This window comes from Lactuca sativa, chromosome 3, assembly GCF_002870075.4.
Source record: "Lactuca sativa cultivar Salinas chromosome 3, Lsat_Salinas_v11, whole genome shotgun sequence".
Taxonomy (NCBI): domain Eukaryota; kingdom Viridiplantae; phylum Streptophyta; class Magnoliopsida; order Asterales; family Asteraceae; genus Lactuca; species Lactuca sativa.
The window spans coordinates 101396222-101468310 of record NC_056625.2 but is presented as its reverse complement, the minus strand read 5'-3'; the positions used below and the strand labels follow the sequence as shown (position 1 = coordinate 101468310).

Below are 72089 nucleotides of genomic sequence, written 5' to 3'. Positions count from 1 at the left end.
TCAAGTGTTCCCTAACACCTAAGGTTGTTCCCTTACATGATTAGTTGTTATATACACATATGTGTCATTATATGCTTAATAGGATCTATTTGTGTTCAAGGCGTCACTTGACATTCTTAACATCCACTATCAATTCATCAGTTGAATCACCCTCCAAAAGGTGAGTTCATACCCCCCGTATTTTCATAGTTTTTACTGTTTTAAGGGGGGATACAAGTCTAACACAAAGATTTTGTGTTATAAACAAAAATATCTTATCAAAATGGATTTTAGATGTCATCAAATTAAATGGTTTCAAAGATTGTGTTAAAATGACATCAAGTCACCAAATGTATTTCATAATATTAAACTTCTTTTAAATGATTTTATAAGCTTATATTTTCCCCCAGAAATCATATATATATATATATATATATATATATATATATATATATATATATATATATATATATATATATATATATAAGGTTTAAGAGGCTTAGGACTGATAACTTACTTTGGTTCCTTTTCCTTGTTTGGATGTGGGCCTATAGTATTGGTTATTTGTCCGAATTTCGTTTAAATTTTACTTATATATAATTGTATATGTATATAAATATAAAAGCTATTTTATTCAGTTTAGATACCCTTTGTAACATGTTGAGCAAGGGGTTTCATTCATGAACACTTAGTATCAATTCAGAAAGTACATATAAATTATAATAGGTATAATTTATGATTCATAGAACATTAATTCACGATTCAAGTATACTAAAGTACACTGTTTTTACAAAAACAAGGGTTTGATTCAGAACTAAACAAGAGTATACATCTTTCATATACTAATTCAAGGGCATATTATTAATCATTCATTTCAGAATGATTGGGTTTTCATGACTATTATACATGTAACATCTATATGTTTTTTATGAGTCATTTGGTTCAGGTTGTTTAATTCATTTAAACAACATAGTTAAAGTCCTGACATTATAACCAGAATCTCCAGTCGGGGATCGAAACAATGTGTGTATAGATCTATATTGGGATTGACAGCCCCGCACTCTAACTGCTTACTTCAGTCAGGCATACACGCCTACGAGTGACAATTGTTATCAACAGTTCTTGATGCCTTCAAAGTGTTAGGTCAGGCCATCTAGTCTCAGTATGGGTATAATAACTTATTAAAAAGACATTAAAAATACTTTAATGTATAATTAACTAAACATAAGTAAATTTTCAAAGTACTAGTTTACAAGATACAATTTACAACATTACATTATAGTTTACAATAACAGCTGGTGGAACCAGGCACACTCACAATTACAAGTTTTACAAAAAGGAATACAAATACAGAACATGAGTTTACAAACAGAATAGTTTTATGAGATTAAAACTACTTTTCATATATAAAAGAAAATATAGGATTTTTTGGAATAGCTTACATATTCAAGAAACAGAAAACATACTTCCAAACATAAATACTTATGCGCTCACTCAACTTTATGTTGATACTCTCTTTTCAAATTACTTGTATTCTTAGGGAATCAGTAGACAGGTACTTCCCGAGCTTTTGAGAAGATGGAGCTATTTTAAGTCATGTCTTCTTCTTTTGTATAGCCATTTTGGTTTCAATATACGGTGATTGAACACATGTAAATATTTATACTTTTTAAATACAATGGTTGTTTGTACTTTGATTACTATGATGCATGTGTCGTGATACTACAAATAAAGCCATCCACCCCCAGACGTTTTCGCCGTCTAGTTTGGGGTGTGACAGTTGGGGACCTGAGCAGTAGGCAACTTTTGAGGGCGTTGATGTAACAACCCAAATTTTCAAAAGATATTTTTCCATTTTTAAATAGTCAAACACCTTCCATAAACCATAAAATCTTAATACATTTGTTTTCAAATTCTTAACAATAACAATATTATTCCAATCATCAGAGTGTCCCATAAAAATGCCTGAGAGAGAGTGTATGTCTCCCCATCAGGTCTTGCCCTTGCCCTTAGGCTCAGATGTACCTGAAAGAAATACACACACTGTAAGCTAATGCTAAGTGAGTTTCCCAGAGCATACCCCGCACAATCCACATAAACACATGTCATATTAGCTATAACAACTACATATACCAAATAAACCATTCATACAAACATATAAGGAAGCCATGGAAACCCTCCAGGGTCTTACAGCTAGTGCCACTAGAACCCCCATGTGGTCTTAACTAACTGCCATGGGAACCTCCACATGGTCTTCCTATCGTGGGAACCCCCACGCGGTCTTTACAATCAAGAGATGACATACAAACTACACAAGCAAATATACTAGAATGCCATGGAAACCCTCCTAGGTCTTACATATAAGTACCTCGGGAACCCCCCAAGGTCTTTCATGCGAGTATCAAAAATAACTAGCATATCACATATCTCATAACCAACTAATCATAACTCATAACAATAATGGGTCGGCCTTGGTGCCTTAGACCCATTGGTATGGTGAGGAGACTCACCTCTTGTGAATGTTGAACAGACAAGCTAAGCTCAGATAAATCCCATGTATCGCTCCCACTCACCAACCTATAATCATCATGTAATTGACTTACCACAATCCCAAATTACCATAATTATTCTCAAATTCAACCCTAGTCAAAGTCAAGGTCAACAATCAAGGTCAACAGTCAATGTTGACCTCAACTCGTCGAGTGCATCCAACAACTCGTTGAGTTACCCGAGTAACTCTTCAACTCGCCGAGTAACTCTTTAACCCTGGTCAAAGTCAAGTTCGGGTTGCTTAAAACTTGGATATTCCCTAGGACCTCAGTCGGATCCATAGCACATTCCACGTCTCTTAGTTGCGGAAATGTTTAGTGGATGATTATGCGGTGGTTCCATTGGAGATTCAGGTGGATGATCGCCTGAATTACATCGAGAGACCGGTAGCGATTCTTGACCGGAAGACAAAAACCTTGAGGAACAAGGTTGTTGAGTTGGTGGAAGTCCAGTGGAATCATCGCAAGGGTTCAGAATGGACATGGGAGCTGAAGGATGAGAATAGGGAGCACTACCTAGAGTTATTTGAGGCAGCAGACTTCGAGGACGAAGTCTGATTCAACTAGGGGAGAATTGTAACATTCAAGTTTTGGTAAGTTTCTCTATTAGCCCTTAATGCAAAATTTTAACATTTTGGTCCCCTGCTTAGTACGCGGGGGGTACTCAATGAGTGCGCTTAGCGTATTAGCCAATCTGATGATCATGGTGATGAGAATACAACTCAGATCGATTAGATCTTTCACAGGTAAAAGATGAAGATCAAACAAAACAAACACAATAATATTATGAACACATAATAGAATCAACGTTATGCATATGATTCAAATATAGTCACGCCTCATCAGAGCTCGATGAAGAACTTCCACTGTAGAGGCGAGCTAGGGTTTTCAAAAACTCAATGAGAAAAATAACGAAAGCGTTAATTACAAAGACTGCATGCATGCAGATTAAATACTAAACCCTAGAATAAAACATGCATGGTTGGACAGGCCCAAACCGGCAACCAAAACTAGGCTAAGGACCGAGCCTATGACGCAACACTATAAGCCCAACAATCTCCCCCTTTGCGTCAAATGAGGCGAGAGATTATTTCTTCTGAGTTGGCTTCACCGTCTTTACCACCTTGAACAGCCGAGGGATGATAGCAAGAAGTGTCTGCCGAAATTGAATATACCATCTCAGCATATCAGTAAACATCTTCTTGTCGGCTGTTGTGTTCTGATTGCACCTCTGAATAATCTCCAAAATGTGCTCCAAGCAAGCAGTTGAGAAGAGGTGTTTGTCAACAAGAGTGAACAAGCATTTCTGACCTTCGCCTCTAATGAACATCACAGTGTGGTACTTCGAATCAATCTTCCCTTTGACCATCAAGTTAACATCGCCAACTCTTCCCATTGGTTTTATCGTTGTTCGCTTGTGAATTGCTTAGGCGGTTTCTTGGTCCATTTTTGCTACTTCGTGAATGTAGCAGACAAGCATTCGCTTGATATGGTCAATGATCGACTGATACTCCTGAGGATTTGACAGTAAGATGTTGTCGAGGAGTATCCAGTCATGGGGATTGAGGTTCGGTAGATCAATAAGAGTGAAGTTGTGAACAGAGCCTTCAGATCCTCGAGTCACTTTGAATTTCACATTAACAAACTTCCATGCTGTATAGGGCTTCAATACCTTGACAGTTGTGATTTTCTACGAACTTCAGGTCAAGTACTGAGGCTTAGCAAACTCCAGATAGAATTCCAATAGATCTCAATCCAACTTCGGGTCTGGAGATGGGATGGAAACAGTTGAGTTGAAGCAGTGAAAGATGAATGCCTTTCGCGTGATCGGCATGTTAAACTGTGCATCCTTGGAGTTGTCAAGCCTGAATGACATCACAGGCTCAAGCCAAAGTGTACTTGGTTCATCAATAGCACACCTTTGGAGCGAATCAAGAGTCCACTAAGGAAAAACGAACTTCTTCTTTTCCAGGAGCTCCTTTTCCTTTTGCTTCTACTCAAGCTCAGCCGTGTGTTGCTTAAACTTTTTTTCAAGCTCTTTATCAGAAGATTTTGTTTTCTGAAAAGGCCGAGCAGGATCCTTTTCATAAACATCTTCTTCATTATCAGTGTCATCCTCCCCAATTTTCTTCTTCTTCTTGTCTCTATTACTGACCGAAGCTTGATTAACCTTCGGTTCAACAGTTGGTTTCGGTTCAGGAGGAGGTTGAGTCTTCGCTACCTTCTCTCCCCTTGTTTCGGCTGGACACCAGTCACCGGAACACCCTCGATACGACTAAGGATGTCCAGTGCAGGTCGAAGTTTGTCAGCCAAATGCCCGCAGATGGTGATGGTGATGATGGGATCATGGGCTTCAAGGAGGTGAAGTAAGATGGAGTGAACATCGCCAACAAAGCTTCGTATAACCTCCCTCTCAGACTTCAAGTCATTGAGTTCAGCTGTTGCAGTGCGAAGTTTGAGATTCTGCATCTTCAGCTGAGAGGTTCTTTTGTTGAGTTCATCCATGATGTGATTTTCAACAGCCAACTCTGCCTCCAATTGAGTCAATCGATCATTAACATTGTCGTGCAGAGTGTCATTGGCTGCTTCGATTGCTTGACGAGCAGCTTCAAGGTTGGACCGTTCAGCTTGAAGAGAACGTTGAAGGTTATCAACCGAAGCATTCACAGTTTGAGAATTTTTCTAAGCTTCCGCCTGCAAAGAATCCAAAAATAAGTGAGCCTCAGAAATTAGTTTATCGACTTTTGCGGTCGCTTCTTTGCACTCCTTGGTGGAAGCCTCAACTGCAAGGGAGGCTTTCTAGCATTGGGAAGTGGAGGCATCTATAGCCTTAGCTGCAGCAGTAAGGGAGGCATTGTGTTCTTGGACTACAGAGGAGAACAAAGCCTTTAAAGTAGCATCAGAATAAGCCCCAGATGAAGAGTAGGAAAGCAGTTGATCGAGTTTGTCGTTGACTGCTTTGAGATGACGCTTGGTGACAGCTTCAACGTTGTCTTCATCACTTTGTGCACAGTAAGGACTGAAATAAGTGGAATCAATTTCCAAGTCCTCACCACCTAGAACTAGGGTGGTGTCAATGGATGGGGTAGGGGATAAGGATTTGGTAGTTATAGGATGTTCGGTTGATACTGGTGGTTCGGTTGTAACATGTGGGGTGGGAGCTGTAGAATGAGCCCCTGTAGTAGTGGTGGGAGTGGTAGTGTCTGTGAAGATTGGAGTAGGGATGGGAATAGTGGTTGATGGTTGAGAGGTAGGGATAGGAAATATTGGAGGGATGGATATTGGGATGGTAACGGGTGGAGGAGAAGGAGGGTGGGAGTGAACTGGAATTTATGGGGTAGGCAAGCGAGGCAGGGTATCACCATGACCCGAAGCCTCATCGTCAGAGCTTTCGCTGTCAGATTCTGAAGGAGGAGCAGATTTGTGTTTGGGAGGAACATACTCTGAGTCTGAATCGCTTGAAGATTGGAGTATAAGTCTCCGAGCAGGCTTTTTCTGCTTCTTCGGTTGGGGTTGTGACGGAGCTGCCTTATCTGACTTTTGCTTCTTAGGGGTTTGCCCCTTGGTTGGTTTAGTAACCTTCATCTGCTTCTGAGTCTCAGTTTTCTTTCCCCTCTTTGCTGGATTGTCAGCCTCTTCAACGGAGCGAACCATGGCTGGCGTGAGCTCCCTTGGACCCGAAGAAGGAATCTTCCTGTATTGTTGCAGAACATTGCTTGCAGCAGATACACAGGCAAGCATGGTGTCAGGAATGGATCCAATGGAGGAGTACTTGGTGGGATCCGTGACGATTATCTTGGTTGTGTGAAAGGTGGCGATGGAGGAGAGAAGAGAATCTGCCATGATTGGAACGTGAATACGATCCATTGCCCATTTAGTGATGATGGACCAGTACCTGCCACATGAGATTTCTGAGTGTCTAGAGGAAGAATACAAGCTTTGGACCAGTTGTTGCCAGATGATGGACCCATAGTCCAAATCTATCCTGTGATATAGACCGTAAAGCACAGTCATAAATGACTTGCTTGCTCTATATGAGCCAGTGCTTCGCTCAGAGAGTCCTTTGAACAGTAGAGTGAATAGGCCATTCCATTGAGGAGGAAGGCAGGACTTCTTGAACTTGGTAATGGTGGTTAGGGTTTCAGTGTACCCCATTTGATAAAACATTGAGAATAGTTGACCAGTAGTGATCGATTCATGGTTTACCAAAGTGGGTTCTTGAGAGAGACCAATTAGGGCACATAAGCGGTTCCTGGAGATGGAAGTCTTCTCGTTGTGAATTTCAAAGTGAATCCTCTTAATAGCTTTGTCGTAGTAAGCAGTGGAGTAGATGAGTGAGAGGCAGGACATGAGAACAACTTCGACCTTAGATAGAGCGTCGACAAGAGGCGAGTATTTGAGACACTCGACAATATACAACATGTAGGGTTCATAGAGGAAGGGATTGAGATCGATGATCAGGTTTTGTTGAGGTTTGATGGTGAGGAGGGTTAGGTGAACAGATGTGTCATGAACTGAAGAAGAGTCTGCCATTGTTTATGCTTTGAGAGAAAGATGAATAGTAAGATGAACCACCTTTGTTATTTGAGAGAGTTTTGTAAGTGATAAAAGGATAAAGTGGAGCGTTCCTGATCCTTTTATACGTACTAGTAGGAGAGAGAAAAATCCGGCTGATATCTTAGATTTATTTGAAAAACTGCGCCTGATGTGACGGATGAACAGTTGTCATACCCGATGATGATGCAGGAAAGAGAAATGACGTTTCCTTTTTACACGCCATTCCATAAAAAGTGCTTTTTCAAATCGTCAAAACAATTGGATAATAGCTGACTCAGCTTTAACTTTATCCGAATCGTCACCCCATAATTCACATGAACCGTCATTGCCTTTTAACTTTATCGAGCATTGTAATACTTGAAGAAACAAAGCTAGAACAATTAGAGCATCATTAATAGAACCAGATTTTGGAAAATCAAAAATCTTTGTGCAAAAAGTGTAAAAGATAAAGAAATAAAGCAAACTTTTTGTTATAATTTGTGATGTCTTAAAAAGACATAAAGCAACTGATTCTGGGCACGAATCTCTTCCTTTAAAGTCAACAGAGACTTTAAAGTGCTTGTGTGGCTTCCCATTAAATAACGATCAAGTACTTGTTAAGAAGTATTGAAAGGCATCTTTTTAATTAAAGCTTATAAAGGGTGGCTTTCGCTTCAATTCATGATTTTGATACTTGATATAAGACCGAAACTGAACGAAGTACTTGTAAGATCAATGTGATCTGTTGAACAAGTGATCCTTGGGGAAGAAAAATTCTTGGTAATAGAAATTTTTAGAAGAATCACTCAAAATAAAAAGAGATTTCATTTGTAACATATGGTTCATGTACCGTCAATTCATTAATGGTATTGAATGGTGGGTTTCACTTAGTACATAGTGACACGAAACTAAGATCATTAACATAGATTTTTGTATAACCATAAACCTCAGTGGTAAATATTGAGAATCTCAAGGGTTATATTGGTGAGATGAAGTATAATGGAGAAAAATGATGGAGGTGGTATAAGAAACAAATGTACCTCTGCTATAAAAGAAGGAATAAGTAGAAAACTCTAAGCTCGATATGAGTAGAGTAAGGTAGCTCATGATTAGAGTGAATATAGCAACCTAGCTTGGGAAAACATGATTTGTATGTATCATGTTATTAAGGCTTCACTCAAAATTTGTCGAGGCTTTAGTCAACATGCAGCAGCATGCTGCTAGGGACACGTAGAAAGTGTATAGAAAAGAGATTATACCTTCTAGATCTTCATCATCGAGAGTAACACTTATGCAAAATAAATCATTAAATTAAGACGAAAAATATTTTTGTATTTTGTGAAAATTATTTATTTGAACGAAAAAGAAAAATATTTTTGGGTTTTATGAATGTAAAAGGAAGTATTTAAAAGAGTGTACATACAATCAAAATGCCTTGATAAGAAAAAGAAGCGAACAAGTTCAGAAGGACCAAACCCAAAATAGACCGAACGTTCGGTTCATTTCAGTTCGCTCTATTTCGCTTCTTACCTTTATTGAAGCGAAGGCGATTTTGGTACTGATTCTGCTTCCATCATTCCTAGGCCTTGCAAAATCTTGTTGAAGCTTGCCTCAGGTAAAGCCTTAGTGAATATATCTTCTAGTTGATCAGTCGTCCTTACGAAATGAATTTCCACGTTGCCATTTCCACGTGATCCTTGATAAAGTGATACCTCAGTGCTATATGTTTAGTCTTCGAGTGTTGCACTGGGTTGTGACAAATCCTAATTGCACTTTCAGAGTCGCAATATAGTGGGATTTTCTTCATGTTCAGCCCGTAATCTCTAAGCTGACTTTGTATCCATACAACTTGAGATATGCATGATGCTGCAGCGATGTATTCAGCTTCTGCAATGGAGAGAGAAACACAAGTTTGTTTCTTTGATTGCCAGCTAACCAATTTACCGTCGAGAAATTGGCATCCTCCAGTGGTGCTCTTACGATCTAATCCACAGCCACCTAAGTCAGCGTCTGAGAACGCTTGGACAAAGAATCCTGAGTTGGCTGGATACCACAGATCGAGAGAGGAGGTTCGCTTCAGATAGAGAAAGATGTTTTTCACAGCTTGCAAATGAGGTTCACGTGGGTTAGCTTGGAATCTGGCACATTAACAGACTGAAAATAAGATGTCAGGTCTACTAGTTGTGAGATACATTAGAGACCCAAATCATTTGACGATAGAGCGTCATGTCAGCGGCTGGCTTCTCCAATGAGGGTGTAAGCTTCGTCCCAAAAGCCATTGGAACTTTAACTTTGGAGTCTCCCATCATACCAAAATTAGCTAACAGTGTCTTGGTGTATGCCTCCTGATTGATAAAAATGCCTTCGGGTCCCTGTCTAATGTTTAAGCCAAGGAAAAAGTTAATTGGACCCATTGAGCTTATCTCAAATTTAGTTTCCATCAACTTCCTGAATTCAGCTGTTAAGCTTGGATTCGTGGAGCTGAAGATGATGTCATCAGCATAAATTTGGACTATCATAAGGTGGTTACCCTCTCTCTTTCGAAAGAAGGTTGGGTCAACCGAACCCTGTTTGAATTTAGACATTTTTAAGAAACGAGTTAGAGTTTCATACCATGCTCTGGGAGCCTGCTTTAGGCCACATATCACTTTGTCAAGTATGTAGTAGTGATCTGGATACTTCTCGTTCACGAAGCCTGGCGGTTGCTCAACATACACAGGTTCTTCAAGTTCACTGTTGAGAAATGCACACTTGACGTCCATTTGATAGACTTCAAAGTTTTTGTGTGCAGCATAGGCAAGAAAGATACGAACTGACTCTAATCTTGCAACGGGACCGAAGGTCTCTTCATAATCGATACCTTCTTCCTGACAGTAGCCTTTCACCACCAACCGAGCTTTGTTACAAATAACGTTCCTCTCCTTATCCATCTTGTTTTTGAATACCCATTTGAGACCGACAACCGAAGCATCCTTTGGAGTTGGAATAAGACGCCATACTTTGTTTCTTTCAAACTCATTCAACTCATCTTTCATGGATTGAACCCAGTCAGAATGATCAAGTGCTGAATTGACAGTCTTCAGTTTAACTTTGGAAACAAAGGTGTTGAACATGCAAAACTCTACTTGAGAAAAGAGTGCAACTTGTTTCGCTTTGATCTGAGAACAAGTTAACACCTTTTCAGAAGATTCCCCAATAATTTGACTCTGTGGATGATCTTTGGTCTATTTAATAAGCGGTGGGTAATTTGGATCACAAGAGGGATCTAATTCTGCATTGATTTCTTCTTCCAATTCTGATAGTATGTCATAATCATTGACATTGGTGTTCTCCCCCTCGAAGGATGGCGTCTGTTTAGAATCTGGATTAGTATCTTCTCCTTCATTTGGACTTTCAGTAGAGCTTGATGATTGTGACGTAAAATTCTCCCCCTGGAGTGAAGACCCTCAATCATGTTGTAGAGACGAACCCTCCCCCAGGAAATAAGGACATTCATTCGAAGGTTCGCTTACGTTTGGCCTCTCGGTTGCTTTAGGTTGATCAGCAGCCATCTTTTGAGCAGCATCATCGATGATTTGTTTTAGACTATCAACCTTGTTGTCTTTCGCCGTTGATTCAGAATCAATTGTTGTTTGAGGCTCATCAAAAAGAAGCATATATTGCTCGAAAAGATTTGAAATAGAGGCTGTAACCTAATTAGTCTTTGGAAAGATTTCCTACATTTCACCTTTGGTTGTCTTCATCTTCTTAACATAGCTATCGTCAAAAGTGACATAGTATGTTTCTTCAATCTTCTTAGAGCGGTTGTTTAGAACTCTATATGCCTTAGAATTCAGGGACTAACCTAAGAATATTCCTTCATCAGCCTTAGTATCAAACTTATTTCGATTCTCTTTAGAGTTGAAGACGAAGCATCTTGAACCGAACACATGGAAGAATTTCACATTCAGTTTGCGATTGTTCAAGATCTCGTAAGGAGTGATAGAGAATCGCTTGTTTAGATATGATCTGTTATGAGTATAAGAAGCAGCAACAAATGCATCAACCTAGAAATATAAAGGCAAGGATGCGAAGCATAACATCATTCGAGCTGCTTCACACAGAGATCAGTTTCTCCTTTCAACGATACCATTCTGCTGTGGAGTATACGGGGCCGAGAAATTATGAGTTGTTCCCTTCTCAGCAAGAAAATCTTCAAAATCTTTGTTCTTGAATTCCAAGCCGTTGTCGCTTCTTACATTACGAACAACTTTCCTCAGTTGAATTTCTACATGTTTTATGAAGAGCTTGAGCTTTGGAGTAGCCTCAGATTTTTGCTTCAAGAAGAACACCCATGTGAATCGAGAGAAATCATCCACTATGACCAGAATGTACTTGTTTCCACCAATTCTTTCAATGGAAGAGGGACCACACAGATTGATGTGCAATAGCTCCAATAGTTCTATTACCTTTGTATTGATAATTGAGGGATGACTTTGTCTACTCTACTTTCCCATTTCACAGGCTGTGCATAGATGTTCTTTGTCGAATTTGAGAACTGGAAGACCTCGAACATGATCTCCTAAAACCAACTTGTTGATATCCTTGAAATTAAGATGAGAGAGTCTTCGATGCCATAACCAACTTTCATCTGAGTGAGCCTTCGTGAGTAAGCAAACTGCTGGTTTACCTCGAATTGGGTTGAGGTTTAAAGGGTACATTTTCCCCTTTCGCTTCGATTTCAGCAAAATGTTATTGGACTTCTTCTCGACTATTTCTGAGCCTTCATTATCAAACGATACCTTCAATCCAGTTCCAACTACCATCCGTGATACGCTAATAAGATTGTGTTGGATCCCTTCAACATATGCTAACTTTCTTATCGAGAAATCACCATTCGTAATCATTCCATAGCCTTTGATAGTTCCATATGAGTTGTTGCCGTACTTCACAATACCACCATCCTTGAGAGACCAAAAATCCCTCAGTTCTTCCTTCCTTCCTGTCATGTGACGCGAGCAGCCACTGTCAATATACTATTCTTCGTCAAACTGCTCATCACGAATAACCTGCAAAATATTAAGCAGATTTAGGAACCCAAAGTTTCTTGGGTCCTTGTGAGCCTTTTATAGGACATGGAATAGTAAGAGTGTAACATCCCAAAAATACAGGCCAAAAATTTCATTTTTAAATACGTCATTATAAAACCAACAGTGTAATAAATCATCCGTAATATCATGTCATGTCAAAACCAAAGTAGAAATAAATCAACGTGTTATCATAAAATAATATCAGAGTGTAATCCCAAAGATCTCATGTGCGGAAAACCATACTGTGATGCGCTGCGATCAAGCCGACTCCTTTCCTTTAAACACGAAGTACTTGAAACCAAAACTGAAAATCGTAAGCACGAAGCTTAGTGAGTTCCCCCACTGTACCACATACCATATAATCACATAACATACATATACTACCAGACATATCTGGGTGTCCGACCTACCCCTTCGGTCCTTACGACCGGATACTGTCGGGCATATCTGGGTGCCCGACCTACCCCTTCGGTCCTTACGACCAGATACTGCCGGACATATCTGGGTGCCCGACCTACCCCTTCGGTCCTTACGACCGGATACTGTCGGGCATATCTGGGTGCCCGACCTACCCCTTCGGTCCTTACGACCGGATACTGGCGACTATTTCACCCCCTACTGCTACCACATAACACATATCACATAGCATCATATCATACCAGCACATAAACATAACACAGGTAGTAGCAACCCTAGATGAATATCACAGAGACCATCATCTATCATACAACTCCTACTGGTGGGCCAGTATTGTGGCCGTAGACCCACCGCTACTGGAAGGTAACTCACCTCACACTGCTGAAGTCCCGAAGGCACAATCCCCCACTGGCTGAAGTCCCGCAGACTCGACCCCAGCTGCTGGCTGACAGATTCCCGATCTGTCAATATCAAAACATCACCAATTAATAATTGGGTCCCACTACATAACCATAAACACTTACTTTGGATAATTACATTACCCCAAGCTTGGCTTATTCAAGCCCAAGGCCCAATCCGTAGGCCCAAAGTCAACTAGGAAATCAAAGCCCAACACATGGCCCAATTTTCCAAATTGGGCCTAGGCCTATGCATGGCCTCATTCTAAGGCCCAACATAATATGCTCATTAAGGCCCAAACCAAGGCCCATCTATGGCCCAATTTTCCAAATTGGGCCCAAGCCCTTTACATGGGCCTTACCCCAGGCCCATTAAATTATTCTAGTCCATTGGCTTGACTTTGGATGGCCCATTAATAACCCAAGTGAAATTAGGGTTTCACATAAAATGATGATTATGGTTAAGTTTCCTACTTAACCCATTAAGGACTTAATCCATTAAGTCCAATATCGCTTAGATTAATCTTTACCAATGATTATTTATTTAATATCTCAAGTTATTAAATAATTCTCGTGTGTCCCGATTAATACCCCAAATTAAGATTTACTGGCATTAGGGCCCATTAATAATTTGTTGGACTCTTAGGTTATTTAGGGCTTTATTGGGCCTATCAAGCCCACTAGAATGTCATCAAGCCCATTAGGGTTATATTGGGCCCATTAGAGTTCATTAAGCTTCATTGGGCCCATTAGAGCTCCTTTGAGCCCATTAGGGTTTCTAGCACCCCAAACGAATCAATCACAAGAGGCAAAACGCACCGCCACCCGACACGGCGGCCGGTGGTGGTTTCGAATTCCTTTCTCATTATTCCATTTACAATTACAAGAAAAATACCAAAAGCAACACACACACACACACACACTAAGTACACCCACCCACGGTGGTTCATGGCGGCAGCCACCACCTCATGGTGGTGGCAGTGGCGGCCCTAGGCTTTCCGGCCAACAATAGATCACACACAACACACCTAAGACCAGAAACACACATACACACCCGATTAAAACCGGTAGCAACAATTTCACACGAACATTCACCCATGAACACACCCACAGCCACCAGGTGGTGCATGGCGGCGACGGCAGAATCTTCGAGATGGCGACAACAGTGCAGCCTAAGAAGGAGAAGGGGAAGGAGGCTGGTGGACGCTCGATGTTCGCTTGGTGGCTTAGAGCATATGACGCCGGAATATTCTGGTGCTCCTCCGACAATCTGTGACCTCGAAAACGAAGTAGCGGTGGCCAAAAGGTGGCAATCGGACCCCGGGGATGCAACGGCGGCTGGGGAGATCTTATATGGTCGACGACCCTTCTTCTACCGCAATGACAACAACATTGCGGTGGTGCCCGGCGGTTGAAGACCTCAACAGAGGTGGCGGCACGACGCTGTAAATCAGAGAGGGATGAGAGCGGCGGCCGGAGATCGTAGAAGCGAAGTGGCAACAGCTACACTTGGTGAAATGGTCCCGCAAAGGCACTGTCCATCTTGAGATCTAACCACGACCCTTCGACCGGTTCTTTCTAATGGCGGCGTCAATCTCAGGGGTCCTTCTCGGCAAACCGACGTCCGGCGACGGTAGAGATGGCGAAGAGGAAGGCAGGCGACGGCTGGAGTCTTCATCAACGGTGGCGGCTAGTGAAGCATTAGGGTTAGGCGTGTTTAGAGAAAAACGGGAAGGAAGGGAATGACGGGTTTAAGTCCCGTGTTCCTTTCAAACTTTCAACCTTTTGACAAGTTTAGTCACTCCCCCACATAGCCTTTCCAACTTGAATCCAATATTTACCCTTTCTACCCTGGCTTTAGAATGCTTCTTCAAATTAAATCCGATCATTACCATCTAGACCCTCAGCATTAAAATCCTTTACACCTTAGGTACAAAATTTACCAAACAGCCCCCAACATCATAATTATGACATAATCAACCCTTCCACCTCATTTCCTTTTAAATTAAATCCAAATAGTTACCACGGAACCCTTGTCTTCATAAATATTTACAAACTGAGTCCGGAACTCACACTTTTAACCCCTGACTTCTAAAACTGTGCCAATTAACTCCTCGAAACCAACACCCTGCATATATAATTATTTGTTTTAGGGCTACGAGCCATTCATTAATTAATTTATTTATTTAATAAATAAACGGGGTTTTACAAAGAGAGATATCAACCAAATAAGTGATTTTAATCAAAGTTGTTTCATCTTTTCTTTTTATAGTGAAAACTTTAATTTTTGTTGGTTTAGGTTCATTAGACGTAGGTTTTGAGATTTTGACTTCAACACTCTTTTGTATCTCTTTTGGACGTCTGTTATCTTCTGGATAGAGCTTTCCTTTTCCCTTTAAATTTTTTGAAGAATAAGAATTAGAATGAGAAGAGTTGGGTTTAGAAGTGACATTGGATCTTCTGTTTATCTGATTGAGCTTGTAGGGTTGTGGACCAAAACTACTTTTTTGGTTGATATTGGGTTGAGGACCGAAACCGTTCTTTCGGTTGATGTTGTTCTGAGGACCGAAACTCTCCTTTCGGTTCCTTTCAGTTGAGGGACCGAAACTACCCTTTCGGTTCCTTTCAGTCGAGGGACTGAAACTATTCTTTTGGTTCCTTGATTCCTCTTGTGACTTATGCTTCCTTTCGTTCCTGACATAGTGAGGATTTTGTGATCTCCAAAACTGTTTTCTTTCCGGGAGATTCTTCTTGTATCTCAGATTTTGTTGGTGTTTTCGATCTACCACCTGTTTTGGATTTTTGTGGATGTTAGCCTTTTTCTTTGAAGCATGAGCATAGCTGTCACTCTTTGTTGAAGATGTTTCACTGGTAGTTTGCACTGATTCGCCCAATGATGTTTTGGTTCCACTTGTGCTTGGCACATCATATTTTGTAGGCTCATTTAGTGGTTCTGGCACGTATCTACCTTTCACTCTCCATGAGGTCTTCTGAGATAGGCTTTTCGTCTCATCAGCGTTGTCTATTGGTGCTGACCAAAAGTACTCATCACATCCAGCTGCATTATCTTCTTCCACCATAGCTGTCAGTTTTGCGGTTTGTTGTGGAGTGACTCCTGGAAATGTGTAGACTTGATTTGGAGTGGTTTGTACCTTTTGGTACACAACAACTTTTGCTTTGAGAATTTTGGTCTTGTCTGTTGATGAGCGACCGAACTCAACAGAATTTTCAGAAATCAGATTTTTGCGTGTTTCAAGTTCGCTTTTGACAAATTCTGAACAGTCCACCAAATCCTCTACAAAGATTTCACTCAGACAAGGTTCTAAATAACGTAAGGCGTGATTTGGCGGCAATGTCAAGCCTCAAGCTTTTCCGAGCCTTGGCGAGTCACGACGTTTGTAAGGCGTGACTTAAGGCGACAATTTTCTATATAATTAATATTTTTATATGTATTTTAAACTATTATTCATTTTTCTACAGATATATGAGTTAAGGCGGCGTTTTGGCAAAGCTTGGCGGCAGGTGCAAGCCTTGGAGTCGTGGCGCGCCATGGCGAGCTTTTTAGAAACTTGCACTCAGATCATCATCCTCATTAAGTTCAGATGCATTTTCCGCATCAATTTTATTTTCTGAAGTTAATTTGGCGTGCAATGAGGTAAATTTCTATATGGTTTCGGTTCTTAACTTCAATCTATCATTCTCATCTAACAAATTTTTGAGCATGTCCTTATGATCTTTGGACTTTATGTAGGACTCAATTTTGTCAAGACCAATTTTGTATGCAGGTGAGACCTCATCAGAAGATACAATGCTTTCACAGTTGTAAGTTTCAGCATCAATCTCATCCTCCTTTAACTCAAGGAAGGGAACAATCATGCGATGTACCTTTTTTCCTATTTCACAATCAAGATGCAACTGAGTGATATTAAAATAAAGTCTTTTAGCAATCAAACAAAACACATTTCGTTGTTTTAAAAGTTTAAGATTGTCTCTTTGCAAATAAATCGATTCATCCTTAGACCTAATTAACTCTTTCTCCTTCTGCTCAATCCACATCCTCCTTTCCTCACTCTTCGACGATATCCTGCTAGTTTGACCAGTCAGGTTAGATTTTGTGACACGGGCTTGGGTAAGACTGCTACTTATACTTGAAAATTTAGATTTTAAGCTATTCAATTCCTTTTCATAGTTAGTAACAGGTATATTCAGAGAAGCAAGAATATTTTGTACCTTCTTGATCAAATCATCACATTCGTTGATCTGTGCACTAACAGGTTTCGCAGCAAAACACCTATCCTCTCGCTCCTTCTCGTCTTCTATCCCACCATCAGTTGTATATCCTCTCATCTGAGATACACCTTCGGTCACCATTAAACACCTTCCTGCAGCAGGTTCTTCTTTCACCAGCATCGCCTTGCCATGAGTGGGTTTTCTTACTTCTTCATCCTCTGAATCCGTGGACCATACTTCCACGCCACCGAATTCATCATAGTTGCCTGTATCCTGTACAATCAAAGCATTCATAGTTTTATTGTTAGCAACTGACTTTCTTTTCTTGATTTCCTCCAGTCGTCTCAGGAGGGTAGCTTCCTCATCATCCTCATCTGTCTTTCCAGCCCTCTTTTTCAGCATACAGTCTTTGGCGAAGTGATTCTTGTCTCCACAGTAATGGCAATCAAATCCTGAGTCTCCACCAATTTTTACTTCTTTCTTGGACTCTTCTGACTTCGACCCTATCTTCGGTTCTTGTTGGCTGGGAACTTTCTTTTAATGAAATTTCTAGGACTGGACACCATCAGGGCATACTCTTCACCGGTTAGATCGTAGTCAACAAGATCTAATTCCTCTTCTTCTTCAACAAAACTTTTCCCTTTAGAAACAAGGGCTAACGAACCCAAACTAGAAACCACATTCGTTTCCTTAGACAGTGCACTTTCATGGGATTTCAAAATTCCCACCAGTTTCGCCAGAGAGTACGATTTAAACTGTTCATGTGCTTTAACAGTGGATACGACAGCCACCCATTCAGGTCTTAGACCGTTCATGAATGTAACCTTCTGTTCAATAACCTTCCTTTCGATCCCATGCTTTATCATCTTGCTTAAGAGATGATTAAAGCGATCAAAAGCCTGAACTAGTTTCTCTTCGGGCTTCTATTTGAAATCACCAAAATCAGAAAGCAAAAGAGTTTGAATCGAATGTTCCAGATCTTCATCAGTGGAATACAATTCTTTTAGCCTGTCCCATATCTCTTTAGCAGTAGCGCACAAACTCACCAAACGGAACGTATCTGACTGTAAGGCAAAGCTAATCATCCTCAAGGCCTTGATGTTGCATTGAAACTTTTCCTTCTCGTCTTGAGGAATATCTTTTACATCATTCACTAGCTGATTGTACTCCTTCTGAGTTTTAACAATCTTTGAGGTGCTTGAGTGAGCGAATGGGCCAACAGTGATTGCTTCCCAGATCAAGTACCAATTATATTCCGATCCAATCACATAATCTTCAAAGTGATGCGTCCAAACTTCATAATCTTGAGTATACAAGATTGTAATTCTTGTTGTTGAACCAATGCTGTTAGAGATGTTGATTGGATTGGTTTGAGAATCATCCATGGACATTGTGATAGCGTTTGATTGATTACCTGTTTAAAGACCAGACTTGTAATTTTATTAATTAAAGTAAGATCAACGATTAATGAGATACGTCAATATGGAATAAAGGCTCAATTAATGTCAATCAATGCGGAATAAATCCCTAATAACTTCTTTGACAGAAGAGATGTGTATGAATTACACAGTCTCCTGCTCTGATACCAATTGATGAGAATAAAACTCAGAGCGATTAGATCTTTCACAGGTAAAAGATGAAGATCAAACAAAACAAACACAATAATATTATGAACACAGAATAGAATCAACGTTATGCTTATGATTCAAATATAGTCACGCCTCAGCAGAGCTCGATGAAGAACTTCCACTGTAGAGGCGAGCTAGGGTTTTCAAAAGCTCAATGAGAAAAATAATGAAAGCGTTAATTACAAAGACTGCATGCATGCAGCTTAAATACTAAACCCTAGAATAAAACATGCACGGTTGGACAGGCCCAAACCGACAACCAAAACTAGGCTAAGGACCGAGCCCATGATGCAACACTATAAGCCCAACATGCGGTTTTCACCCCTGTACGTAGGGTGTACGTGGAGTACGCATGGCGTACGTAGTGCAGGGGCAAACCCTAATTTTTAGGGTTTGTACTCTATTTTAACCTCATTATATAATCTTTTGGAAACTTATGATCAACCCCTTTACTCAGAAAACAAAACCCTATAAGCATTTGGTGAGTTTTTGAGCTTGAGAGTGATTTGTTGGTGTTTTGTGGTGAAGAAGAAGAAGAGGAACACTTGGAGGAGTAGTGTGGGCTTGTAGATCCATGATTTCCTTCTCATTTTCAAGCTTTTTGAGGTAAAAAGCTCACATCTTGATGATCATTTATGTTGTTAGATCAACTTTATGGTGTTTCTTGGGCATTTTTAAGTCTTTTGAAGTAAAGATAAGCTTTTGATCTACTCTGGAAGTAATGAATGCTAGATCTAAGCTCCATTTAGGCCCTATGTTCATAAAAATGCAAAGTTTATGGATTTTTTTGGTTCATGCAAGTATTGAGACCTTTATTAATCTCTTTTTGAGCTTTAAGTTCCATTAAGCCATGCATGAGTGTAAAGTTGCCAACTTTACGTGATAAGTTCCCCTTTAGGACCAGATCTGACAGTTTGGCTTAAGGTCTTAACCGTTAAGTGCTTAATGGAGTAGGTTTGCAAACTGGGGAGTACACTGGGTATACTAGCCCCAGATAATGTATGCTAAGTATACGAGCTGTGTATGCCCCGCGTACTCAGCAGATGAACTTTTGGGCTTGATGTTCTCGATATTGGGCCATAGTTTGGGTTTGTAAGTTTAGGCCTTGTTGGGCCATTATACTTTTGTTTTGGACTTGGGACAAGCATGTTGTGCTTCCTTGGATTTAGGCCCATGATGGGTTTTGGGCCTAGTTTGGAAGATTGGGCCATAAATTGGGCTTTGGGTTGATTTGGGCCGTTTTGAGTAGTTGAGTTGGGCCTTGGCTTTGCGCCAAGTTAGATAAAGGGTAAAATGGTCTTTTACCCTGGTTATAGGCCAAGTACTCTTGGTTATGGGTTCGAATCTAATTAATAAATGAATGTTATTTTGATGATGATAGCATGGGGATTTTTGGATCATCAGTCAGAATTTCATTTGAGTGATTTAGCAGCTAAATGTGAGTTTCCTCACTGTATTTATTAGGTCGAAGGCACCAATGTCGACCCATGGTTTTGTTATGCTAGGATGCTAGATGTCTGTGTGACTCTTGCATGTGTTATGTGCTTGTATGCTTACCGAGCGGGGCCCGATGCCAAGTGGGGACCGATGGCCATTCTATATGGTATTTATGTTTTTGATTATTGCATGTGTTATGTGTTTATCTATTTATTTGTTATATGTATACCGGGAGGGGCCCGATGACTGACATATCTGCATACCGAGCGGGGAATGATGCAGGATAGGGCTCATTATGTGTTTGTTATGTATGGTATGTGGTATTTTGGGGAACTCACTAAGCTTTGTGCTTACGGTTTTCAGTTTATGTTTCAGGTACTTCTGGTTCGAAAGGGAAGTGACCGAGATGATTGTAGTGCATACACCATCTCATTCTGCATTTTATGATTACTCTGATGTTTTATGATGTATTTGATACACTTTGTTCCACCATGGTTTTATGATGATGTTTTGGGATAATAGTTTTATTAATTTATAAATGAAATTTTTTGGTCTTAATTTTGGGACGTTACATTTTATGTGTCTCCTCTCATCACTTCCTCACCTCAACATTGTGTTTTCTTTTCAACATGTTGCATAATTCCTATATTACATGTTGTGTTATCTGCCAATCCCTAATATAGCAACATACTTTAACGTTTATGTCAAAACACTTAGAATATTTTCAACATATTTGATTTTAGGTCGTACGCATCATGTAATAGCGTCATCAAATTTTCTACGTTTAACAAACTTTCCAAATTGCCTTAACCTCGTACATTTGTTTCTAAACACCTTATTAAGGTTCCAAAGTGGTTTACAATAACGTTTATCAATTATAATCGCAAGACAAGATTTTGAAATTTCATAATATTCATAAAAATGATAAAAATACCCTTATGGTTAAAATAGTCTTCTAACATAGCTAATAGTTTATAACCAAGGTATAATGGTATTACACAATCCTATGTATATCTGGTTACAAACATGTGTTATATTGATGCAATGAAATTAGTTAAGATCTGTCTTATTGAATATATTAACGTTTTATTGTAATATGACATTGTATGAAACTACATCCTTTATTTATGGTTGATGCAATGAAAACATGAAATATTTTTCGTATGAAACTTTTTAGTTCTCTTAATCTAATGACATTATGTGAACATGAATTTCATTAGAGATTATGGATTAGATTTTGCAAATATTACACCAAATCTGAGCAAGGTCTTAAACATTTGATTATAATGTCTAAGTTTCATAATATCTATCAAAGTAAGGACCTAAAACATACATCATACCTGATAAAAAAAACAACCAATATAATTTTATGTTTAAAAATGTTTTCTTGATTTCATCAAACTCTTTCCTCATAACCAAAACCTTGACATCAAATTTTGTCATGTAGTTGTTCAGTTCACTTTTGACAACTTCAAGTTCCTATTTTATCACATATACACTTGATTTGGTTGTGGATCAAGCCATTCCCAAAAATGAACATTTTATCTTTTAATTCTTCTAAAGGAAATCACACCGTTAAAGAAAGATTGTTGCTTCAAATTAAATGGGAGACATCGAGATGGAAAACACTACAATTGAATTGGTGCATAACCTAAGCCTTATTGTAGGGTTCTTTTTTTGATTTTGATGTTTGAATTCGAGATAGAAATCCATAGTCGCATCGATTTTCATAATACAAAGTTGAAGAACTTTATACTTGAGAATAGCTACATAAAGAAGACATTTGGAGACCTTGTTTGTTCAAGATTAAGGAACAAAATTGTTCATCTTTTGAATTAATATAGATAATTTATTTTAGAGAATCTATAAGCCATATAGGATGCTAAATCATCAAAACCCACTACATATGGCCATATTGGTTTTTTTTTAGCAATGAAAATGTTCATTTCCTTTACAAGTCATTAACCATTTAACTATCTATTTTGTAGACGTCGAGTCTTTTCTGTATTCCTTAACATTTTTTTATAGGTATAACTTTCTAAAGCTTAGATTTCACCAAAACAATCAATGGCCATTTTTTATACGAAATAAATTCATTTGAACTAGTTTCCTTTCGATGGAATAAAACAACACATCATTTTTTACAAAATGTATATGTATTTTATTAATTTACTTACTTAACCAACATGTTAACATCTCTAATTAATTTATCAAGTTGTTTTTTGACATTATTTCCATGGTTAGATTATGAAACCTTTTAGAGATAACCATGCTCAGTTTGAACTAATTTTCCATTTAGTGTTAATATGTTGTCGATTTGAACTGAATTTATTTGTACAAACTTCTTTGGAAAGTGATATTTGATTTGAGAACATGCTAATTAAAGAAAAAAAAATTCAAACTACTAACATTTTGTGAATCATGAATTATGATCTAGATTACAATGATATGATGAACTGACTGATTGTCTTGTGATCATTACTAGTTTCTCCATCACCTTTATCCTTGATTTGCAAGCTTGGTCTAAAGACGCCTTTGTTTTTTCATAGTCAACTCTATACTAAAGCTAACCGAAGACAAATTAATCACCCCGGTTAATGACAATTTCAAGTGAAATAAATAGGATTCAACTTAAACTAAATTGCTTTGTTAGGATGCGTGCTTTAGGTTGATTCCTACACTTTTTGCGTTACTTTGCAATTCTAATGATGAAGACACTGACCATTTCATCACTTGCTCATTTTGACATGCAACACGTGCATAAGTATGCTCGTAGTGTGGTTTAGATGTTATAGGTCGGATCTCAACTACACAATTTTGGCTACTATAAACACGTCTGAGAGGATTTCATTGAGATGCAAAGTAATAAATTGTGTTGCATTCCAGATCATCCAGAAAGATCAAAACGCAAAGGTGTTTAACAATCAATCTTAATCTTCTAACCGGGGTGCAATACTAAAGGAACTAAACGGTGATGTCTTTCGTCTATGACCAAAAAATATAGTCTTGATTGATCTTTTTGTTGTTCTTCACATATTTTGGCTATCTCTATGTAAGTATTATATTCGCAAGTCTTTTTAGCTTTTTTATAAACTTCATTGATTTTGAAGACTCTATACAAAAAATAAAATCATTAAATATTTTTTAGGGATAATGACATAGGAGGGTAATAATGTTTCCCGTTTGTCCATATTAGGTCCATAACATATTTTTTGTGTGTATGACACCATTAAGGTTGTTATAACCCTTTTCGAAATAATCCCTTTTACCGATTTCTTCCTGTTAAAATGACTATTTGTAAACGGTTAGAATAACCTTAATGGTAGGGGTGAGCATTTGGACCGGTGAACCGGACCGGACCAAACCGTTTTTTGGACCCCCGGGCCGGTTCTCGGTTCTAAGATTTCTCTCCGGTCCGGTCCGGTTTTTTTCCCGGTTCGGTCCGGTTTTTACCGGGTTTAGAACCGGTTGGACATGATTAAGATTTTTGTGACGTTTTTTAAACACCTATAACTCATTCGTTTTAAGTCGGATTGACCTGCGGTTTTTCGCAATATTTAGTTTACAGTTTGTAGATCAATTTAGACTATAATTTTGTTTATTTTGGTATTATATTCACTGTGTTACAATCCTTCAAAGTAGAGCTATCAAAGCTGAAAAAATTCAGCTTTTCAGCAACATTTTGTAATTTGTGACGTTTTTTAAACACTCATAACGCATTAGTTTTAAGTCGGATTGACCGACGATTTTTTCCAACATTTAGTTTACAGTTTGTAGATGAGTTTAGACTATAATTTTGTTTATTTTGGTATTATATTCACTGAGTTAGAATCATTCAAAGTAGAGCTATCAAAGCTGAAAAAATTCAGTTTTTCAGCAAGATTTTGTAATCTGTGACGTTTTTTAAACACCCATAACTCATTCGTTTTAAGTCGGATTGACCTCTGGTTTTTTCCAACATTTAGTTTATAGTTTGTAGATGAATTTAGACTATAATTTTGTTTACTTTGGTATTATATTCACCGAGTTACAATCCTTCAAAGTAGAGCTATCAAAGCTGAAATATTTCAGCTTTTTAGTATTATTTTATACTATAATTCTGAGTCCGCGTTTAACACATATGGTAGAGTTGTAAGTGAGTATCAGACTAGTTTATCGATATTGATAGTTGAAGCTTTGTTATGCACCCAAGATTGGGTGATAAAGTCTACAAATCCGATAGTTGACAACGTTGATTACATTTTGAACGATGATGATATAGCTTTGGGTAAAAAAATTACAATCTTTATTCTTTTTTTATACAATTATTATTTTTTTATTAAATATTAACAACATTTTCATTTGTGTTTATGTAGAGATTGCACAAGATTTAAATATGTTACATATGGATGATAATGATATGGGCAAGAGACCAATAGAAGATTAGATTATGAGTTTATGAAGTTTATTAGTTTGGTTGATTTTAAAATTTAAACTATGATTTTTGTTGTTACGGTAATACTTTTGTATGTTTGTCTTAAAATTGTTTAACTTTTGTTGATGAACTTGATTTATATGTTAGTTGCTTTTATTTGGAAAATTAATTTTTGCAAATTGCAAGTTATAATATTATACATCAATGTAGATTAGTTAGGCATGAAACGGAAATGTATTAATTTTGCAAGTTATAATATTATACATCAATGTAGATTACTTATTATACTCCATGCAATTAAACTTGTACCGGTCCAAACGGGTCCAAAAACCGGAAAACCCGGACCTGGACCTGGACACGGACACGGACACGGACACGACTCATCCGGTCCAGTCCATGGCCCACAAAATTCTCCATAACCGGTCCGGTCCAAGATCCGGTCCGGTCTGGGCCGGTCCAAATGCTCACCCCTACTTAATGGTGTAATACGCACAAAAAATACGTAGGGACCTAAAATGGACAAACAGGAAACGTTATTACCCTCCTAAGATTTTTAGTATTTATTATTTTGAAGATATAGTTTTAAGATTTTTAGTATTTATTTGTATATGTGTATTTCATATAAAGTTATTGAAATTAAAAAAAAATAGTAGAAAGGTTTGGATTGGATTGGATTGGATTTTGTAACCACACCATCTAGTTAACCTCTAGCAAGGAGCTAGAGAGAAGAACAAATTAAGGCCGGATTGGATTTTTTAACCACACCACGGATAGATGAAAACACAGGAAGGTCCAAATGAAGCTAATGCCCAACCCGACTCCAAACCTGATCATCAGCCGAAAACTACAACAACAAATGCTTCACACTTTGTTGAGAATTATGACACACAAGACACAATAAGGAATCTATCACCACCCCCTTTCCATCAGTTTAGCTCTCCAGAATGCGATCCAAAAACACACACCATAAAAAAATGTTAATTTTAATAGGGACAAACCGGTTCCACCTAGTAGGCATACTACCCATAGGAAGCGTCATATCATTAACCCAATTTCGTGTTGATTTAACAGTAAAGATATCCGACGATTCAAGCTCCCAATACCACTTATCCGACATTTCCCCTATGCGAATACGATTTAATATTTCCACAAGATAATCAAATTGGGTCGATTCAGCCCCTCCTTTAATCCCCCGACGGCAATGAAAATTCCATCCCCCCGAATCTCATTATTCACATACTCGAGCATCTTGATGAAATGCCAAAGCAAAGAGCCTCCCAAACCGCTCCCTAAGAGAAATATCCAAGCACCAAACATCCTTTTAGAACCTCGTTTGAGTCCCAACCCCCACCACTCTATACATGGAATTAGAAGGAATGCAACAATTCTCATGGAGATGATTAATGGATCATACAATCTTTTGCCAAACACCCCCTCTAGTTCCTATTCTCGAATCGTTCGAAAAACCACCACCTTCCCCATGACGAAATTCGACAATTTTAACCCAAAGAGCTCCCTTGTGATTAAGAAACCGTCCCATTTATAAAGAAGGTCGAGGTTAAAAGCATCCAAACTACCAACCCCAAGACCTACAAGTTTCTTATTTAAAAAGTAAAAATTTACTATATGGGTTTATAGTTTCATACGGGGATAATAACTTAGGAGGGTAATAACGTTTCCCGTTTGTCCAGATTAGGTCCTAACGTATTTTTTGTGTGTATTACACCATTAAGGTTGTTATAATTGTTTAAAAATAATCTCTTTTACCGGTTTCTCTTCTATTAAAAGGACTATTTGTAAACAGTTATAATAACCTTAATATTGTAATACGTACAAAAAATACGTTAAAGACCTAAAATAGACAAACAAAAAACGTTATTACTCTCCTATCTTGTTATTCCATTTTTTTTATCCATTAATATTATATAAAAGTTCTAGACCATGTGAGGTCCGTGGGCCTGCTGGTTTCAATCCAAATCGTTTTCGAGAAGGGTATATTGTATATAGATATAGATAAGCATAATTCATAAATGAAGTGAGGTAGCAGAGGGAATCCGAATCAGCAGGGTGGTGGGTCCTACCAACCCCAACCTTCCGTGATAGCCTACTAGCTAGGTCATATCATACTCTCTCACGTACGGACCTCCACACTCGTTGCTTAAAAGTTAAAACCTCTTCTTACCTCCTCATCCATCACCCAAAACATCCAAAAAAAAAAAAAAAAAAAACTTCATACCCACAGATCTCTATCACAGCCAAATTCTGATTCCTAATCCTACACCTCCAATCTGATCCTCGATGGCCATGGAAGACAATGAAAGCTGTGGTAGCAGGGCAGTGGAATCGCCTAAAAAGAGTCGACAACGACGCCAGAAACTTGAGGTTTATAACGATGTCCTTAATCGATTGTACGACATGAATCATGAGGATACCGAACAACCTGATTTCGAAGACCAGCTTTGGATTCACTTTAATCGCCTTCCTCCGAGGTAATTTATGTAAACTTTTTGTGACCGTTTAAATTGCTTTTTTTTTTCTTTGTTCGAATTGAGATGATTAGTCATGGTCTACTTCTCTTTAGAGCTATGGACAGAGGTTTGTTGAGCTATGTATGTCTGTACGTGTTTATTCATATGATAATTGAATGCGTATCGAAGGTTAACGGAATCAGTTTTCGACTTCTTTTCGTGTATGTGATGTGTCTGATTTTTATAAGAGTATACCTTTTGTTGATGGACAGATATGCTCTGGATGTGAACGTAGAGAGAGCGGAAGATGTGATCACGCATAAGAGGGTTTTACAGATGGCGGAAAATCCTGCTAATAGACCTGCATTTGAAGTCCGCTTAGTGCAGGTAGAAATTTAACTGAAAAGTCACTTTTTTTTCTCGATTTGTATAATTTCATTTCACTGCATATTCCATTGGTTGGCATCATCATCTGTGGCTTTCCAATGGTTGTTGGCTTGGGGATTTTATAAGTTACTGTGGAAATCTATTGATTTTAATTGAGGTTTGACCTTCGGTTGCCTAGAGTTCTGATTTCTGAGAATGACATCTGCTAGTAATTAATGTCCTTTGATTCTCTGTGGATATGAATGTGTTGAAGGAACACATAAAGATTATCCAGCCATTTCTTGAAAATCTGCAGGTTGCTTTCTTGATTATCTTTTGATGTCACTTCTCTCTTATGCAAGGAATATCTTATATAGGTTCATCCTGCCTCAGATGGGAACACACCTGATCTGGACAATATGGAACCTTCGATGAAAGAAGATGCTCAGAGTCCTTCACCTTACAGCAGCAGAAACGGGTATTGACATAAAACAATTATATGTGTTATTTTCTGCTTATTCTTTTCATGCTTGATTATCATCTTTATATCTGTGACTCTTGTTACATGCTGATAGTTTGAATGTTGTTTGATTTCAGAAAAGATAAATGTCAGTTATCTTTATTTTCTGATTTAATTTTCTTTTCTACCTCTTCAATATATTCCTTAGAGTGCACCCCCCATCTTTTGGTTCAGCACAGAACCTTGAAGGGCTTGCACTTAAAGCCACTAGACATCAGGAAACTTATGCAGACAATGATGTAAATTCAACTTCAGTGTTTTCTAGGTAATACATTTTAACTTATGATTTATAGTAAAAGATGGTGTAAAATTACTGATATGTCCTTCCCCATGACATCCTATTCCACAAAAAAGTCATTTCACATTTTCACCTTCCTCTTCTTGCTGGCTTGTATTCTTTTATTCAAGATGATTTTTATTCCCAAAGTGATTTAATTAACTGACTTTTCAGTTTTCCAATTACTTATTAGCTTATCTTTTAACTAAATGTACCTTTTAAACTGGGATAGTGCAGGCCTATGCATGAGATCACATTTTCAACAATAGACAGACCAAAGCTCCTAAGTCAGGTATTAAAAATTCCACCTTTTACCCTTGGCTTGATGCATATTTACTATTTAGCTTATTCTAACTCCAATTATAAAGTGAAATGTACATATAGTTCTATATATAGTTGGTCAAAACAAACAGAAATAAAAATTAAACTATTAGAGGCATATGGAAGAATTGGCAATTTTTATGCAAAAAGTGGAACATGTTATCATATTTGCATGCAAAAAAGCTACTCAAACTTCAAATTTGTTGTATCTTCAATCTTCATCAAAATCTGACCCTTGTCTTTTAACAAGGCATGGAGCATTCAGTTTGCAGATGGTGGGTTTGACTTTGACTCGTACGTCAACAATTCTATGTAGGTCTTTGATATTCTTGTTGACTTTGACTTTGACTTTGACTTTGAGTGGTTTTAGCTTCAAGGTTATGTATTAACATATTGTACACCTAAACAATGAGTAGCTGCTATCTAGTTGATTCATGATTGCATGATTTATGATTACTACTATAACAATCTTGACTATTTTTTTTTTCTTACAATAAGAAATTTAGATTAAATTTTACATATTTATTATTTCTACAGTTGACTTCTTTACTTTCTGAGGCTGGATTGAATATTCAAGAAGCACATGCTTTCTCCACTGCTGATGGCTTCTCCTTGGATGTCTTTGTTGTAGATGGTTGGCCTCATGAGGTATGTATAGTCTTAGTCATTGTTGTAAATGACCATTTTACCCTTTTAGGTTAAGTCAAAAAGAAACATCACCTTATATTTTACTGATTGATTTTTGATATTTCTAGGAAACTACACAGCTAAGAACTGCAATAGCAAGGGAGATAATGAAGGCTAAGGTAGTTTTTATTCTCACATCTTTATTTGATCAGAGTTTTCTCTTATAAAAATTAAACTTTTCTACAGGGGGAATCATATCCTGAAAAACCTTCTCCATCCACTATTTCCAAATCTACCCCTTCTCCAAGTAACTCCATCCCTTCAAATGATCATGTCAAAATACCCACTGATGGAACTGATGTATGGGAAATCGATGCAAGTCTGTTAAAATTTGAAAATAAAGTTGCATCTGGTACTTTTGGTGACCTGTAAGTATTTAAAGTTTTAAACTTTATACCTTTTTTTTATAAACTTACAAATAATTTTTCATCTTTTAAAACACATCTGTAATTTATTCAGATATAAAGGCACATATTGTAGTCAGGAAGTTGCTATTAAAGTTCTTAAACCAGAAAGAATCGATGCTGATATGCTAAGAGAATTCTCCCAAGAAGTTTTTATCATGAGGTTTGTACTTATATAAATTGTCATAAATACCCTTATAGTTAATCAATTTTTGACAAATTCGAGTTGCAGGAAAATTAGACACAAAAATGTAGTTCAATTTATCGGAGCATGTACAGAGCCTACAAAACTATGCATTGTAACTGGTAACATGATTAATTTAAAAAAAATAATAATAATAAATTTTATATTCTAAATGCTAATTTTTGTTTTTGTTATATCAGAGTTCATGGCACGTGGAAGCATATATAACTTTCTCCACAAGCAAAGTGGTTCTTTTAAGCTTCCTTTATTACTCAAAATATCAATCGATATATCCAAAGGCATGTCCTACCTCCACCAAAATAACATCATCCACCGAGACTTAAAAACCGCAAACCTTCTAATGGATGAACACGAAGTAAGAATTATTACCAAAATACCCTCCCTTTATTATTTACAAGACTAAAATTACGAAAATACCCATGTTTACTTACACAGGTTGTTAAGGTTGCTGATTTTGGGGTGGCCAGGGTTCAGACGCAATCTGGAGTAATGACTGCGGAAACTGGAACGTACCGTTGGATGGCACCAGAGGTAAATTTGGATGTTTGAAAATGACGAAAATACCCTTTTGTGTGTAATATAATATAATATGGAAATATTTTTATATTTTTGATGGGTTCTTGTGGGCGTGTTTTTAGTAACAGTCGTTATGAATTGAAGGTTATTGAGCACAAACCGTATGATCATAAAGCTGACGTGTTCAGTTTCGGGATAGTTCTATGGGAGCTTTTAACAGGCGAAGTAAGTCTCTACTTTTTTTGGACTAAATTTGGAAAAATCGGTTATGTTTAGGGACTGGAAATGTAATTTTTTACTCCTATTAGATTTCTACTCTTCAGTCTTCACATGAGCTGTGTTTCTACAGGTTCCCTACTCATACTTAACCCCGTTACAAGCGGCAGTTGGTGTAGTACAACAGGTATTCAAATTCCAATCACTTTTTTGTTTTTTTAAATGTCCAAACAGCCCTCAGGGTTAATATCTTGTTGAGTAAGATCAGTGAGTGTATTGTTGGGCAAAATGGTAATTTTAGATTTTGTTCACCAGGGTTTACGGCCTACAATCCCTAAGGAGACACATCCAAAGCTTAAAGAGTTGCTCGAGAGTTGTTGGCAACAAAACCCGTCATTGAGACCCAACTTCACCCAAATTTTAGACAAACTAAAGCAATTAGCAAAAGAGGTATGAATTTTGAATTTTGATTTTTTTTTTTAATGATTTATGATTTAAGTAATGTGATGACGTGGATAGGTTGGGAATGCGGGAGAGGGGCAAAAGGGGAAATCGAATAGTGGATTTTTCTCTGGTTTTAAAAAAGGGGCACCATTGAAGTAGTGGAAGCAAGAGATGTAATTTGTTTTTTTTTTTTTTGTTATTTGGAAAATTTGTGTTCATGTCATCAAATTTACTTGTTCTTGATATGATACGACTTCTTTTATATAACTTTATTAGTTTGACAATAAAGTTGACTCATAGTTAGATTATATTGCTATATGAGTACTACAACTGTGGGTTCCGTTTTTTCTTGGGTTGGAGTTGTCAACTCTATATACAAGATTGTTGTTTTAATAGAAAGTTACAGAATAGGTCCCTGTGTAGAATTATTTATACAGGAAAGGTTCTATGTTTCTAATTTTTTTACATAAATGGTACTTTCTAATAACAAAGTTACAGAAATAGTTCCTATGTTTAACAAACTTATAGAAATGTTACTTATTTGTTCATACGTTTCACAAAACTAGAGAGAATGGTCACTCTCTAATAACAGATTTATAGAAATGTATCCTACGAGAACATCCAAAAAACTATGTGGAAATATATGATTAAGAGCATACGGTGTGGGGCATTTGCATCTCGTTATTGCCGACGTGGAAGGGGATAACGGCGTCACGACGAGATGAACCCCCCCCCCCCCCCCCCCCCCCCCCTCCATCTCGTTGCAGCGTTTCTTGTTGTCGTCTTCACCGGATGAAACGAGAAAAAAACGACAATTATGACTTCAAACTGTTTGAATACGGTTAATTTAATAAAAACAACTTTAAAATTAATTCTTTTCCTATATAAATACCTATTATATCTAAACAATTTTTTACACATAACTTATCTCTTTCTCTCTATATAAATAATCTCAATTATCTTCAAAAAAAATTAAGGATCCTTTACTCGTCCGATGATTTCGATGACAATATATTCTTCAGGATGATGTATCAGTATTATACTAACGAGCTGATACAACCAGACTCAGCTCCGCTAATAACAAGATGTGCGATGTTAAACAGAAATTGTGAGGAAGGACACGAGCATCTATATCGCGATTACTTTGCGGATAATTGTGTATACGGGTCGAAAGACTTCAAAAGAAGATTTCGTTTGAGTAGGAATGTGTTCCTACGGATCGCCAACGCCTTGGAAAGCCGATATCGCTTATTCACTATACTTTTATACAAAATAAATAAAAATCTAGTACAAGTTTATTTAATTTTATAACATATGCAATATATTTTTAAATTGTAGTTAATTTATGTTTAGATATGAATTTTTCAATTGAGATATCATGCTAGAGATAGACGAGGGTTTAAAGCGTTGCAAAAATGTGTTGCGGCTATTCGTTTGATGGCTATGGGGGAGTCACCCGACACCATGGACGACTATATGAGAATGTCCGAAAGAACCGCAATGGAGAGTTTGTATACATTGTCAATGGGTGTTGAAACATTTGGAGACGTGTATTTGCGGAAACCTTCATTGCATGATTTGCAAGAATTGTATGCGGCGCAGGAAGTACGCCATGGGTTTCTCGGAATGATCGGAACCATTGATTGCATACACTGGAAATGGAAAAATTGTCCGGTAGCATGGAAAGGGCAATACGCAAGTGGTCATCACGTATCACCTTCGTTGGTTTTAGAGGCTGTTGCTTCTCAAGATTTATGGATCTGACATGCATTTTTTGGGGTTGCGGGTTCCAACAACGACGTCAACGTTCTTAATCTGTTGCCAATATTCGACGATCTTTTGAATGGAAAGGCCCTGGATGCTCCTTTCACGGTGAATGGAAACGAATAAAAATATGGGTATTACTTTACAGATGAAATATATCCTCAATATTCCATATTCGTGAAGACATTCCGCCACTCGATTAAAGAACGAGACAAATTTTTTTAAGAGAAGACAAGAAGGAGCACGTAAGGATGTGGAACGTGCTTTTGGAGTGCTGAAGACGAAGTGACATATAATTGAACATGTAGCACGGCCATTGGATTTAGAAACTCTACGATATATCATGTATGGATTTATCATAATGCATAACATGGTAGTAGAAGATAAAGAGAAAAATATTACACACTATATCCCAACGGAGCCAGACATGTTCAGTTTTAACCAGGAACAACAGAGTATTTGCATCGAGTTGTTGACATTCATGATGCAAATAAACACAGACAACTTCGAGAGGACTTGACAAATTATATCTTCTATGATAACGAATAGCGTTTAATTTTTTAAAACAATGTTTTTTTTAACGAATAGTGTTGTATTTTTATTTTTATTTTTATTTATTTTTTTTGAATTTGGATGTTATGTATAATTTAATTTCTATGTTATTTTAAGTTTTTAATTTTTTTATTCTATGTTATTTAATTTTTAAACATTATGTTTTATTTATTATGTTATATTTAAAATATATTTGTTTAAATTAAAAAAAAGAAATTCGAAAAAAAAATAAAAAAGAAATTATAAAGTGGAAAAAAGTTGGTGTTATAACAAGATATAACATGGTGACCACCATTGGTGATGTGACATGTAAGGTGACACCAAAATGATGTTATGACTAGTTGCCCACACCTAAGGTTGTGCATGGGTCGGTTTGGATCGGTTTTGACCCAAAACCGAACCCAAACCGATGGTATTGGTTTTCAAATATTTAAAACCCAACCCTAAACCCAAACCGATGGGTCGGTTTCCCGGTTTTTTCAAACTCGGTTTTGGTTTTAAACCCAAAACCCGTTCGAAATTTTACTTGGAAGATTTGGATTTGGTAGTTTGTATTGCTTTATATAATAGGTGAATAGGAAGAATGTTTCATCCTCTATCGATGGGGGATAAAGTTTTGCTGTAACAAATAGAAGAAACAACGGGATCTGATATTGGTGAACAAAATAAAAGCTCCACACGTCAAAAGAAAGGATCGAACACAGTCTTTTGCATTATATGTACGCCTCCTTAGCCAACACACCAACCATCAGTTTGTGTTTACAAGTCAAGGAAAACATATATATATATATATATATATATATATATATATATATATATATATATATATATATATATATATATATATATATATATATATATATATATCGCAGATTTCATATTTTTATAAAGTTCGGTTCGGTTCGGTTTCTCTCGGTTTCGCACATTCCTAAAACCCAAACCGAACCAAATTTTTCGGTTTCTAAATAATAGAAACCCAAACCGTCGGTTTATGCTTCGGTTTCGGTTTCGTCGGTTTTTCGGTTTCCGGGTTCGGTTTTGTTCGCCCCTACCCATACCTTATACTCTAATAAACATGAGCCAACATGAACCACCTTACTAGTTTTGGATAAAGTATGACTCAATCATTGTATGGGTAATTAAAAAGGATCCTATTTTATGTGTTCTGTCTTTTAATTTTTTCTTTTGTGTATTATTTTTTTTATCATCTAGTTGTTTTAATTTTTTGTTTTTTGTGTTTTTTTGATCTTTTATGATTTTTTGTATTTTGGTATTTTTGTATTTTTTGATTTTTTGTATTTAATAATTAAAAAAAATTCATCGTGAGTAATGCAAATATATAAATACAATTACACATCAATAGCTTCTTTTATGATTTTACGGTAAAGACAAAATTGCTTGTTCTATCCATAGTTTTTCTAATATTCAGAAAAAAAAAACACAAAATGAAGACATCACTTGTATATTTATTATTTATGTTTATATTTATCTAAACTAACTAATTATAAATAATTAATACAATACAAAACACTAACAATTCATAGATTTTTTTTTTTCTTTTTTGCTTTTTTGTATTTTTTTGTATTTTTTGATATTTTGTATTTAATAATTAAATAAATAAATTTATTCCCTAGATGTATTGCCTAGATATATGTTTTAGTCTATGATGGAGCTGCTAGTGTTGCACTTAATCTTTTTCCTATTCACTCCAATATGAATGACAAAATATTGATTCATATTGATTCGATGTTACTATATTGTGTAGATATTCTTTTTAGTCTATCATGGAGGTGCTAGTGTTGCATTTAGTCTCTCAAGATCTTTTTAGTCTATAAAAAGATCATTGTTACCAATACATAAATAAACTCTTCTTGTCTTACCTTCCTCATCCGAATAAATTAATGACAACCATATCGAAACCTTTCGTAGGAGTAGTCTATATAACATACTAAATCAATACATCTACAACAATTGGATCATATGACAAATTTTAAAACTTACCAAGTTTGTTTTTTTCTTTATAGTTTTATGTATTAATATGTTGAGACAATTTTCAAACTGATCAGATATGTATTTTATTTGTTAGGTGTTTAGCACCCGTAAAAATTTGAAGGAGTGGGTTGACCATGTGGCATGGACTCTTGGATATGTGGTCATTACATATAAATCAAAAACGAAAACAAGTGGAGGTTATGTTTCAAAAATCATTTTAGTTTGTGATCGGAGTGGTGTCTATAGAGGTACAAATACATCTAGTAGTAATACAGGGACAAAAAAAAATAATAAATTATCCCTCTGAATTGGTCGGAAATTATTATAAGACTTATGATTTTTGGACCTTGACGGTTAAAAATGGTGAACATAATCATGACCCTGCAATGTTTATGGAGGGCCATGCATTTGCAAAACGATTGACTGAAGATGAGCGTCGTATGGTAGAAGACATGACTGATAATGATGTCCCTCCACACAATATTCTTTTGAACTTGAAGATTCAAAATGAACATAATGTAAGTACAATAGACACCATTTATGAGGCACGAGAAAAATATCGATCACAAATGCATGCAGGTCGAAGCGAAATGCAAGTTGTATTCGAAATTTTGCAATCAAAAGGATATATATATATATATATATATATATATATATATATATATATAGACGACCAATGAGTTGGAAAACTTGTTTTTTGTTCATCAGACATCATTGAATATATGACGTGTATTTCCACAAGTGTTAATGATGGATGCCACATATAAGACAAAAAGTATAACATGCCTCTTCTTGAAATTGTTGGTTTCACTTCAACAAACAACACATTTTCCATAGCTTTCATGCTTATGGATGAAGAGAAAGAGGCCAATTATACTTGGGCATTAAGTTGTCTTAGGAACACATTTGGTGGCTATGATGGGCCATATGTGATCGTCACAGACAGTGAGTTAGCCTTACTGAATGCATGAGCAAATGTATTCCCCGCATTTAACTAGTTACTCTGTAGATGGCACATATTTGAATGTATAAAGAAACATTGCAAACCAACTTTAAAGTCTAAGGGTATTTGGGTATCATATAAGAAAGTATGGGCAAACAAGGAAAATTTCAAAATATAACTGAGGCCAACTGTGGATGTAAACTACGTCGTACTTGTGAGTTGGTTTGTTTCCATGAAATTTTGGTTTATTACAATACAGGCCGACAAATACCCTTGGAGTCAATTGATACTTTTTGGAGGAGACTTGAAGTAGAGAATGTGGTGCCAGTCACCCGAAATGATGAATCGGCTTTTGATGATGAAGTGGACCTTTTAAAGAAAAGCTACAATAAATAGTCAAATGATGTGAAGGCTAATTATCTTCAAAAAATGATGAATATATGGAAGTCATCACCTATTATAGCTTCTCAGCCTACTGTTCATACAAATACACGTGGACGTCCACGAGTGAGTACAAAATCATCACAAGCAAAACCTTCGGTTCCACCAAGTCAAGATCCTCCTAGACGTAGTTATTCTACCTATGCACCAGATTATTTGGGGTCTAATATGTTTGATTTAAACCAACAATCGGAACCGGAGAAACACAATACATATTTGTTTGGAGAATCTTCAATATTCAACAGAGAACCAACGTATCAAAGATCATACTTCGACCATGCACTTATGGATGCTATTACAAGTGAATTTCAACCATATGTGACAAACATACAAAATTTGGAAGGAGATGGACATTGTGGATTCCAGACTGTAGCTGTTGCTCTTGGTTATTGTGAAGGGTATTGTCATCAAATTCGGACGGACTTATACATAGAGTTATTGATGCACATTGATGATTACAGAGTGCTTTTTGCAAATCACATAAATACCATTAGTGAGGCGTTGAATTTTTATGAAACACCCGCGATTGCAAAATATTGGATGATTATGCCTGACAGTGGTATTCTAATTGCTAGTAAGTATGATGTTATTGCTCATTTCTTAAGCAAACTCGAATCTTCAACGTCTTTCCCACTTTGGAATGGTCCACAAGATTTTCCAAATCATCCAATTATAAATATCGCCCCCCTTAACGATGTTCATTATGTTAATGTTGATTTACAAGAGGGTCATCCAATGACTAATGTTTATTGGATATGGAATATACACAAATCAACACACTCTACTAGATGATAGACATTGTATCACGCTCGGTTGAATGCTTACGTTGGACTATATAGACCATGCAATAATCGTCGTCCTGAAAGAGTTAACATATCAGATAATTAGTAAATTGTAAAATTTTAATTTGTTTAATAATAACATTGTATGCTTACATTTATTTTTTTAATTTGCTTAATCGAATGTAAAATTTTAATTGTTTTAATCAAACTAATCGAATGTAAAATTTTAATTTTTTTTAATGTTTAATTTTAATTTATTTAATAATAACATTGTATGTTTAATAATAACGTTGTAGTGACAATATTTAGAAATTGTTTATTGTTTGTAACTTTTTTAAGGGTCAAATTTTAAATTCATAAAAATCAATATTTTTATTTGTTTAAATTCACAAAAAATCGATATTTTTACTTTCGATTTGTTTCAGTCATTTAGTTTAGGTTTGCAATCAGTCTGAACGAAAAAAATAACATAAAGATAGTCAGAACGAAATTAAGAGGTATATAGAAAAATCCGTCTTTGGAGTTTTTGGCAAAACTTTGAGAATCAACAAAGTTTATTTGTATTTAGATCTCTTATAAATAGCAGGCTAGATTTCTTGATTTGACGTTGATGTGTTTAACCATGATTTAACCTTTTTAATAGATGTTGGACGTATATTGATTGTTTGGGTCAAAGTAGAAGTTAGAGGATTAGAAATGATAAGGAAATCCCTGGCAAGGGTGCATGTTTAAAAAAGATGAAATTGAAAGACTAGTTTTGGCATATGATAAAAAATTCAGAGCTTAAGCTTTAAATTGGACTGTCCTCCATTGGAACTATTTGTGAGAGTTGAGAGCTTCACAATGATAGGAGAAATCAATTTGAGAAGAGATTGTTGATTCATCCTAAAGATCATCATTTAATCCAAGTGTTAACTGTTAAAGCACTTGCGCAAAATTGGTTGAGTTTGTATTTTTATTTTTTATTTTTTTAAGGAGGGTGTGTAAAAATATAATAAAATATATCACAACTTCAGAAAATTAAAAAAACGTCGACAGCAGGGTTCGAACCTGCGCGGGCGAAGCCCAATAGATTTCAAGTCTATCTCCTTAACCACTCGGACATATCGACTAATTTGGAAATCTCACTTTTAATGACAACAAGTCTAATATCTGACGATAATGATGATTTTGTCTATATTTTAAGTAAGATCATATTTTGTCTATATAATATTAATATAATTTAATAACATCATTACAACTTACTTGTATATAATAAAAAATTATAACTTGAAACTTGAGTAGAAAAACACCACCTTACTCCAATAATCACAGAATCCTACTATATAAATGTATCAACAATCATCAAGACATCACAAATTTAGTTTTAATTATATATCTATAATCAATACTTAAATACCTTTGTTTAGTTAACATTTTACTTCCAATATTTAGGAGATCATTCAACAATGTTATGATCCATACAATCTTCGATATAATCGAGGTCTAATAAAACTTTTTCTTCATAATTTTTGTATACAATGTTATGATCCATACATGCATGGATCAAGAACCATCTAAACTTGTTTTTATTTACAAACTAACAATGATCCTCTTATTTGCTTCCATTTTTATTCACATTTTGCAAATTTCAAGACTCAATCGGAAGCCCATTTTGATTCCACGAAGCATATCCACCTGCTATGTCCGTTACACCTGTAAAACCCTGCATTCATGCAAATTAAACGAAAAATTCCATCATTTCATAATATTCCTACTCAATATATACTCGACTGTGATTTACGAATGTCGGAATGCATGCAAACTTACATAAGAAAGAAGATCCGTGGCAGCCATGAGCGACCTTTTCCCCAATTGGCATCCCTAATGTTCATGAATCGAAGTGATCAAAAGATAGATTACAAATTGCTTAAAGGGAAAAACTTATCGATCTTTTGAACTTACGACGAGAAATTCATCGTCTTTCCCAAAGTGGGATGAGACTTCGTCAATAAAGTTGGGATTTTTGGACATCCCAGATCCGAGTCTGAACATGTAAGGAACATTAATGGCACCAATAGCATGTCCAGCAGCGAATTCTTCAGGAGTTCTACACAAAAAATGTTCATGATCATTTACATGGTGAAGCAATTGGAGAATGAATTGAAGACCCATTGAGTTCGGATTTCGATTGGAGTACCTCACATCTAAATAACGATGGCCGGCTTGATGAAGCTCGTGAGCCACACGCACCGGCACCGATGTAGGCGTCACCGGCGTTGTTGGCATCACATTCTCTCCGACTGTAGCCATCCAACTGTAAAGGACACCACGCCCAAATTTAATCATAAAATTGAGGGAAATCGATATCGATTTTCAGAATTCAAAATTGATGGAAATTTGTAACTGGATCATGTTCATCAGTATCTATTCAGGATTTGAATATAATTTCTCGGCTGACCTGAAGTTAAAATTTCTGCCTTTGTTGCCGATGTCATTACCATTTCTACGGTTGCGTTGATTCGATAACTGAGCCTTGGTCGTCAATTCGAATCTGAAACGTTAACACCCAATTACACATACGATTAGCTTATTATCAGATTTAATTTGTAGAAATGACGTTTGAATCGAGTAAAACCTTGGATTGGCGAGGCATTGGGAAGGAAATAGACGAGGGGTCGATGAGATTGGGGAAGCAACGGCAATCGGTGTAGCAGTGGTCATCATCATGATGAATAGTGAAGGTAGGGCTTTGTTTGGATATGATATAATGTGTGAAGAAGATGGAGTTTCATATGGGGGAGAGTGTGGTTATATGGAGAGATGAAGGATGGGACGCCATGAATGTGAATGATGAGCGACAGGATATTTGGATAATTTGTGTGAGTCATCATGATAAGTTCGAAAGATGGCGATCTTTCACTTCTGCTCCTTCACACGTGTTGATTACTTCCATAAAGAGGAATCCATTTACAAGCAAGATATGCACATAAGTCCACTCTAATTAGAAGTAAAAGTGTAAAAACTATAATATTAGAATTGAATTAGTCATAGTTCAATTTTTTTTTCTTCACCTTTTTAAGATGAAATGATGAATGGTTGGTCTAATTTCAATTCGGACGAAAATTACAGGTTTTTTTTTTGTTTGGAATAAATGCTATTCCATACAAATTTTAAAATAATTTGTTTAGAAATTACTATGATGATATTATATTAAAAACCCAGATAATTATAATTATAATTTAATGTATAATTTAGACTAAATTACATACATAATCCTCTTGGTTTGGAATAATATGCAATCTTCTTAGCTATTTAATTATTTTCACTTGGACTATGATATCTTTTTGTTATGATTTTCATTTGTCCTGCTAGTGGTGCACAGATAGAACGAGATGGAAAAATGAAATCGGAACGAAAAACCAAACCTGAAAAATCCGAATCCAAACCAAATAATGTAAATGAAAAGTCTACAAGACCGAACTTCTTCAAAAAGACCGTAGCGAAAAAGGATCTGCCGATACTTTCCCCTAAAAGACTGATCCGAACAAAGGCTGGTCCAGAATAGATTAGACCGTCCCAAAACCGACCAAAAACTTGTTTGTGACCGTCTTAGTGTACATTTATCTCCAACATGTAACATGTATATATCGCCCCATCATATTTATTCTTATAATTTTCATATTTATATTATTTTAAAAAAAACTTAGGTATCACCATATAACCCCACCCCATTCCACCCCTTCGTCTCATCACCCCCACCTAAATGAAGAATGAAGAACTATGTGAAACATCCACCATCGCCTATGTTCCACTCCCATCGTCTCATCATATTTTCATTGACTACCGATATCTCATTCACCCATTTCCTTTCCTAATAAAGTATCCACCCAATCTTTCTATTTTTTTTCCTCAATTCTTCCTTGCTACTAAACACTATTTCCTAAGGCTTGTGAGAAGCTAGTGAAGTTGGTCATCTCCTACGTGTAAAAACCTTCCACTCATTATGTTTAGCCTTAGGGCACCGGGTATGGAGGGTATTTTGACGCGTAAAGGGTGACGTGGGAGGGGGGGGGGGGGGTATTTACGAGTGAACACCGTCCCCTCCATGGTGAATATGACGCGGATTGACATGGTTCACGAGTGGTTACGCGCAATTTGATTGAATGCTTTTTTTTTTACTGTTTTCTCTAATTTACTCCATCCATTTTGACCGATAACATTTATCAATATATATATATATATATATATATATATATATATATATATATATATATATATTCAAAACTAAAACCTCACCATACACAAACATAATACATATCACATATTTTACAACAACTACAAAAAAAATCACACTCACAACAAGAATATGAATAATTTTTTGGATGTCATTTCTTCTTCTTCATCATCTGATGAAGATTCCGATAATGATGAGTTAGTTATGCACACGTTGTTGTCTGCGGCACACGACATTGTACGTCAGAGAGGCGAAACTTCAAATGTCGAGAAGAAACGAAGAAAGTCCATCAACCGGGATCGAGAGGCGGTGAACGAACTTTTGGTACGTGATTACTTTAACGTTGATAGTTTATACGGCCTATCAAAGTTTGAGGATTGCTTTCGTATCAGTAGAAATTTATTTCTACGTATAGCTAGAGATTTGGAAAACAATTATGAGTTCTTCCAAGTGAGATGGGATGCTAGGGGTAAACGTGGGTTTACTACGTTTTAAAAATGCACAACAGCTCTTAGACAATTAGCGTACGACATAGCCGCAGACGCTTCATATGAATATTTGAAGATGTCTGCGATGACCGATCGAGAATGCACATATCTTTTTTGTGAGTATGTTATAGAGCTTTATGGCGACATATACTTGCAAAATCCGACTAGAAATGATGTCGAACAATTGTATGCCGCACATCAGGCTAAACATTGATTTCCAGGAATGCTAGGTAGCATTGATTGTACACATTGGGTGTGGGAAAATTGTCTCAATGCATGGCGAGGGCAATTCACACAAGGTGATTATGGTGTGCCTACTGTTATACTAGAAACAGTTGTTTCATAGGATCTCTGATTTTGGCATGTATTTTTTGGTATGGCAGGGTCAAACAACGACCTGAATGTGCTTGGAGCATCTCCATTATTTAACTATATTTTGCAGGTTAAAGCACCAAATAGCCATACGTTATTAATGGACGTGAATACAATCATGGATATTACCTTGTTGATGAGATATATCCAGAGTTCGCTACATTTGTCAAGTCATATACATATCCAACTGATGAAAAAAAGGAAATTGTTCAAATTAGCACATGAATCTGCAAGGAAGGATGTGGAGCGGGCGTTTGGGGTCCTCAAACAGAAGTGACACATAATCAAATATCCAACACGAGCATGGGAAAGGAAAAAATTGATGAAGGTGATGAAAGCATGTGTTATTTTACATAACATGATACTAGAAGAAGAGGGTAGGACTATTTGTACGTATACTCCGAATGATATGCTCAACCACCTGCAGTAATACAAGTCGGCAACCCAGCATACTTTACAAGGCTTTTGGAAATACATAATAGTGAAACACATCACAATTTACGTTAAGATTTGACTGACAACATATGACAACGACAATTTGAAAACGAAAACGAAGTGGATGAGGACACGGACGATGAGGACAACGACGCAGACGAGTCTTTTTTTTTCAATGTTTTTTATTAATTTTTATGTTATTAGTAAAATGTACGTTGAAATTTAAAAATATCACTTTTATGTTTATCAATGTTTATTTTATTAGTAAGCATGTATGTTGAATTTAAAAATATTATTTTTATTTTTATTAAAGTTTTATTGTGTTTTTATTTAATATAATGTAAAAAAAATAATAATTAAAAAAAACAATGTAGAGTTATAACCATTTCAAAGATTAGTAAACATATAAGTTACATAGGTGATATTACTTTTCTAGTGAATTAACCGGTAAACAATCCCCATGGCCTCATGTCTCATATTTGGTTCATTTTCATAGTGAATCCATTTTAGCCTTGTGTCTTCTAATCCGTTTCGGTGAATCGATGGGTCATCTATTGTGAATCTATCTAAATTTTTTTTTTCATTGTTTTAATTGTTTTCATGTAAGTTTTATACTTTTAGTTTTAATGAAATGTTTTGAATTTAATCATAACTAAAATTAGTTTTCTTTGAATTTAAAAAATAAAAATAAAAAACATGTTCACGAGAAAGATCATTTCCTAGCCTCCTAGGTAAAGGTGTGGACGTGTGGTGAGATGAAAAGTGTGGCCATATTACATACTGTTGAGATGAAATGCAAAAAGTGTAAGAAATGTGGTACCACACTCTATAAGGTTATAAATATTAAATATATTCAACTATGAGTAGCAGTTTTCTCTTTATATTGAAACGCCATAAAAGCATCAATAATATAAGAGTTTTTTGCAGATATTTTTCATAGAAAAGCTAAAAATAACAAAGTTCATTGTATATCTAAAATGAAAGTTTTTATTTTGATTATTTATCTTTTATCTTTTATTTGTATAGTTGTATATTTGTAATTGGTTAAAAAAAACTATAAGATCCACTATATAATTGGAAAAAGTCAAAGAAAAAGCTTGTTAATTAACGAAAAAACTAATACTAGATTATTATTATTATTATTATTATTATTATTATTTTTAAAATTTTCTAAAACTTTTTAGTTTGAAAAAGCTCTTTAGAAAACGGGTAAATGACACAAAAAACATTCTTTTTACACAGAAATTCGATTTTAACACCGTGTTTTTTTTTGTGTCAATTTTGACACTGTGTTTTCGAATTTGTTACAATTCTGACCACTTGACCGGTTAACCAGGTTGCATGCTGACGTGACATGATGACGTGTCAGTTTTGATGACGTGACATTCTGACATGATATGCTGACGTGTCAAAATTGATTTTTTTTCCATAAAAAACACTCAGTTTTCACTTTTTTCGATTTTGACATTAAGTTTAATTTTTTATTTCAATTTTGACATTATGTTTTTTTTGTTCCAATCAAACATCATTTATCAAATTTTGTTTATTTTTGTCTATTTTCCATTTGAAACCATATAAATATTTTTTTAATACATTTAAACCGTATAAATATGTTTTTTTTTCATTTAAAAATCATAGTGTTGTATAAATACATTTTTTTACACTCAAACCATATTTTTATGTATAAGTATGTATTAGTTATATAAAAATTGCATTTTATATTAAATTTGCAACTTTAAAATGTGTTTGGAGGTTTGGAGGCTTGTAGTCGATCAAAACTCGGATATTAAGTTTGCAACCCGTCAAATTTTTACATCTTATTAGAAGCTTATGGTTAGTTTGATTCTCATGATATAACTAATGTTTTGAATGAAAAAAAAAACACATCTTGTATTTAAATAAAAATGTGGTTTTTAAACGAAAAAAATATGTTTATACGGTTTAAAATGTAATAAAAAAATATATTTATACGGTTTCAAATAGAAAATAGATAAAATTGAACAAAATTTGATAAATGATGTTCGATTGAAACAAAAAAAACATAGTGTCCAAATTGAAATAAAAAATTAAACTTGGTGTCAAAATCGAAAAAAAGTGAAAACTTAGTGTTTTTTGTGGAAAAAAAAATCAATTTTGACACGTCAGCATATCATGTCAGCATGCCACGTCATCAAAACTGACACGTCATCATGTCACGTCAGCATGCAACTTGGTTAACCGGTCAAGTGGTCAGAATTGTAACAAATTGGAAAACAAAATGTCAAAATTGACACAAAAAAAACACGGTGTCAAAATCGAATTTCTGTGCAAAAAGAGTGTTTTTTGTGCCATTTACCTTTAAAAAACTTATAAAAAATTCTTATTATAAATGCTCTAAATATTATCTATGTCGATCAGTAATTATGATCAAGGTTTTAAAAAACTCGTCATGACTCTAAGGTTTGTACTTTGACGCCAAACTTTAATAAAATGCTGCATTAAATCATATATGTATATAAATATGAATAATAGTAGAATAATATATATATATATATATATATATATATATATATATATATATATATATATACACACACACACACACACAAAATTGCCGCTTTATGTTAGGCCTTACAAATGATGTGCTCGCCACGGCTCGTCAAGGCCGACTTTACTTCATGTGAAACTAAGAAAGGGCTTAGGGCCCCTAATTTTAAGGGGCCCCACTTAACCTAAATGTCGATTAGTGATTCTCCAAATAGCTCACGACATAGATTGACAAATATCATCAAAACCAAGGGAATGTTCTTCTTCCAATCTTCCTTCTCGGATATTAATTCTCTGATTCTCCATTCTTGGCAGAAGCAAGTAGTAATCGTTACCAATCTGCAATATTGATTATCTAACTAGTTGATTCTCGATTCTTCTTCTTCCTCTAAAACAGTGAAACAATATGTTAAGTTTGATATGTTATTCTTCTTCGTTTCTTCCTCTAATAATATGATAATCTAATTAGTTGATTCCTGATTCTTCTCATGTTTGATAATTGATATGTTCTTTTTCTTCCTCTGATAACCAAGTAATTCTTCTTCTTCTTTCTCTGATAAGCTGTGAATGTGATTCTCCATTACTATATTAGGCGTATGTTTGATATGTTATATGTAAAATAGTTTTTAGACCTTACATTATGTGAATATTTGAATCTGATTTTAGATTTTCTACCAGGGTTAATGTTTGATATTTTATATGTATAATAGTTTTCTGACCAAACATTGAGCACAGACCGTGGTGGATAATTTGTTAACTGTTAAGTTTTTCTTCATTTATGAATTATGATATGGCTATGATTTTTATGGATGCTCTAGTAGTCTAATTTGAGCTTTAAATGTGTAGTACATTACCATTGAATCAGGTTTTGTATGATTTTTGTTAGCCAAAGGGCCCCATATTTTTGGTTCGCTTAGAGCCCTCAAACTGGTTGAGCCGCCCCTACTTTGAGGTTTGACATTGTCGTTAAAGTCACACCTAATGTTATTTAGAATCTTGATCATGATATATGAAAAATAACATCAACTTTAGTCATGCCAAAAGATACTCTTTATGTTAACTAACTCTCTCATATATATATATATATATATATATATATATATATATATATATATATATATATAGGCTTGAGAGGAGAGTAAGAAAGGAATACGCCTAAGCCAACAACAAAATATATATATATATATATATATATATATATATATATATATATATATATATATATATATATATATATATATATATATAGGCTTGAGAGGAGAGTAAGAAAGGAATACGCCTAAGCCAACAACAAAACTACGAACCTAAAGAATAATACAAATTTCATTTAGATCATAAAGGGTAAAAAATAGTTTATCGAAAACTCACTTTTTACATCATATGACCTCGTGCTGGTTCTGTCGCGAAACTTTAAGGAGTCATAACTTATTCATTATAACTCAGATTTCGATGAGGTTTTTGCCTAAATGTTTCTAATGAGATTCTTTACAACTTTCAATAATATAATTTTACTTATTTTCAACTTTATATTTTCGTTAATTTCAATATTTGACTTTTGTTTGGAATCTCATAAGACTTCCAATACTTTCTAAATGATTCTAAACATAGTTTTACTTCAATTCTAGTAAAAACTATCTGTTAGAACTCAACGCTCAAAATCACATAATATTTCATAATATCATTCATTTTTTAAAAGTTACAAAACGCGATAACTGAACGTGTATGTTACATTGATGGACTTATACATGTGTTAAGTCATTTGTTAAGCTCTTTTGAGTTCTAAGAGCCTCATTAAGCCATGCATGCATGTAAAATTGCCAACTTTACATGATAACCCACATTAAGGAAGTCAAATTTGAGTGTAGGGTGAAGTCTTAATCGATTAAGAGCTGAATAATGGAAGTTGGCTAAGCTGGGGAGAACGTTGGGCGTACAAGTTGGTACACTGCACCAACAAGCCACAAAGCAAGTACGCTAAGCGTACGAGCTGAGTACGCCCCGCGTACTCAACAACGGACTTTGGAACTTTGGGCTTCTCGGTAAGAGGCCCATATTGGACCTTAGTAGTCTTGGGCCTTGTTGGGACATCATAATTCTATTTTTTTTAGTTGATGCTTTTTATTGGATTCCTTTGGTTGAAGGCCCATGGAGGGATTTAAGCCCAATTTGGAAAATTAGGCCATATTTGGGCTTGCGGTGATTATTTTGGAATATGGGCTTTTTGGACATTTGGATCGGGCATTGGCCTTGGGCTAAGTTAGGAAAGGGTAAAAAGGTCTTTTGCGCTAATTTAGACTCTTACATGATCCAATTATTAATTGGATGTCATTTTGTGATTGACAGCGCGGTGATTTTAGCGAGCGAGCAGCCAGAGATTTATCTATGAGATTCAATAGTGTGAAGTGAGTTTCCTCACTGTTTTTAGTGGGTCGAAGGCACCAATTCTGATCCATGATTAATTATTATGATAGGATGCTAGATGCCTGCGTGACTCTTGCATGTGTTAGGTGCTCGTATGTATACCGAGCGAGGCCCGATGATTGCATTGTATGCTATTGTGTATGATTATCACATGTGTTAGAATGATTATATGTTATATGTTTATTATGTGTACCAGGCAGGGCCCGATGTCTGGGGTCTAATGAATGATAGATCTATAATCCGAGCATGTCTCGATGTCGGGTGGGGCCCGAGGCTGAGTGAGACTTAATCTCGGGCGAGGCCTGATGTGAATATATGTTTATTTATGTATGGTATGTGGTATTTTGGGAAACTCAGTAAGCTTTGGGCATATGGTTTTCAGTTTATGTTTTAGGCACTTCAGGATTAAAAGGGAAGAGCCCAAGATGATTCCAGAGCACACACCATTTTTTTCCTGTATTTTGTGATTTACTTTTATTTGATATGATGTAGTGACATACTTTGATCTATTTGGACTGTATAAAAATGTTTTGAAGTATTGATTTAATTAAATCAAAAATGAAAATTTTCGGTCTTATTTTGGGACGTTACAAGGGTGAAGCTATGAATAAGGAATTTGAAGCGTTAAATGCCAATAATACATGGATAATTACCAATTTTCCAAAAGGAAAAAAATCCATTGGTTGAAAATGGTTTGTAAAGTTAAATACAAAATAGATGGTTAAGTTGAAAAATGTAAATGGAGATTACTTGTCAAAGGATATCCTCAAAAAGAGAGAATTGACTATACATAGACTTATTCACTTGTAGTCAAAATGACAACAATTTGTGCTCTCGTTACAACTACTGTAAAGAAAGAGTAACAAATGCATCAATCGTATCTCTTTGTTACCACTTTCATAAGAATGAATACTATGATTCACTTTTCGAATAGGCATGAATACATGATATAACATCCGGAATTTATAAGGTATTATTTATATTTGTATAAGATTAATAAATTAAAATGGTTTGGGCTTGGACCTTTTGGGCCGTTATAATTGGGCTGAGGAAATGCCATATGCGGGGCGTACCAGACCATGTACGCTCAACGTACTTGTTAGAAGAATGCACGTATGCCATGTACGTATGCCCAGCATGCCACAGGGTACGCATAATGTACACATGTAGCTCCTAAAACCCTAAATTTTAAGGTTTGATCCCTATATAAAGGATCTTATGCCTTTGGTCCAGCCTCTCTCTCACCTTTAAACAGTCCTCACGAAAAACCCTAACCCCTAATTGTGTATTGTTGTGATTTGGTAGCCATTTGAGAGCATTTTGGTGTTATTTTGGAGCCTTGGAAGAGAAAGAAGTTTGAATAAGGAGCAAGAAGTTGGGGAGAGCTTGTAGATACAGGGTATTAGCACCATTTCTGACTCTTTTGAGGTATCGAGCTTCAAACTTGACCATTGCATGCTTAGTTGTAATGTTGGGGTGTTTTATGGGTTATTTGGACTCTATTGTTGAGGATTCTTGTGTCTTGATAGTTCCATACCCTAAGGGATGTCCTTTTGAGCCCTTGGAAGCATTTAAAGTCATAAAAATCGGACCTTGATGGTTAAGCCACAACCATGCAAGTGTTTATTGGTCACAAAGTTGGTTGAAGGACTTAAATCATGTTTTGACCCCCATCCATGCATGCAAAGACATAAAGTTTGTAACTTTATGGATTAAGATGTATTAAAGGACACGAATATATGTTCTGGACGTAAGGACTTAATGGATTAAGACATAAATGGAGTCCCAAGGAAGCTGGCCAGTACGCTGGGTGTACACCCTGGTACGCTGTGCGTACTGGTTCAAATCCTCGCTTTTGGTCAAGGCCAGCATACGCTGGGCGTACGTGCTAAGTACGCCACGCGTACACATGAAGAGTGGCGAACTTGGGTTTTTGGGCCTTAGAAGTTTGGGCCTCATGGCCCACTGTGGAGTAGAGTCTCTAGGCTTGGGACAAAGATTTAAAGTATTGGGCCTCTTGGGCCATATTGGGCCATTTGAAATTATTTATATTGGGCTAAGGATATATTGGGCTTTCGATAAGGCCCATTTGAGGATTTGGGCCCAATTCAGAAAATTGGGCCATTGATGGGTCACTTGTGGGTTGGGTAGACTATTTAGAATTGGAACCCCTCATGTTATGGTGTTGGGCCTTAGGCTTTGGCCCAATTAGATCAGGGGTAAAATGGTCATTTTATCCTAAGAAGGATTATTAGTTTTGACTAAGTGTTATTGTGGTATGATAGCTCAGGGAGCCATCGGAGTCAACGCTAGAGATTTATTACCGTGAGATTCTACATTCGGCTTTGCGAGTTGAGTTACCTTCCTATATGAGTGGGTCGAAGGCACCAATGCCGACCCACTAGTAGTTGTAGTAGTAGAGATGATTGTCTTTGTGATAATTGTCTATTTTGCGACTATCTGTTATGCTTTATTTGTTTACTTGATATGATATTATGTGGTAGTGGTAGGGGTGAAATAGACCAAATATCCGATTGAAATAGACCGAAGGGGAGGCCAACACCCAGATATACTCGACACTATCCGGTTGAAAAAGACCGAAGGGGAGGCCAACACCCAGATATGCTCAACAATATCCGGTTGAAATAGAACGAAGGGGAGGCCAACATCCAGATATGCTCGGCAGTGTAATCGTTATATGATATGTGGTATGATGGGGGAACTAACTAGGTTTTGTGCTTACAGTTTTCAGTTTTGGTTTTAGGTACCTCTTCTTCGAAGGGAAAGAGGTCGACATGATTGTAGCGCATCACACCGTTATTCCGCACACGAGATTCTTGGGAGATATACTTTGATGATGTTTTATTTTGACATGTTTTGTTTATTGATACTTGGTTTTGTTATAGGATGAAATGATGAATGTTTTTAATGCTAATGGTTCCTTTATTACTTATTTTAAAAATGAAATTTTTGGCCTTAATTTTTGGGATGTTACACATGATCTATAGGATAATCTGCATGGTAATCTTGAAGAAGAAATTACATGAATTTCGCTCCAAGAGTTATTTTGCAAGATAAAAATCAAGTATACAAATTTCAAAAAATCACTCTATGGGCTTAAGCAAGTCTCACGTCAATGGTATTCTAAAATATGTTCAGCCTTAAAAGATAAAGGATGCCAACATTCTAAATATGATTATTCATTGTTTCAAAAATCAATAGGTTCACATGTCACATTTCTAGTAGTATATGTCGATGCCATTATGGTCACATGAAATCATGAAGAAGTAGTAACAAGTCTTAAGGCATTTCTTGATTCTCAATTCAAAATAAAAGATTTGGGTTACCAAAACTTCTTCCTAGGGATTGAAGTCTTGTACACTTCCATAGGGTAATATTGTCACAAAGGAAATTTGCTAATGACGTCTTGAAAGTGTTCAAATGTTTTGGAAAATCAATTTGTTCCATACCTTCAAATCTCAAACTTTTGATTAATGAATGGTAGTCTTTGCCTAGTGTAGAAGTATATAGAAGACTTGTTGGCAAATTGAAAAATTTAATACAAGACCTGATCTGCCATTCACTGTGCAACATCTAAGGCAATTCATGCCCAATATAAATAATATATATATATATATATATATATATATATATATATATACACACGCGCGGGCGCGCTAATCAATGCTTGTTCATTAACAATAAAGACGATTTCAATCTTCAAGCCTTTTGTTATTCTGATTGGGCTCTTGTCCCCTATTAAGAAGGAGTATTAGTGGAATTTTCATATTACTTGGTGGAAGCCTTATTTCTTGGAAATCCAATAAACAAATCATGGTCTTATTGTCCACTTCTAAAGCTAAATACAGGAGCATGAGAAGGGTGACAACTGAATTCTCATGGTTATCAAGAATTTTGCATGAAATGAATGTTTCTAGTGTTACTCCTACCCCTGTTAAATGTGATAGCCAGACAACAATCTACATTGCTTTAAATCCAATGTTCCATGAACGTACAAAGTATGTGGAGTTAGATTGCCACTTTATTCGAGAAAGATTGCAAGATGGCCTGGTTGATTTCTCTACAATATGTTCATACTCAATTGCAACTGGATGACTTATTTATAAAAAATCTACCTAACATAGATCATGATAGGCTTTTAAGCAAGTTGGGAGTGTCCCACTCTCCAACTTGAGGAGGGATGTTATTATTTATGCCACATCAAACTAGTTAGTTGAAACTTAGTTAGTCTCTTAGTCATTCACTTAGATTAGTTAAAACTTAGTTACTAGTTAGTCTTCTAATTTCTTTGTATAAATAAATCAGAGTTGTAATAGTTTCAATAATTAATTCAAAGAGAGTTTGTTCTTCATCTTTACAATTCATCCATTCAGGAATCAACACGTTGGTATTTAAATAGCAACAAAGTACTTTTACCTTGTTGCAAATGACGAATTTAGGGGAAATGACAAGGAATGTTCGAAACAAGTTTTGTTATAATGTGGGTTTGTAATCTTCCGGTTTTTTGCTGGGTTTCTTTTCTATAATAACATATTACCATTAAAAGTACAAATGAAAAATGCAAATACTAATAAAATATTTGGTGGTTCCATTAAAATTATTGAACAAGTTTTATCATATAATCCGTCAATACACAATGATAAAAACAATATTGTTTCTCGTTTTTATTACCCTCACCCACTCCCGTTTGCCCTTAGAAAACTAGTGAAATTACTAACCCAGTCGACTGCACATCGATCTATTCACCGAACATCAAACAAACAGGTTTTTGAAATAATTACATTCGTCTAAGCCTTCGCCAAACTGCTGAAATTCATAGGTGTCACAAACTCTTGTCCATCAGCGTAAGCCAGTGTAAGAGCTGCATGTCGAGCAGCAGCCTCAGTGGGGTGAAACTCATCCCAAAATATGTAATGATTACGATTTCTGCAAAGTTTTGATCCCGATTCACACCCGGTTTCTGCATTAAATGTTCCATTTCCGCAGCAAGCTGTTTCAACTACTTGGAATCCTAAAACATTGGGACAAGATTCTTGAATATGCATATCAATATAGGAAAACTAATGGTCTTATTGAAGGTTATTAGAGAGTGTTTGTTACCACTTGCACGACGATTATCAATGAAATCCATGATGATGTTATAGGTGTTTCCCAGTGAGTAAACAACTCCTTGATTTATTGAGCTGAAATTTTGCAAGAGGGATTCAATTGATGCATGGAAAGCTTGTGCAAGTTCATTCATGGCTTCTACACAACTGCCATTGCCACCCATCTGGTAATTAATGTAGCGTTCCTTTGGACAACAACCCAGCGGTGGTACTCCTATTATTCCAAATTTTCTAGCTCCAAGATCATACAAATTCTGTCGATATTGATGTAGAGAAGAAAATGAAAGTGAGTATCATCGGAAATGCCAATTGGTTCCACAGAGAACACTCAAATTCCACTACATTTAACCATTCTATTATGGTGGATATTCTCTAAGCATTTTAGGCTTTCTATCTCATTCCAAACATTACCTGTAAATGTATGGCATAGGTTGCGGTGAGATTGGCGATGAGTTGCTGTGGTTGTGTCTCATTCCGAAATAGAGAGTTTTGTTTCTCGAAAAAGTCATTGCTTCCGACGCTAATGATGCAATGGGACATCCCTATGAAAAAATCAGCTGTCCCATTACCTAATACATCTGACATATTCCCACGAACTGTCGCAAATTGTTGAATTTGATCCCATAGAGGCACAACCCTTCTCTGTCCAAGTATTAATTAATTAAGTTTGCAGCAGATTCAAAACATAATATTTGAAGAATGTACCACACCCATGAGAATGCATGGTTTTTCGATTATGTGAATAAAGTTCCATATAGATATGTATAGATTATAAACAACATAAAACCACAATTTTTTTTAAGAAACGAACGATTGATACGCATGTGCATGTAATTGTGGGATACACTTACGAATTTTTCACGTCCAGTGTCGCGTAGAATACCAGATCCTCCTGAAGCAAAGTTTGCGCCACGGATTATCTGTAACAGGAAAGTGTCCGGACTCTCAACGAGAGTGAGAAAAGGTGGCGGACTAAAATCATAACCTTTCATGTACGAAGCTGCATACATCAACAAACCAGTTAAATTATCACTTTTCCTTGATAAAAATAGAGCTTGATCAGTCCGAAACATGAAGATTAAGATTATTATCATATCAGTTATGCGTAACGAAAAACCAAAATCTAGTTAACTAAGACCTAAAATTCCATGTCTGCGGTTCCTGAATACATCGTTACACGTTACCTACAAACTGTTAACTGTTTCGCTCGCTGATGTGAAATCATGAAATACCAAAAGAGAAAAAGAGAACATGTGCCACGCTCCATATAGTGACACTCAAGTGGTTATTGACATAGTTTTTTTTTTTTTTTTTTTTTTTTCCATACCAAGTAAGTCGGCACTGTTGAGGCCATTGCTAAATCTCCCTGTTGAGACGGAATCAGGATAATCGATGCCATAGTGAGGGTGATCAGCCCTCGCTGAGCTATCATCGAAGTGGTTATTGGTTCCAACATCCAGTAAAGAATCTCCAAAGATGAAAAGTCCTCCATGGATGTCAATTCCTGTGGTGGTCTTCGTTATGGTTGCGACAGTTACTACACATAGCAAAACGAGGGTAGAACTACCCTTCATTACCTTTGATGTTAGTTTTCTCTTGATGATGATGAATATGCAGAAACACGATCCAGTGTTGACACTGACGATCTTTGTGATGTCTATATATAGTAAGAAAAAGAACAGGTGGATGATGTCGATATTTTAAAAGGTCACTGTCGAGAGTACCTGGAAATTTGGTCCAGTTTCGGCAATTACTTTAGGTTGTTTTCTATAAAATACTATTTTTTGGTAGGTTTCATGGAACTAGATATATGAAACATAAGCATACTACCAATATGCTTCGTTCATGCTAATGCATGATAAAAAGTTAAGTTTGCGTTAGCATTGGGAGACAATTACTAAGGCTTCTTAATCTGGACGATTAATTTGTGAAAAACCCGACAGAATAGCTTATAAAACACTTGCCGCTCAAAAGGAAAAGGTATTTAATAAAATATTGATTAATTATGGCGACATGAAGGTGCAGCCATCCTGATAGTATCATCAAATTTGAAACGTCAACGATTTAATTATTTAAAAGGGAAATGACTTCGTCAGCGATAACGTTCATGGTTGATATCGTTTTCACTCAACCTCCCCCCTCTCATAACATTAGCGATAAAGTCTAACATCATTACCTTGGTGTTTAATTGGATGAAATATAGCGGTAATTTTAATGACCGTAAATGGATTGTTTGGAGTTGTAATCCTTTTGACCTTCTATAAGTTGTTTGTTTTATTTGTTTTGTGTTGTTTTTTCACCCTGCCTTGTTTCTTTATGGGTAGGTGCTAATATACACTAATCTAGGGCAAATATGTGTGTTGTATATTGCATAGGAAACACGGACAAGGGAATATATATAGACACAATATTTACCTCTAGAACCCTCTAATATATATAACTAACTATTTGTCTAATACCCCCGCTAGGGGTGCAAACGAGCCAAGCCGAGCCTGGCCCGACTCGGCTTGGGCTCGTTTAAGTTATACGAGACTCGAGCTCGAGCTCGACTCGATTCGAGCTTTCTTTTATTGAGCTCAGCTTGAGCTCGTTAAGAATTATACAAGGTCGGCTGGGGCTCGGGCTCGGCTCGTTTTTCATTTGATGTGCCTAAATAAGCTTAAGCTTGACTTAAGCTCGTTAAGAAACTCGTTTACTAATACCCGAAATTCATAATTTCCGAAATATGTTTTTATTTTAATTTATGAAAATAATAATAAATTATATTATGTAAATGCTCGTTTAGGCTTGCAAGCCTAATCGAGCATAGTGACATAGGCTTGAGCTTGAGCTTGATTAATAAACAAGCTTAATATTAAGCCCGAGCTCGGCTTGGGCTCGTTTAAAACCGGTTTCGAGTCGAGCTTTTAATGAGCCGATCCCGAGTAGCTCACGAGTAGCTTGACTCGTTTGCACCCCTACCCCCCAAAGCTATGTCTGGGAAGCGACTTGTAGCTTGGATCTTAACATAACAAAACGTTGTGAGGACAAAGGTTTGGTAAACACATCTGCAATTTGGTCATCGGTGGAAATGAACTGAACTTGAAGCTGTTGTTGTGTAACCTTCTCTCGAATGAAGTGAAAGTCTATTTCCATGTGCTTTGTGCGAGCATGGAAAACAGGATTAGCCGACAAGTACGTAGCACCAAAGATTATCGCACCATAACGTTGGAGCATATTTGTCGGGAATGCATAGTTCTTGTAAAAGTGCTCGAATCCATGTGATTTCTACGACGGTATCAGCCAACGCTTTGTATTCCGACTCCGTGGACGGCCGAGAAGCAGTTTTTGTTTTCGTGCGGACCAAGAAACAAGATTAGAACCAAGATATATTGCATGTTTGCCCATAGATGGACATTTGTCCGGATAGGCCGCCCAGTCGGCATCTGAGAATCCTGTCAACGAATTGTACGCAGAATAGGTATACACGTGAAGAATTATAAGAGAATCATGGGTGAACCGTAGGCCGTAGGTATCGGTACCATGTAAGTACCAAAGAATCCAATTAACAAAATTACCAATGATTGTTAGTTGGTGAGTGCATGAGTTGGCAGACCTTGTTGACTGCAAAAGCGATATCCGAGAGGCTCAGGGTAACATACTACAGGGCACCCACTATCTGGCGGTACTTAGCTAGGTTAAAGAAGGCATGGTTTTCCCTAAAGGTGAGGGTGCTTCCGGTAAGGATGGTGTCATCGAAGTATACCAACATATATTAAAGAGTGCCACCGTGCGAGTAGATAAACAGGGACGGGTCTGTGTTGGTGCCCTGATAACCGAATGAATGAAGGGTAGCAGAGAGCCAGTGGAACCAGGCTCGCGTTGCCTACTTGAGGCCGTAAAGTAATTTATGAAGCAGGCAAACATGATTTGGTATGTTTTCGTCTACGTAGCCCAAAGGTTGGAATAGACAGTCTCCTGAAGATCTCCATGGAGGAAGGAATTTTGTACATCAGTTGCCTGAGAGACCATTTATTGGTTACAGCTAAGGATAAGACAACATGAACGGTGGCCGCTTTAATTACTGGGCTAAAGGTCTCGTGATAATCGATGCCCGATTGTTGTCGGAAGCCTTTGGCAACAAGTCGAGCTTTGTAGCATGTAACCTTGCCATTATGATATTTCTTTAGTTTGTATACCCACTTACAATCAACAACATTAGAGTTCGGGGCCCGAGGAACCAAGGTCCAAGTACAGTTCCACATAAGAGCAAAGTACTCATTAGTTATGCCACTACGCCAGCAGGGATCCTTGATGGCAATGGTAAAGGAAGTAGGTTTTTGGTCAGGAGAGGGACCGATAGTTTGGTTGGTGGTGGGATGGAAGGGTGTGGCATTTTTGGGGTTAGGGCGTAGGTTCGGTGGTCTGGGATGGGGTTGGACGGGGGAGGGTGTGGTAGATGTAGTAATGGGAGCTGGAGTATCAGTTGTCGGAGGTGTCGGTGGGGGTTTGGGTCACTGTTGGTATGTGTGGATGAGTGGTGGAAGGGGCATTTGTTGGGCAACAAGATTAGCCAGTGTGAGGCTGGGCGGTGTGGAGAGTGGAAGCTTGGGCAAGAGACACATCAGGGAAAGAAATGAAGGGGGTGAGGTTGTTTGTGGCTGTCGTGAAAGCTTGGGCAAGAGATACATCATGGACGGTTTTGTTCATCAAGTAGTCATGGTCTTGGTGGAGACTATGGTGTTCCGTAAAGGCTATCGTGAATTGGTGGCCAAGAAGTATCGTTTTTAGGCCATTCTATTCATCCCTGAGTCCCAAGATGACCATGAGGATGAGGTCATTGTCTTTTACGGGTTCGCCAATATTAGTGAGAGTGTTAGCATATGTTTGGGCCGTTGTCAAGTAGTCCGAAGAAGATTCATCATCTTTCATCTCGAGTTTGAGAAGTTGTGTTTTAAGAGTGAATTACCGGGAAGCTGTGTGCAGAGCGTAGGCTCGTTCGAGGGACAACCATAGTTCCCGAGAGGTGGTTCCTAGGACGTATTAGAAAGACTACTCCGATATTGTAGACGTGATCAACATACGTATGTGGGTGTCATTCCAGATCCATGCGATATAACTAGGATTCGGTAGCGGTTGTGGTATTGCTGTGGTAGTCTTGGATGATTTGCCGGACCGAGCAGAAGTAATGGTTTCTGGTGGACATTGAATGGATCCATCCGGGTAACAAAAAAGATTGTTTGTGACTAGAAATGACTGGAACATGGCTTTCCAATAGCCATAATTGTTAGATGATAGTTTAAATCCAAACTTGGGAGAGTTGTGAGTTGTTTTCTCTATGGAGGTGAAGGTTGTGATGTCCACCATTAGAGAAAGAAGAAGAAGAGAAAAAAATGATGAACAATGTTGTACGATGAATAATGTTTCGACGATGAATAGTGTCCCGACAATGAACAGTGTTCCGTCGATGAATAGTACTTAGGCAGAATTAGCGTTGTAACCCTAAGGTGGTTCTATTACAACAATAATCTAGGGTAAATCTGTATGTTGTATATTGCATAGAAAACACGTATAAGGGAATATATATATATATATATATATATATATATATATATATATATATATATATATATATATATATATATATATATATATATATATAGATGGGAAGCGTTCAATCGAGAATATTTTTCCCGCGAGAACATTTGAGAACAAAAGTTACATTTTAATTTTCCAAGGTGGCATAATTGTAAATAACTTAACAATTGGTTCCAACATATCACGTTTAAAAAATAAAGGGGTATAATTGTTAAAAGGAATATAAATTGTTTCAAAACATACATTGTCAGAATACTCAATTTACGGAAACAAAACCCTTATTTTCTCTCAACAAAAAACCCCTGCGTCTCATCAACATTTCATCCATTTTCAAATATTTTCAACGATAACAAAGAAAATGTCATAAAAAAAACAGGGAAAACGCCATCAAAAGCTTCATCGAAAGGTATCACAATGCATATTTGACTTTTTTTTTTTTTTTGCTAAATATCACTCGATTTCATGATTATCAACTTTTTTTTGATGAATATCACTCGATTTTCGAGTTTTCCCACTGTTAGTTTGATCAATATACATGAAATCGACATTATTAAAAAAATGAAATCAAACCCTAGTTTAGATGTCCAACAATTTACTGTGGTTTTCTCTTAAATAACACTCAGTTTTACTAGTATTAACATTTAATTTATTGATTTAGTGTTATGTTATTCATTTATTGTGTAAATAAAGTCGGTTTGTGTAAACTTTTGAGAAAAAACATTTTAGAAAGATGATAGATCCAAAAAACATAAATGAAGGTGATAAATCATATGATTATGTTCAATCATATATGATTTGCTGATGAATTCTTACTTATAATAGCGTTTGCAATCATATATGATTGGTTGATGTTATAATCTTGAAAATGATTGACTCATATGTGATTATATTTATACATAGAACAAAGATTGAATCAGATGTGATCACAATCTATTTGTACATCTCAGAAACCAATAAAGAGCAGCCAAAACCTAAAGAAACAACTACTCAAAGATTTACAAAATCAACACCTAAAGAAACAACTACTCAAAGATTTACAAAATCAACAGCAAGAAGACAAACTAAAAAAGGTAACAGTTAAATTATTCAATAATCAGTTCTGATTCATGTATTTTATGTGTATAATCAAATATGATTTTCTAATTATATCTGTATTTTTTTTCAGTACAAAAAAGAAAAAGAAAAAGAAAAACCTACCAAAAAAAACCTAACGAAATCAAAACAAGAAGAAAATCACCAAGAATTATAGCTGAAAAAGGTATATTTCAATCACAAATGATTATATATAATGATATATATCAATAATCCAAAACAATTCATAAAAGACATATGATACTCACTTGTGATTGGATTTGTATGTTTGTATTAAAGATTCTAATCAAATGTGATTCAATATTTTAGGATTGTTAATAACATGTAATTGACATATGATTATATACATAAACATGCTTTTAATCATATGTGATTTTTATTAAATACAGAAAACAGATTCATTCACATGGGATTAAAATCTGTTATGAACACCTTATGCTTTTGTTTTAATCATATATGGTTTTATAATTATATTTGAATTTATATAATTTCAGAACAAAACATAGAAGCGCCTAAAGAGAAACAACCAAAAAAATCACCAAAAAAGATTTTTGAAAAAGGTATATTTCAATCACAAATGATTATATATATATATATATATACATATATATATATATATATATATATATATATATATATATATATATATATATATGTATATATATATATATATATATATATATATATATATATATATATATATATATATCATATGTGATTTTTATTAAATGCACAAAACAGATTCAATTACATGGGATTAAAATCTGTTATGAACGCTTTATGCTTTTTGTTTTAATCATATATGGTTTTCTAATTATATTTGAATTTATATAATTTCAGAACAAAACATAGAAGTGCCTAAAGAGAAACAACCAAGAAAATCACCAAGAAAGATTTCTGAAAAAGGTATATTTCAATCACAAATGATTATATATATATATATATATATATATATATATATATATATATATATATATATATATATATATATATATATATATATATATATATCAATAATCCAAATCGATTCATAAAAGACAAATGATACTCACTTGTGATTGGATTCGTATGTTTGTATTAGAGATTCTAATCACTTGTCAATTAATCATATTTTAGGATGTTTATGTATATAATCATATGTTAATCACATGTTATTAACAATCTCAATATATTGTTTAATCATATGTGATTAAAATCTCTAATACAAACATACAAATCCAATCACAAGTGAGTATCATATGCCTTTTATGAATTGTTTTGGATTATTGATATATATTATTATATAAAATCATTTGTGATTGAAATATACCTTTTTTAGCTAACATGGATGTTTCAATCATGTGTGATTTATATTTATAAGTTATACACATTATTTAAAAACAATATTCCTTCAATGACATGTGATTAAAATAGTTATTGAAAAATATATGCTTATTTATTAACTATTTGTATAATAATTTTTTATTTACTTATTATGACTTCATTAACATCTTTTATAGGACAAGAGAAGAAAAACGAATCAAAAAAGAAAAGAAAAGCTGAAGATTCAGTTTCCGAAACAAAAGTGACTAAAAAAAAGAAAGAAGAACACTGTAAATAAGCATTTTGATACAATTAGAAACAAGTATAGCTTTGTTAATAACAGTATGATTATTTAAAGAAAAAATATTTGATATGAATCACATATGATTATACAGATAAACAAAACAAAGACAAGAATAATCACATATCAGATTAATCAATCACATATGATTTTATTATATATGAATAAAATCATATATGATTTCAAAACTCTTTGATTAATTTCTTTTAAATCAAATATAATTAAATTCATTAATTGTTATTTTTGAAAATATAGGTGCTCACTTGGAGCATTGTTATCAATCATCCAAGGTTTCAATACAATCCAAAAAGATTGTGTGAAACAAATAGGATTTGGTGATCTATTAAAATGAAAATGACTGAAGTGCCAGGGGCATTAAGCCTTTATGTTGTTGATAAATTTGATCCAACAAAAATAAAAATTGTTCTTCAAGAGAGGGTTGAGATCGATGTCACAAAAGAATCAGTGAATCAAATGCTAGGATTTCCTTTGGGAGAAAAAACAGTTTTCAAAACTTCCATTTCGAAAAGAAAATGATAAATGTTATGATGAATGGACTGAACAATTTGAAAACAAAAAAATGATTAGATTGCATGAGATTAAAATGAATATTGTCACCTCGGACAATACGAATATGAACTTCCAGATGAACTTCATTGCTTTGTTGATCAACTCTCTTATAGAATCAAGCTCATGCGGAAAAGCAAACACATATCCCTTAAACTACATCATGAAGAATACAAACATAAGCAACATTGACTGGTACTCCTATTTGCTTAATTGTTTGGTTAAAACAAAACGATATTTTGATTCATCCAATCCAACCAACAATTTTGTTGGACCATTTGCTTTTTTAGTGGTAGGCTTAATAACTTCTCTATTATTTAATAACATTTATAATCACATCTGGTTTAATAGTAAAATGTTTTAAATCACATATGGTTATAAAGACATAATAATTTAATCACATGTGATTATAATAACAAATATTTTTTTTTTCCAGTTGCTTTATGTAGATAGAGTCCATTGCAGTGTAGTTATTGCTGAAAGAAAACGACCAGTTATCTATCACTGGACATCAGAAAAATGAAGCTTAGAGAAATTTATGAAAAAGAAATCATCAAGCAATTTGGTACAGGAGATTTAAATGAAGATTTTGTTGAAGAAGATATTAATCAGGAGGTAAATGTATTTATAGCAGTTATATAAAAAAAACTTCTCATTATTTAATAGTCATAATGTTTAATGATATATATTGCTAATATAAACTTCAAATTAATTCTGATTTAGGACTATGAACAAATGATTTTCATGAAGATTAGGAAGATCAATTTGTTGATTGAAAATGGAATCAATAACTTCCCAACAAGTGTAATATTGAATCATTTGAAAAGTATGCTAGGTGAATTTTTTAATGATGAAGATCAAATTGCTCAAGAAGACAACAAAAATAATGATGATGATGATGATGATTATGATGATGAAGATGATGATGATGATGAAGATAATTAAGATAATGATAATGTTAAAGATTGAGAGAAAAATGTTATTGTGGGAAGAGATTTCATGTGAAGTTTAAGATCGAAAATGGTGAAGTCTGTGATTGCATAATTTGATTGATGGTTTACTTAGACAATGTTTACTTTTTCATTAGATGAATGCTTGCTAATTTATTAAAGACAATGATTAGGTTTTAATTATATAAATGTTTGAGAATATATATATATATATATATATATATATATATATATATATATATATATATATCATGGATATGTGAAGCTTAATATGGATAAGTAGTTTATTTCCTTAGAAAACGATCTCTATTTTTTTGCTTAACTGAAAATTGAAGTTTATTTAATGTTTTATTTTAAATAATCACATGTGATTATATGTGATTATATATGTAATCACATATTAATCACATATGATTAGTTTGCATTTATTAAGGACAATGTATGATTTATACATCAATCATATATGATTATAAACACAGTTTTTTTTAGAATACTCAATCACATATGACTATAAATATAAAAGCAAAAAGTACAATAGTATAATATGTGATTAAACATATAAAATTAATATAAACACATGTGATTAGAAAAATAATCACATATGATCATTGTATGGTTTATAATTTAAACACATATGATTATATGTATCAAATAAAATACCGTAAATAATCACATGTTATTATCATTTGTAATATACACATACATACAAATTACACTTTAACTAGGAGAAGCCCATGTTCCGCATGGGTTGCAATCATATGTGATTATATATGTAATCACATCTGATTATAAACAATTTTTAAATCACATATGATTAGTTTGCATTTATTAAGGACAATGTATGATTTATACATCAATCATATATGATTACAAACACAATATTTTTTTTGAATACTCAATCACATATGACTATAAATATAAAAGCAAAAAGTACAATATTATAATATGTGATTAAACATATAAACATTAATATAAACACATGTGATTAGAAAAATAATCACATATGATCATTGTATGGTTTATAATTCAAACACATATGATTATATGTATCTAATAAAATATCATAAATAATCACATGTGATTATCATGTGTAATATATGCATACAAACAAATTACACTTTAACTAGGAGAAGCCCATGTTCCGCTTGGGTTGCAATCACATGTGATTATATACGTAATCATATGTGATTATAAACAAATTTTAAATCACATATGATTAATTTGCATTTATTAAGGACAATGTATGATTTATACATCAATCATATGTGATTAAAAACATAATTTTTTTTAATACCCAATCACATATGACTATAAATATAAAAGCAAAAAGTACAATAGTATAATATGTGATTAAACATATAAACATAAATATAAACACATGTGATTAGAAAAATAATCACATATGATCATTGTTTGGTTTATAAATCAAACACATATGATTATATGTATCAAATAAAATATCGTAAATAATCACATGTGATTATCATGTGTAATATACACATACATAAAAATTACACTTTAACAAGGAGAAGCCCATGTTCCATATGGGTTGCAATTACATGTGATTATATACATAATCACATGCGATTATATACATAGTCACATGCGATTATAAACAATTTTTAAATCACATATGATTTATTTGCATTTATTAAGGACAATGTATCATTTATACATCAATCATATATAATTACAAACTCAAATTTTTTTTTGAATACTCAATCACATATGACTATAAGTATAAAAGCAAAAATTACAATAGTATGATATGTGGTTAAACATATAAACATTAATATAAACACATATGATTAGAAAAATAATCACATATGATCATTGTATGGTTTATAATTCAAACACATATGATTATATGTATCAAAGAAAATATCGTAAATAATCACATGTGATTATCATGTGTAATATACACATACATACAAATTACACTTTAACTACGAGAAGCCCATGTTCCGCATGGGTTGCAATCACATGTGATTATATACGTAATCACTTGTGATTATAAACAATTTTTAAATCACATATGATTAATTTGCATTTATTAAGGACAATGTATCATTTATACATCAATCATATATGATTACAAACACAATTTTTTTTGAATACACAATCACATATGACTATAAATATAAAAGCAAAAAGTACAATAGTATAATATGTGATTAAACATATAAACATTAATATAAAATCATATGATTAGAAAAATAATCACATATGATCATTGTATGGTTTATAATTCAAACACATATGATTATATGTATCAAATAAAATATCGTAAATAGTCACATGTGATTATCTTGTGTAATATACACATACATACAAATTACGCTTTAACAAGGAGAAGCCCACGTTCCGATGGGTTGCAATCACATGTGATTATATACGTAATACATGTGATTATAAACAGTTTTTAAATCACATATGATTAATTTGCATTTATTAAGAACAATGTATCATTTATACATCAATCATATATGATTACAAATACAATTTTTTTAATACTTAATCACATATGACTATAAATATAAACATATAATATTAATATAAACACATGTGATTAGAAAAATAATCACATATGATTAAATATGTACATATTATAAAAATAATAGTTAGCTTATCATGTATAAAAAGAAAATTATTGGGTCAATCTGGATAAAAGTTGCAAAAATGTGAAAATATAGAAACTAAAGAGTTTTCTGTTACCTAACCCGCACGTGATTGATATATATAATTTAGAAAGTGGCATAATTGTAAATAACTTTACAATTGGTTTCAAACATATCACATTTAAAAAATAAGGGGGTATAATCGTCTAAAGGAATATAAACTGAATTGTGCATACATACTTACATAATCAGAATCTTCCATTTATGCAATCAAAATACATCATTTCTCTCAGCAGAAAACCCTCTCTTCTCTCTAACATTTCATCCATTTTCAAATATTTTCCACAAAACGAAGAAAATGTCGTCAAAAACAGACATAACGCCATCAAAAGCTTCATCGAAAGGTATCACAATGCATATTTAACATTTTTTTTGTTGAATATCACTCGATTCTCATTATTATCGAGTTTTTTTTTGATGAATATCACTCGATTTTCGAGTTTTCTTGCTGTTAATTTCATTAATATAAAGGAAATTGACATTACTCAAAAGTTTTTTTTGAAGTCAAACCCTTGTTTCGATGTTAAACAATTTGCTAAAAGTTTTTTGTTTATATCGAGTTTTTCTACTCCAATTTTGTAAAATATACATGAAATATGCATTTATTCAAACATTATTTCAAACTAAAACCCTCGTTGTGAGTATATAGAGTTTTTCTACTATTGTTTTGTTCAATATACATGAAATATGCATTTATTCAAAAATTTACGGCTAAACACTCAATTTTACGAATATTAAAGTTTAAGTTCTCGATTTAGTGTTCTGTTATTCATGTATTGTGAAAATAAAATCCGTTTGAAATTGAAGATGATACTAAAACGTTTGAAACAAAATATTCCAGAAGGAGGAAAGTAGAAAAATCACGAATGAAGGTGATAAATAATATGATTGTGTTCAATCATATTTGATTAAATTGACTTTGTCATTTTCTGATTATATATGTATTTTTATATCTCAGAAAATCCAAAACAAAAGCACAAAAAGGGAAAAAAGGACAGTGTAACAGAAGAAACAGAGATAACAACAGAACAAAAAAAAAAGAAAGGCATTGCTCAATCACATATGATTATACACATAAACATAACACCATATGTTTTAAATCAAATGTGATTACCTACTTTTGTATGCAAAAAACATGATCAATCACATGTGATTAACATCAATCAATAACACTTTAAGCTTTATTATAATAACATTTTTTATTCATTATCACTTTTATCTATATTTATACTTATTTATTATTGATTTGTATACAAATATGAATTTGATTACAGCAATTGTAGTATTCACAGAAGATGTAACAACCCGGAATCCAGGTTAGCTTTATAACCCTTCTATTTTGGAGAATTGGCTAGTTAGTCCCTTAAAGTGAAAGATGTAGCGGGTGAGTACGCTGGGCGTACTGAGGGTACGCCGCGATTACTCGCGCGCTTAATTTGTACGCGGGTCATCCGGGTACGCTGGGCGTACCAAAGGTTACACCGGGCGTAACCGACCCATATGCAAAACCCTAATTTGTAGCCTTGCACTATAAAAGGAACATGTAGTCCTTTGCCCTAGCCACCATACACCCTTGAGAGAGCCCTTGAAGAGCTGAGATTCGTGCTTTAGCTTGTGTGTGAGTTTTTGAGCTTGAAGTTGTCTTTTCAAGGTGAAGAAGGAGAAGAAGGAGCCATTGTTGGAGCTAGAAGTTGAAGAACAAATGTAGATCCGAGTTCTACAGTGGTTGGAGGTCCTTCTTGAGGTAAAAAGCTCAAAGCTTTCCTTGTTCTTCATGAGTTTTGCTTTTTGGACCATTTTTAGGGTTTTTAGTTCAAAGTGGGAGACTTTTTGTGCAAAGAGTCTCCATAAGCTTAGATCTGACCTTTTCTAGTCTATTATATGTTGAGGAGAGATAAAAATCGAGTCTTGGATGTAGATCTTGTGGCATGCATGAGTTATAGTCTCATTATGGAAAGAGGAAAGGTGTTTTGAGCACAAAGTGACCTTTACAACCATGAAAAGGCTTAAAGGATTCAACTTTATGGATTAAGTCATGTTAGAAGGGTCAGATCTAAATTTTGGATGAAAGTCTTAACCGTTTAAGACCTAAATGAGTTGGATGAGGAAGCTGGGCATTACGCTGGGCGTAATTCCAGTACGCGCGGCGTAAGGGGCCGCATACCCCGATTTTGTGAAGGCTCCAGGTACGCCCAACGTACACGTGTGGTACGCGAAGCGTAACCCGGAGGGTTGACTTTTGTTGACTTTTAAGGTTTGGTCAACTTTAGTGTATTTGAGCCAAGTAAGGGGTAAAATGGTCTAGCCTTGGGACTTATGTTGATGACAAGTGATTATTTCATATGATTAGGCGGAGGCTAGGTCTTATTTCTCCAAGTTCGAGATTTCCGAGTTACTAAGTTACACAAGGTGAGTCTTCTCACTAAACGTTACCTAGAGTGGTATTATGTGTTGACCAGAGGGTCTTATGTATTATGCATGAGATTATGTGTTATGTGTTATATGTATGTTGCATGGTGTTACAGACCGGACCGGAGGGTCCAAACGATACAGACCGGGCTAGAGGGTCCAACGAGCTATGACCGGACCAGAGGGTCCAACGAGCAACGGGACTGGAGGGTCCCACTGAGACACATCGACCGGAGGGTCGTATTATAGCCTCGAGTGGCGTATGTGTTGTATGCGGTATTTTGGGGAACTCACTAAGCATTTATGCTTACAGTTGTTGTGTTGTGTGTTTCAGGTACTAGCGAGGACCGTGGAAAGGTGCCAGCGTGACCCGTACACACTAGAGAGAGGATTTGATTTTGTGATCTTGGGATATGTTATGTTTCGATAACTACTATTGGATATTTTGAGAATATTTTTATGTGAAGTTGGTTGGTGAAAAATAAAAATTTGTATTGAAGATTTCGTTGTTACAAGTTGGTATCAGAGCCTTGGTTTGAGGGACTCGAATGCACCTTTGGGCGTATCTGAACTCAAACTGAGCATTTGAGAAATTTTCAATGATAAAAACTAAATTTTCTAAAAGAGCAAGGGGTTTTGAGACAACCAGAACAGAGTAGTGTGTACGGTCAGCCAGCGCCCGAACGGTGAATCCCCAAAGTACCCTTACATTATGTGTTATGAGATATGCTATGTTATATTATGCATGCTAGAGTAGGCTAGGTATTCATATGAGGACTAGAGTGGCCTGATTTGTGATGCCTTAGCCTAGGAGATTTCTGCTGCTGAGTTGCCTTAAGAGCGAGTAGGTAGCAGTTAGGAGCTCATGAGAGGTCTATCGGAGGGTAGCCAATGCATAGCGAGAGTAGAGTACTTGTGATCCGGGATCCAAGGAGGAGGACTTGGGGTGAATGCTGATGCAGTGTAGTCAGTAGTATAGGGCCCGTACTACTGAAGACACCGGATCAGTGGGCAGTCCAAGTAAGAATCCTTTGGGCATCGGAGGACGAGTAGGGTTGCGTCATCGAGTGCGAGTATGCTCGATTGAGTCTTTGATATTTATATGTTGTATTTTAGAGGCATTATGGTTGGGACACGACACACACCTGAGACCAGTGGTGTCAGCGACGAGGAGATCCGTCGATTGATTCGTGAGGAGGTGGCTGCTGCCATCCGGGCTGAGATTCCATAGATATTTGGGGACATCAAGACCACATTGATTGAGACCTTTGATGAGCAATATGCAACAGTGAGTGAGGCTGCAACTGCTGCAGCTACTACTGCTGTTGCTGCTGCCAAACCTCATGGAGGTGACTCGTTGTTGTTTCGGGAGTTCAGCAACACGAAGCCACCAGAGTTCGATGGAAAACAGGACCCGATCGCTGCGATGAGATGGATCTCTGACATCGAGGGATGTTCCTATACGTGTTCTTGTCCATAGCACTTGAGGGTACGGTTCGCTCTGAACCAGCTCCGCTTGGGAACGAAGGATTGGTCGAAGTTCGTGACGGCGAGCTTCACTTTGGCGGAGATTTCTGAGGTGACCTGGGAGAGGTTCACCACCATGTTCAGAGACGAGTATGTTCCCCCGATGGAGAGGGAACGGTTGATTCATGAGTTCTTGACCCTCAACCAGGGTACTGATTTTGTTGTAGTGATTACCAAGAAGTTTCATCAGAGGGCGATGTTTTTCCCTGAGCAGGTGTCTTCTGAGCAGGCTCGCATGAGCCGGTATCTGAGTGTTCTGAGGAGAGATATTCGGGAGTTCGTGGCGAACTCGACTTACCGGACATTTGCTGAGCTCCAGGCAAATGCCCGGAAGAGGGAGATTGAATTGGAGACTCAGGCCAGGGAGGAGGCCGAGTCACGGAGGGTGGATCGGCGGCCGGATCAGTCTCAGCTGGCAGCCAAGCGGGCTAGACCCGCTGATTCGAGATCTGGGGGCACGAAGGGCCGCACTTGTGGGAAGTGCGATAAGAGTCACGAGGGGTCGTGCAGGGCTGGAGTATGCTACAAGTGCGGGAAGGAGGGGCATATCGCGAGGGATTGTCCCAAGGGATTTTCGGTTTGCTTTCATTGCAACCAGACCGGCCATCGGAAGGCCGAGTGCCCTCAGCTACTTCAGGGATTAGCACAGGGATCTGCGCCTGCTGCTAGGGCTACCGAGGCTCAGCCAGTGAAGGACGAGGCACCGAAGGCTCATGGGAGAGTTTTCCAGTTGACTGCAGAGGAGGTCCGCGCGACGCCCGATGTTGTGGCTGGTATGTATTATGTATTTATCTTTTATTTGAGTTGAGTTATTGAGCTTATATGATGGTATGCGTAGGTACTTTTCTTGTGAGTTCTGTGTCTGCTTTAGTATTATTTGACTTGGGTGTGAGTCGGTCATTTGTTTCTTTTGCATTTAGTCAGCACATTAGTATTCGCCGAGAGGCGTTGGGTCGACCTCTGCGAGTCTCCATAGCTGATGAGCGAGCAGTGTATGCTACATATGTGATTCGAGGATGTATCCTTGAGATCTTCGGTGTGGAGTTCCCGATATATCTGGTCCCGATTGCGATGGGGAATGTATGTGTTATAGTGGGAATGGATTGGTTGAGCCGATATGGAGCTGTTATAGACTGCGAGTGTCAGTTGGTGACGATACGAGACCCTAGTGGGGGAGTACTTACGGTGTTCGGTGAGGGAACCCGATGTGGGTCAGCATTTTGTTCGGCTGCCATGTAACGACCCGTCTCTGGTATGTTGCTTCCATGATATTTATTTAGAAGTTTTCAAGAGGGACTCAGCGAGTCTATAGCCCGACTCGTCGAGTAGGGACGGGATTTCGAGCATGTGTAAGTCGGCGACTCGGCGAGTCCATATTCGGGACTCGGCGAGTCTGCCTGCCAAGAAGAAAACCTAAATCCCCGGGTTGCTCACTATTTAAGCAATGTTATGTGCCCCAAACTCGCCTCCTTCACCCTCAGAGAGCTGTGAGAAACCCTAAACCATCCCTTGATTGATTTAATGTGTTTTGTGTGAATTCTTGAAGGCTTGAAGAAGAAAAAGAAGAAAGGATCAAAGAGAAGAGGTGTAGAGCAAGGATCCAAGGTCAAAATCAGAGTTCATTGAGGTATTTCTCGGAATCCTTCTGTTTTATGCTTAAAACCTCCATTAGAACACTTCTAGGGCTAGTTTGATGTAGTTTCCAAACCTTATAGTCGTATGGATGCCTTAATAGGTCGAGATATCCCTAGATCTGTTCATTTAGGAGTTGTAGATCCCGGATCTATTGCCTTTTTGAAGTTGCTTCGCATGAGAACCCTAGATCTAGCCTTTATTATGCTTTTTGAGCCTTATAATCTTCATGGATGCTTATGGGCACGTAAAGATAGAATCTTTACGTGTTAATCGAGCTAAGGGAGCCTAGATCTATAAGTTTTATACGCTAGATTCAAGCAGAATCGAGTTTAGAGTAGCTGCATGCATGCGACTCGGCGAGTCGGAAGAACGACTCGGCGAGTCGAGTCGCGAGTCCTCGATTTTTCCCCTTTTGAGTGATGATGAGTGGGGACCAGTGAGTAGTAGAATGGACTCAGTGAGTTGGAGGTCAGACTTAGTGGTAGAGGGACTCGACGAGTTGTTCATACAGCTCGGCGAGTCCAAGACAATCTTCTTAGCTCAAGAACAACTCGTCGAGTTGTTCATACGACTCAGCGAGTCGGATGCAGATTGCCTGAGTCTTAGAATCGAAAGGGAACTCGTCGAGTCGATGCCATACTCGATGAGTAACAGCGAGTAGGGTTGAGAAGTGAGAATAGAGACTTGGCGAGTTAGCGGCCCAACTCGGTGAGTCAGGTCAACTGTAGGTTGACTTTGACCGGGAGAGTTGACTTTGACCAGGGGTAAAAGAGTCATTTTACCCCAATTCAGTTATTAGTAGTTGATTGAGTGTGTTCATGGAATTGTAGCCGGGGAGATACGGGAGCCGCAGCAGATAGCTTCCAGAGCCATACACACAGCAGCCAGTTCATGAGGTGAGTTTCCTTC

At 35.9% G+C, this 72089-nt stretch overlaps 5 protein-coding genes and 1 non-coding gene across 11 annotated transcripts; 2 read left to right on the top strand and 4 right to left on the bottom strand.

Moving 5' to 3' along the window:
• The first annotated feature begins 26627 nt into the window (after positions 1–26627).
• LOC111915463 (serine/threonine-protein kinase STY17) lies at positions 26628–31389 on the top strand. 6 transcript variants are annotated; one of them, XM_023911125.3, is made up of 16 exons: positions 26630–27146; positions 27398–27512; positions 27869–27969; positions 28160–28276; positions 28526–28580; positions 29147–29257; positions 29365–29415; positions 29483–29664; positions 29756–29863; positions 29933–30006; positions 30085–30260; positions 30341–30436; positions 30566–30646; positions 30771–30824; positions 30953–31087; positions 31157–31389. In XM_023911125.3, the coding sequence occupies exons 1-16, from the start codon at positions 26956–26958 to the stop codon at positions 31238–31240; spliced, it is 1731 nt and encodes a 576-aa protein (XP_023766893.1). In that variant the 5' UTR covers positions 26630–26955; the 3' UTR covers positions 31241–31389. The 6 variants fall into 6 exon arrangements, 5 of the variants coding, with proteins under 5 accessions (XP_042756187.1, XP_023766893.1, XP_023766895.1 ...); XM_042900253.2 differs by lacking the exon at positions 28160–28276 and having other exon boundaries at positions 26629–27146; XM_023911127.3 differs by lacking the exon at positions 26630–27146 and having other exon boundaries at positions 27854–27969.
• A 7195-nt stretch (positions 31390–38584) lies between these two features.
• On the bottom strand, positions 38585–38666 carry TRNAS-UGA (transfer RNA serine (anticodon UGA)). Its single transcript has one exon. It is a non-coding gene; the product is annotated as a tRNA-Ser (tRNA).
• Positions 38667–39030: 364 nt separating this feature from the next.
• Positions 39031–40363, bottom strand: LOC111915464 (thiosulfate sulfurtransferase 16, chloroplastic). Its single transcript, XM_023911128.3, has 6 exons — positions 40173–40363; positions 39996–40088; positions 39735–39851; positions 39500–39644; positions 39365–39418; positions 39031–39260 (listed from the first exon to the last, which is right to left on the bottom strand). Exons 1-6 carry the CDS (start codon positions 40262–40264, stop codon positions 39186–39188), a joined length of 576 nt encoding a protein of 191 aa, XP_023766896.1. The 5' UTR covers positions 40265–40363; the 3' UTR covers positions 39031–39185.
• A 12271-nt stretch (positions 40364–52634) lies between these two features.
• Positions 52635–53393, bottom strand: LOC111915431 (GDSL esterase/lipase At1g71250). Its single transcript, XM_023911088.2, has 2 exons — positions 53135–53393; positions 52635–53045 (listed from the first exon to the last, which is right to left on the bottom strand). Exons 1-2 carry the CDS (start codon positions 53304–53306, stop codon positions 52822–52824), a joined length of 396 nt encoding a protein of 131 aa, XP_023766856.2. The 5' UTR covers positions 53307–53393; the 3' UTR covers positions 52635–52821.
• Positions 53394–53532: 139 nt separating this feature from the next.
• On the bottom strand, positions 53533–55091 carry LOC122197134 (GDSL esterase/lipase At5g18430-like). The gene is made up of 3 exons (XM_042900618.2): positions 54470–55091; positions 53994–54142; positions 53533–53784 (listed from the first exon to the last, which is right to left on the bottom strand). Exons 1-3 carry the CDS (start codon positions 54714–54716, stop codon positions 53533–53535), a joined length of 648 nt encoding a protein of 215 aa, XP_042756552.2. The 5' UTR covers positions 54717–55091.
• A 2497-nt stretch (positions 55092–57588) lies between these two features.
• On the top strand, positions 57589–61549 carry LOC122197133 (uncharacterized). Its single transcript, XM_052769772.1, has 7 exons — positions 57589–57899; positions 59620–59789; positions 59885–59977; positions 60306–60371; positions 60652–60717; positions 61311–61403; positions 61509–61549. The coding sequence occupies exons 1-7, from the start codon at positions 57589–57591 to the stop codon at positions 61547–61549; spliced, it is 840 nt and encodes a 279-aa protein (XP_052625732.1).
• Positions 61550–72089: the final 10540 nt, after the last annotated feature.

Excerpts from the sequence above, each read along its gene's own strand:
- LOC111915463 (XM_023911125.3), top strand. The coding sequence starts at position 26,956 with ATGGCCATGGAAGACAATGAAAGCTGTGGTAGCAGGGCAGTGGAATCG. Across the intron at positions 30,007-30,084 it reads AAAACTATGCATTGTAACTG|AGTTCATGGCACGTGGAAGC; the intron begins GTAACATGATTA and ends TTGTTATATCAG. Across the intron at positions 31,088-31,156 it reads TAAAGCAATTAGCAAAAGAG|GTTGGGAATGCGGGAGAGGG; the intron begins GTATGAATTTTG and ends TGACGTGGATAG.
- LOC111915464 (XM_023911128.3), bottom strand. The coding sequence starts at position 40,264 with ATGATGATGACCACTGCTACACCGATTGCCGTTGCTTCCCCAATCTCA. Across the intron at positions 39,419-39,499 it reads AAGACGATGAATTTCTCGTC|GGATGCCAATTGGGGAAAAG; the intron begins GTAAGTTCAAAA and ends CATGAACATTAG. Across the intron at positions 39,261-39,364 it reads CCACGGATCTTCTTTCTTAT|GGTTTTACAGGTGTAACGGA; the intron begins GTAAGTTTGCAT and ends GCATGAATGCAG.
- LOC111915431 (XM_023911088.2), bottom strand. The coding sequence starts at position 53,306 with ATGGGTGGCAATGGCAGTTGTGTAGAAGCCATGAATGAACTTGCACAA. Across the intron at positions 53,046-53,134 it reads TGATAATCGTCGTGCAAGTG|GATTCCAAGTAGTTGAAACA; the intron begins GTAACAAACACT and ends CCAATGTTTTAG.
- LOC122197134 (XM_042900618.2), bottom strand. The coding sequence starts at position 54,716 with ATGAAGGGTAGTTCTACCCTCGTTTTGCTATGTGTAGTAACTGTCGCA. Across the intron at positions 54,143-54,469 it reads CAACAGTGCCGACTTACTTG|CTTCGTACATGAAAGGTTAT; the intron begins GTATGGAAAAAA and ends TGATGTATGCAG. Across the intron at positions 53,785-53,993 it reads ACACTGGACGTGAAAAATTC|AGAAGGGTTGTGCCTCTATG; the intron begins GTAAGTGTATCC and ends ATACTTGGACAG.
- LOC122197133 (XM_052769772.1), top strand. The coding sequence starts at position 57,589 with ATGGGAGCTGGAGTATCAGTTGTCGGAGGTGTCGGTGGGGGTTTGGGT. Across the intron at positions 57,900-59,619 it reads CGTGAATTGGTGGCCAAGAA|AACAAAGATTGAATCAGATG; the intron begins GTATCGTTTTTA and ends ATTTATACATAG. Across the intron at positions 59,978-60,305 it reads AAGAATTATAGCTGAAAAAG|AACAAAACATAGAAGCGCCT; the intron begins GTATATTTCAAT and ends ATATAATTTCAG.